Here is a 72089-nt window from a genome sequence, read left to right as displayed (position 1 = left end):
TGTGGTGTGTGCAGTTATATGTGCAGCAGTGTTGTGGTGTTCGGTCCTCCAAAACCAGTGCATCAGTGTCATGGCCCCAAGCTTTTTTTTCCCGAAAAAAAAACTTCTCAAAGAGGGGCATATTTGTGAAGAACATATGATAATTTGAAGAAAGAAGGAGGAGAAAGAAGACGAAAACGTGAAGGTTGGCTCGAGGAGCGCGAGGCACGAGCAGGGGAGAACAGGCGAGCAGCGGAGCCGATCGGCTGTCCAAGGAGCTCGGAGCGGTGCGTAGGCCTCACCCGGGGATCCAGACCTGGGGCCTGCCGGCCGTATCCTGTCCTGTTCTCCTGTCGTCCACGAAAACTCGGAACGGTGGTCGGGTCCGGGAGTGCCACAGCGCCAATTCTTCACTGGCACGAGCGTTCGGCGCCGTGCTGAGCCCAGGCACGTCGGGGAGGCCTAACTCATCGGCCGTTGAAAGGCAACTCGAGGCCTCTTGCCTATACTGGGCCCCGTCCGAAGGCCTAGCCTTCCGCTGGGCTTACCGAGGCCCTACTGCACCGACCCTGCAGAACTCTGACTACCCGGAGCGTCTGCACCGGCTTCGCCACCCAACGAACTAACCGGTGACTGTAGATAACTTAGTGTTAAGTCTTTGACCCACTTGATCGTTCTACTCTCGTCCCGTCCATGTGTACGTAAAAGTATTCGTTGTTAGCTTGGTCAGTCTGGTTGTCTGTTTAGATTACTGTCTCAGAATAAGCCACAGAATAAGGTGGCCAGAAGATTTAAACAAAAGAACCTCACAATGGGTAACTTTCACAATGAATTCGAATTGTTTTCATTTGTGTCTACAAAGCAGTTCTACCAGTCTGTTCATCATATTTATATCAACAAAAATTCCTATCAACATATTTTTGGCTTCATTGTTGATGTTACGCAAAATAAATCATATTTTGTGGTTATCGTAAAAGTCCACCCAAGGTAGCACATGCGACCGGCTCGATATTTGAAAGTGACTGGCGATGCCTGGCCTGACAGTGGCCCGCTGTTGCCCATATGCTACCAATAATGGTATATCCATGCGATAATATTGAACTCTTGGACCAGTGATTTGCATGTTCCCTCATGTTGGCATTCAACTGTTCAACAGCAGGCAATAAAGACCTTGCGTACAGAATTGCTTGCCAAAATTGTATGCACAATCGTATATGCTGGTATATTGCCCAGCATATGTCTTGCCCATATTTTGCGAATCATGGCATACATTGGTAAATATTTTCTGGCAGTATATATAACTTGTCTACAATAAATATATCTTGGCATTCATCGGTCAATATCACCCCGCCAGTCTTCGTGGCTTCCCAAAATTGTATACATCTTGAGTTCCAGCAACCGATATTGCCGAACCAGCGGTAACCACTGAACAACATTGCACACATCATATCATGCATTGGTAAATATTATCCGGCCTGTACTGATGGCTTGTTAACATCGACTGTATCTTGACATACATTGATAAATATTGCCCTGTCAGTATTGGTGACTTGGTAACATTGAATATATCTTGGCATACATTTGTTAATGAGGCCTTTCTAGTTGGGATGGCTTCCCATATTGTGTATATCAGCATGCAAAATGGTCGATGATTGTATACAGTTGTAAGTATTGTCCTGCCAGTATAGCTGGCTGATTGACATTGAAAACATTTCGGCATATATTGGCTAATGTTATTCCACCCTTCTTAGTGGCTTCTCAACAATTATACTTGTTAGTTCCAGTGGCCGATATTGCCCAATGAACTGTGGCGACTGGACAGCATTGCACCTATCATTGCAAATATGGTAATATTGCAATACCAGTATTGGTTGCTTGTCAACATCGGATGTAACTTGCCTTACAATGGTCAATATTCACCTGCAGTAGTCAGGGTCTCCCAACGTTGTGTATATCTGCAATTGCAGAGGTCGAAGTCACCAGACCAACTGCAATGGCTTGCCAAAATACCATACATCTTTACATAGGTTCGCCAATATTTTTCTGCCATCATTGATGGCCTGTCAACACAGAATATTTACCGCCATACAATGGTGATAATCGTCACGTGGTGTTGACAAGGTCGATGACACAAATGAAGAGTCTTGGAGTGCAAGAAACTCTTTATTTGTCTGACTTGCGCCCACAAAAGAACTAAGCAACTCGGCGGCGGTGATAGCAGCGAACGTTTTCGTCGATCGTCGAACTAGGAATGGCTGTCGCACACATCAATGCTCAATTTAAAAGCTGCTCCGAAACATATAAATAACGTCGCAAACTGTTACTAGCTGAACCTGAAACATTGTAGAAACATATGCGAGTGGTCGGAATCTTCGATACAGATCTCGGCGCATTTTGCGCGTCGAATAAACTGATAAAGGTGCGCCTCATGACATAGAGCATTAAAAACCGGAGACTACAGACTACAGAAAAGAAGGTTTCGCGGCATTACTCCGCCCTCACAAAACATCGCCTCAATGTTTCAAAATAAACAAAGCAACTTAAACACAGACATTACGAACTTTGAACACCACGGAATCTTTAAAGCGTGTCGTAAGGCTTCAGACGAACAACATGAACGACTTTTGGGTGCGCGCGTCGCCGCTGTGATGTTGTTGAACCGTAGGGAATGACTTCATAGTTGAGTTGTCCAACGCGGCGAAGGATTTTGTAAGGCCCAAAGTATCGACGCAACAACTTTTCACTTATTCCGCGACGACGAATTGGTGTCCAAATCCACACGTGGTCTCCTGAATTGTACTCTGCGGGGCTTCGTCGTGAGTTGTATCGTCGGCTGTCGGTGCGCTGTTGGTCATTAACACGCAGCCGTGCAAGTCGTCGGGCTTCCTGTGCGCGCGGCAGGTAGGCGGTGATGTCAAAATTGTTCTCGTTGGTTACATGCGGCAGCATTGTGTCGAGCGTCGTCGGGGGGTGCCTGCCGTATACAAGCTTGAAAGGGGTTACTCTGGTAGTCTCCTGGACTGCCGTGTTATGCGCGAAGATCATGTACGGCAGGATGGCGTCTCAGGTCTTGCGTTCGGCATCCACGTACATGCCGATCATGTCTGCGATCATTTTGTTTAGGCGCTCCGTAAGTCCGTTGGTCTGGGGATGGTAGGCAGTTTTCCTCCGGTGACTTGTGTGGCTGTACTTCAGGATGGCTTGAGGGAGCTCTGCCGTAAATGCTGTTCCCCAGTCTGTGATGAGAATTTCTGGGGCGGCGTGTCGTAGGAGGATTTTGTAGACAAAAAATTTGCGACTTTCACGTCGGAACCGTTAGGCAGGGCTTTGGCATCGGCGTAACGGGTCACGTAATCAGTAGCCACAATAATCCACATGTATCCCGTCAATGCAGTTAGGGAGGGTCCAACGAAGTCCATTGCTATTTGTCGAAAAGGCTTAGTTGGGGGTGGTATCGGGTTCAGTAGACCAGCAGGCCTCTTCAGAGGTGTTCTGCATCGCTGGCACTCACGACAGGTTTTCACGTAATGGGTGACATCGGCAGCTAATCGTGCCCAATAAGACGTCTCCTGGATTCGATTCACTGAGCAAAGGCACAACAAGAAGGTGTGCAGTCATGTTGGATGCAAAGTTCTTCACAAGGGCGTCAATTCCTAACGCGAAGTAAGACAGCTGACGCTTGAACACAGCGGGAGGGGAAGCGATCTTTCCTTCAAAGTAATCGGCTTGCGCTTTCAGCTCAGGGTCTGATCGCTGTTGTTCTTCGAAACTGCTGGCGCTTACTGGTCCAAAAAAACGTCTCCGTCGTCTTCTTTCGGTGGCGCGCCAACGGGGGCTCGTGACAAGCAGTCGCATCGGAGTGCTTGCTACCGGAATTGTGGACAACTATGATGTCGAATTATTGAAGACGCAGGCTCCAGCGCGCCAGGAGGCCTGAGGGATCTTTTAAGTTGGCGAACTAGCAGAGTGTATGGTTATTCCTCACAACCCTTAATGGTCGTCCGTGCAGATATGGGCAAAATTTTTATGTGGCCCAAATGATGGCAAGACATTCTTTATCTGTCGTCGAACAATTGGATTCACCTTTCGACCGGGATCGGCTAGCGTAGGAGATAACTTTCTCCTGTTTGGTGCTCTTTAGACCGAGAACAGCGCCTAGGCCCAAACTGCTTGCGTCGGTGTGAATTTCGCTTTCGGCGTTTTCTTGAGTGGCCCAGGACGGGAGGACTGTACGCAGCGCTTACGTTTGGGCGAAGGCTTCCTCTTGCGGTGCTTCCCATTGAAAAGCTACGTCATTCTTTCTGAGCTGCGTCAGCAGCTCGGCAATGAGCTAAAAGCTTCTGCCAAATTGTTTATAATTTGTCAGAAGAACCCAAAGAACCTATGCAAGGCTTTCTTGTCAGCAAGAGGTAGAAAGTGCGTAATCGCAGTCGTTTTTTCAGGGTCAGGACGAACACCAGCCTTGCTAACGATATGACCCAGGAACCGCAGTTCCTCGTAGGCAAAGTGGCATTTCTCTGATTTCAAAGTTAACCCTGATGACGTGATAGCTTCTAGCACTATCCTTGGTCTTTTAGGTGGTCTTCGAAGCTAGAGGAGAAGACAACGACATCATCCAAGTATACCAGACAAATCTGCCACTTCAAGCCAACTGGCACAGTGTTTACCCGTTGAAACGTCGCTGATGCGGAGCACAGGCCAAATGACATCATCTTGAACTCGAAAAGGCCGTCCGGTGTGATGGATGCGGACTTCTCGCGATCCATTTCGTCGACCTCAATTTGCCAATTACCGCTTTTCAGGTCCATTGATGAGAAGTACCTTGCATTGCAGAGCCACTCGAGAGTGTGGTCGCTGCGAGGAAGAGAGTGAACACCTTTGTTATGCTGTTTAGGCGGCGGTAATCGACGCAGAAGCGAAGTGCCCCGTCTTATGCACCAGACCAACTGGTGCCGGTCAGGGGCTCTTTGGTGGCTGGATAACGTTGTCACGGAGTATTTCATCGACTTGCTCTCGGATGGCTTGACATTCTCGCGAAAATATGCGGTAGGCGCTTTGGCGCAGAGGTCGGGCGTGTTCGTCCGTTAGAATGCGATGCTTGGCCAGTGCGGTTTTCGTACCTTCAATGATGACGAGAAGCACTCACTGTAGCTTCGAGGAAGACTGCAAATGTGGTCTTTTCTGCTGTGGGTTAATGCCAGGTTGGTGTCAAATGTGGGCTCACAAAATTGGTCAGGTGCGTCTTCCATAAGTTGGCCGTGGAGGGCATATACATCTCAATGTCCGCTAATTCATCGAGAAATGCGATCGTAGTGCCCTTGTTGAGATGCCGGTATTCTTCGGTGAAGTTTGTTATCAGCACATGATAATGTCCTCGCCAGAATTTTGCAATACCTCTTGCGACCCAGATACCTCGTTCCAAGAGCAAGTGGATATTTTATTCGGCAATACTTTCTGCTGTTTGGATATCTGCGCTATACACGCATACTACAGTGCTTGATCGGGGTGGCTCAGTCAATTTTACGTCAAGGTCGTTTAGAGTGACGCGTTTCGTCGAAGTTATCATAGCAGGTATGGCGTTGTCTTCAAAGAGCTTGCTGAGCTTAGATCGCAGGTAGATGATAGCTCTATGTTCATTAAGGAATCCATGCCTAAAATCACGTCGCGGGAACACTGCTGCAGGACTACTAAGCTGGTGAGGTAAGTACTCTCATTCACGGTTATTCTTGCAGTGGATCTTCCCGACGGAGTAATGAGGTTACCACCTGCGGTGCGAATCAGCGGGCCAGCCCGAGCGGTCGTAACTTTCCTGAGCTGGGAGGCTATCGGTGCACTGTTGACTGAAAAGTCAGCTCCGCTATCTATTTCAGTGATTCTGCGCCCGTCAGCAGCAGTTTCAAGGTCGCTTGCTCGCGTCCTCACATTGCACGTGGACCTTGGTGCCCGATCTCGGCTCCTTCGTTTCTACAGGTCACGGCCGGGGCACACCACTTTTATTTCGCTGGGCGGCGGTGTCGACGTGCACTCTGGTCGTGTTGTCATCAATGTCTTCGTGTGAAGTGGCGATGAAAAGGCTGCGTCGTCGTTAATGGTCATCGACGGTGGAGGATATTCGTCTTTTTGCTGTAGAGCAACCTCACCTTCGAGGTTGGTCTATTTTGTTTCCCCTGCTCGGGCTAGGGGACCTTCCTCGTACGTAGCTCTGGCCTGGGGACGCAAAGCGGCCCCTAATGGCTAGGGTGAGCGTGACAGACGACTTGGCGATGCGTGCTCTCCCCTTCGCCGGCAGTCGTTGATTTCTTGTGGTCGCTCGTCAGGACGGGGTCGTGGGGCGTCGACTGCAAATCCGTGGAGGCCTACTTGTCGGTACGGGCAGTGGCGTAGAATGTGGACGGCCTCACCGCAGTGAAGCATAATGGCAGGTTGTTCGCAGACCTCTAGGCGTCGCACTTAGTGGGGCTTTTGGGTCGTTGGTAGGTTTGGCTAGCGGGGACCAAGGGGCGACTTTCAGGAACAGGACGGTCGCGGTGAGTGCTTGGAAAGTCAGGTCGGGGCGCAGGACAAAGTAATGCAGCAGCGTAGTTCATGGCTGCTACTTCTTGCACTGCAGCACTCGGAGCGGTCACATAAGGAACATGGAGTGCCTGCTTGACTTCTTCACGGACGGTTTCCTGGAGTGTCGCCACTTGGGGTTGTTGCGATGATGGCAGCAATCAGCGCTGCTCCTCTTTCACAATCTCCGGGATGAGGTCCCGAAGGTTCCATCCGCTTGCAGATGCGCTGGGGTAGTGTCTTAAGTAAGTGGTCGCTCGTAGTGGCGCATCCAGGTGTCCAACGTCTACTCGATTATCAATGCTTCATTTTCAACTTCGTCCACAGGTTTCGACTGGTTGCAGACAGGTCCTGCAAAAAGCGAACCTTGAACGTCTCGCATTCAAAATTTCACTCTCTCCTCTTCGGTGATGTTAGGACCGGCACAGCGAAACAGGCGCTTCCTCTCCTTAACATAAACCACGACCGGCTTGATTGAGAGGTGAAGTCTTGTCTGAAGGATGACCTTGGCCCTTTCCTTCCCAACTTCACTTGCAAAGTCTGCCAAAAAATCTTTCTTGAAGTTCTCCCAATCTTTCAAAGCTGCCTCGTGATTTTCGAACCTTCAAGAGAGATCCTTCAAGAGCAAAATAGACTTGCCTTTTCCCTCGCTTCGTCGTTCCAGGCGTTCAATGCTGCCACGCGTTTGAGCAGGTCGAGCCAGTCTTCTGCACCCTCGTCCCGTCATCCTTGAAAGTAAGGGGGCTCACGTTGTTGGACAAAAACCAACTGCGCTTTCTGCTCGACGGGTGCCATCTTCGCGGTCCGTTACGCTGTCGGTACCTCCACCTCCACACCTCCACCAGATGTCACGTGGTGGTGACAATGTCGATGACACAAAGAAAGAGTCTTAGAGTGCAGGGAAGAAACTTTATTGGGCTGACGTGCGCCCGCAAAAGGACAAGCTCGGTGGCGCCGAAAGCAACAAACGTGTTCTTCGATCGTCGAACTAAAATGCCTGTCGCACACATCAACGCTAAATTTATTGGCTGCTCCGAACCATCCAGATAACGTCGCAAACTGTACTAGCTCAACCTATAACATTGTAGAATCATACGCGAGTGGTCAGAATCTTCAATACAGATCTCAGCGCAACTTGCGGAACAAAGAAACCAATAAAAGTGCGTTTCGCGACGTCGAGCATAACAAAGAGTGCAGAATTGAATCGCGTGCGAGAATCACTGTAATAAGGCATCACGCCGACGGCTGTTATTCAACTAAAATACAGGTTTCGCGGGTATATTTTACTACTAGTTGTGATAAATTCGCAATACTGTAACAATCATGGTATATAGTGGTCGATATATTGTGACAGCGGCGATGGCTTCTCAAAATTGCAGGCATCATTGTATGCAATTAGATCGATATGATCCTGTTAGTATAGAGGGCTTATCTACATTGAATATATTTGGCATACATTTGTCGATGTGGCCCCGCCGGGGTTGGGGACTTTCTAACAATGTATATAACTTTGGGTAATAGTGGTAGATATTGTCCACTGAGTATTGATGGCTGAAAAACATTGCACATATCATGGCATTTGTTAGCCGGTACTGGCTTGCAGATATTAACGATCAATCCTCTACCGGTATATCCCGATTTATTATTTAACATCCGGAGCAATAATGCCGTGTTATTCGCGGTGGCTTTCAAGCATGTTTTATACATCGTCAACAACAGAGTAACAGAAGCAGAGAACATTTATTCAAGGAAAATGGCTTAGGCGGTAAGGGTGGGTGGGGTTAATATAGGTTTGCTCCATTGCACCTGTGGCTGAACGCCTGTCGGGGCAAGCTTTCATGTTCTTGACAAACCCATGCCATGAGATAAAGGCAGACATTCTTGAGCCAAGGCATTTAGAAGGTCCCGAAATGCATGATTGGATGGCACTACGCATGAAAGCAGGGCATGCCTTGTGCAAGGCGCACGTCATTGCCTTCTAGTCAGAAGATTGGTCTATGCTGTCTATGAAGCGCTTAGAAATTCCCGACAGTTGCACCGTTCTCAACTGGAAGAAGTTTAGTACTGGGGTAGAACGCTTAGCCGTTACAGACACTGCCATTCCTTCTAAAAGAATTCAGCGTGATTCTTTAGACCACTCATAAGTAACAATTTTAAAAATACTTCGTCGCGATGCTCGATAGAATCGCAACAAAACAGGTGCATAATAATTTTTTCAAGCTGATAACGCCCGCTGCCTACGCATAGAATCAAAATACGGCGCAGTTTACAAGCATATGCACGTTTGCAAACAGTAATAAGGCAGAAATACGTAGCCTCTTTAAAACCATATAATGGGTGCTTGCACGAAGCGGTGCATGCTGGGTAATCTGCCATGATATTGATGGCAGCAGACGACGTAGCACGGCACTGCCACAGAGCCTCGTCTACATGGTCGCGTAGTGCGCGCAGACGATGCTGGCGCGATTGAACATGCTAACTGCGGGTTCTTCCCGATTAAAAAAAATACATCTGTACGATGACGAGAAGGCAAATTATTCCTCTAGCGATGCCGACCCAAATGGCTCGCACGTGCCAAAACACGCCAGATCCACGCCAATTTAGGCAAGTATCAAACTACTCGCTATAATTGAAATCATGAATATTGTGAGCCTTCCATGGATGTTTTTTCATTTGTTCATTCCATGATCTTAATCTTTCATTTGTACATACCATCATCATCGTCCCGTGGCGCCGGCTTCGGTACGCATCTGGGTTTTTGTCATCGGATTAAAATGCTAGACAAGGCATCGCTGGCCTTGCCGTCACGACCTTGCCGTCTCAACCTAGCCGTCTTTCACAAGTGGTGGAGGTCAAATTCGATCCCCTTGCTGCCTTAGGCCCTGCCTCTCGCCGGAGCTACGTTCCGGTGGCCGTTTGGCAACTTCCGCCATAATCATATCCACCGAGAGCAATCCCGACCACGCCGGACCCTCTACCTCGGCTGCACCGACGCCTCCGACTCTGCCCCCATGTCAACGTGACCCGCCGCTGTTCGCTGGTCGTCGCGACGAAGACGCCGATGACTGGCTCGACACATCTGAACGCTGCAGTGCCTATAACCGGTGGGACAATGCTTTAAAATTCCTCCACGTTTCGTTCTATCTCATTGAGGTCGCCAGAAACTGGTTCATTAATCGCGGACTCCACACCACTAATTGGACCACTTCCAAAAAGCAGTTCCGACAATACTTCGCCGACCCGGCAGTTCGGACTGAGATCGCGAGAAACAAGCTCGCTTCCCGCCTTCAAGGTCCAGATGAATCATATGCGTCTTACATAGAGGCGGTTCTTGCACTTTCTCGGCACATTAGTCCCACCTTGACAGAACCTGAACGTGTGCACCACGTCTTAAAAGGGATCAATTCTATGGCTTATCATACCTTAGTTGCCCAGAATCCTTCAAGTGTTGATTCAGTTATAACGACCTGTCAACGCCTCGACCAGCTGCAGTCCTCTCGATTACAGCCCAGCTTCGCAACTGGTCCGACCTCTGCTGACCCTGATCTGCGGGCAATGATTCGAGCCATCATCCGCGAGGAGCTCCAAGCCCTCAATCCTTTTTATCGACATGGGTGCGATCATTCTTGCGCACCTTCTAATGACGCCGTTCTCCGCAAAATGATTAAAGAAGAGTTATCAACTATCAGCCACCCTATGACATTCGAACCTTCTGCAAACCGTCCAGCGCCGACCTACGCGCACGTCGCTGCATCCCCCCCTTCTTTGGGACCCCTGCCCCGACCGGCACAAACTTACAATCACATCAATGCAATGGCGATGGCTCAACCTACACCACCCTATTACGCACCTTGGGGTCCCTCCCGACAAGTCTGTATTACTGTGGTATTAGAGGACATATATCCCACTTCTGTCGTCGCCGCCTTCAGATCGAGCGCCATGGTTACGACACCTTCGAAACTGGCGTGCCTTCAACCTCATATTATCAACGCCGGTCTATTCCAAGCCAACCTCGACGATCCTCCCCACCTCCAGTATCTTCCTCTGATCCTCGTGGGAACCATGTATCCCGACGCCGGTCCACATCCCCATACCGCCGCTCAGTTTCTCCTCTCCGCCCCGCAACCATTCTCTCTGTCCGCCATCCGGAAAACTAAGTGTTGCAGTTTCCGGAGGTCAAACTGCACTCTGCGAACTTACTAAAAGTCCTCCTGATCGCCCGTATAATGCGATTGCTGTTATCGCTGAAGGTTTACCGGTTGAAGCTTTGATTGATACAGGGGCTGCAATTTCTGTCATTCACGCGGATTTGTGCTACCGTTTGCGAAAAGGGACAACACCTAATGATGGGCCTAAACTCCATGGAGCCAATGACGTCCCTTTGCGCCCTTCAGCGAAGTGCATCGTACGAGTTGTTATCGACGGCATCCGCCATCGTGTGCCCATATACAGCGAGGAAATCCCGTGTGTATGCCGTGCGCTGGTGCGTCTAGATGGACGCCCATTGACTGAAATTAAGATCCTAGGTCCCTGGCCACGGCGATCGTCTGCGGTGAAAGCCTCCCAGGCACTTCTCCGCTTTATGAAAAGCACAGGACTGATCGAAAGGCTATGATTTTTTATGTTACGTGATATGACTGTGACGTGATGTCATGTGACATGTCTGTAATGTGACTGCACTGTCTTCACACATCCCTCTCTCACCCAAAACTTTTATACCCACCCACCTACCCCTCTCCCCCCAGTGCAGGATAGCAAACCGCTTTCTTTACCGGTTAACCTCCCTGCCTTTCCTCCTCATATTCCTCCTGCAGGCTTACGTTGGGTAAGGACGGCACCAAGCCCAATACTGCTGGCGTCAGTGTGAATCTCCGTAGGCGCAGTCGGATCAAAGTGGCATAGAAAGGAGGGCGAAACCACAAGGCGGCGTACGTGTCGAAGGCTTTAACGCAGGTCGGTGTCCAGGTTGAAAGGTCGGAGCTGCCGGCAAGGAGCTCAGTCAGAGGAGCGATGACGTGGCGAAGTTCAAGATGAAACGTCGAAAGCAGGAGCAGAAGCGATAAAGCTGCGGAGCTGCTTCAGGGAGGTTGGCTTCAGAAACTCTGCAACTGCGCGAAGTTTGGTGCATTGCAACTGCGTGAAGTTGAGGGCATTGCAAAGGCCAAATGGCATAAAGTTGAACTCGTATAAGCCATCAGGTGTTATAAAGGCAGTTTTCGAGCGGTCGCCATCAGCCATCGGCACCTGTCAGTAGCTAGAGCGCAAATTCAAAGAGGACAAATACTCGTCTCCCTGTAAACAGTCCAATGCGTCGTTGATTCGTGGCTGAGGATAGACTTCTTTGCGCGTGTTGTTAGTTTATGGTAATCAACGCAAAACCGGATAAAACCATCTTTCTTGGTGACCAAAACAACCGGAGAAGCCCATGCACTGTTTGATGGCTGTATGACGCCCCGGCGAAGCATATCATCCACGTTATCAGCAATGACTTGACGTTCAGAGGCCGACACGCGATAAGGACACTGTCGTAAAGGTGCGTTTGTACCAGTGTCGATTGTGTGCGTAACTACAGACGTGTGACCCAGAGGGGTGTGAGGAAGGTGGCAGCCAGAAGTGAAGTTCCGTAGAAGGGCAGAGAGTTGATCGAATTGCTCGGGTGGAAGATCTGTGTCAATAGCTTGTTGAAGAACATCGGGTAGTGTCGAAGCGGTCGCTATATCGCAAGAGCTGAGAACATTAACGTCTAATGAAGTAGGCCTGGCAGGAAGAGTATTTATACGCGCAGGATTAAGTTCTTCAATACGACCGAGACACTCGACGCGTAGCAGGACGGATGGGCACGAAAATTGATTCGATACGTACATTGCACTAAGACCTTCTAACTTGAGAACAGCAAATGGAAGCAGGAGGCACTTATGGCGTGAAGCAGCCTCGGACGGTGTGAAGAATACGGTCAAAGTAGTAACACTTTCACAGGAGAGTGGAACGAGGGCAACAAAAAATGGAGGAATGTCTGCTTCATTGGCGACAAGGAGTTTTGCAGACCGGGTAGGGAGGTCACAGAGGACAGTATCGCACAGAGGAAAAAAGGCAACTTCCGCGCGGGCGCACTCAATAACGGCTCGGTGAGTGGAAAGAAAATCGCAGCCCAGGATGATGTCGTGTGAGTAGTCAGCAAGTACAGTAAACTCGATGGTGTATAAGACGTCTTCGATGAGAACACGGGCCGTGCACGCTGCTGAGGGCTGAATGCGCTGGGATGAAGCGGTGCGAAGCGAAAAGTCTGGTAGTGCGGTGGTCAACTTGCGAAGATGACGGCAGAGATTCACTGATGGCGGATACGGCAGCGCCCGTGTCAACAAGAGTGAGTATTGCGACACCATCGACGAACACTTGTATTACGTTAGCGGGAGAAGACTTGAAGAGTTCGAACCAAGCACAGTTCTTGCCACGGGAACTACGACTGTTAGTTTCCCTCAACAGCGCCAATAGAACGTCGGGGAAGCGGGAATGGTGAAAGGTGACGAGGGGAAGACGATCGGTGAGAGGTATACGTTTGACTGTCCCGAGAAACGAAGTCGGAACCTGGTTGAGTTCTCGGCGAGGGCTGGTCGGTGTCGTACGAGTAGTTCCAGGGGTCAGGGCGAGAAGGTGGAAGGCGTTGGCGGCAAAGACGGGCTACATAGCCTGGCCGCCCGCAAGTGTAGCAGATGGGCCGGTTGTCCGCTGTATGCCAAAGGTCCGTAGGGTATTGACGTACCCTTGGAATACGGACAGGGAACGCAGACCCAGGCAAAGGCGAAGGATCGTTGGAAACGGCGGCCTGGAAGGAAAGAGGTGCGGTTGGCATTAGCGGCCTGGCTGTAACTTGGGCGTACGTCAATGGTGCCGTTACTTGCGCCTGCACAGGGGCTGGGCGGGAGCAAGAGGCTGGGCGAAATACATCAGCGATATGGTTTTGCACGACACGCCGTATGGTAGTGGCCAAGGATGGAGCCATGTCAGGAACAAGGCGACAAGTGTCTTGTAATTGAGGTACCAGGGTTAGCTGGCGGGCCACCTCTTCGCGATCGAAAGGTTTGATCGGTTCAATCAAAGGGCTGTCCTCTGATGAAGTAGAACCGCCCAGTGCTAGTGTAGAGATGGGGTCGTCTCTAAAAACGGAACGCCGGGTAGACGCGCACTGCTTTTGAAGCTCGTCCTAGCTCTGGCAAAGTTTAATCACGTCGCTGATGGTGGCAGGACTTTTCACCAAGAGCATCTGACATGCGTGTTCGGATATAACTTTCAAGATGCGTCCGATCTCAGCCGCTTCGGACATTAGTGGGTCGACACGTTTGCACAGGTCAACGATGTCCTCTATATAACTTGTGAATGACTCTTCGGCATGCTCAGTGCGCTCACGCAAGCGTTGTTCTGCTCGGAGCTGGCGAACTGCAGGGCCACCGAACACTTCCACAAAATTCTTCTTAAATGCAGACCAAGATGGCAGGTCTGCCTCATGGCTGCTAAACCAGAGGTTCTCCACGTCGGTCAGGTAAAGGATTACGTTACTTAGCTTGACAGTGTCGTCCCATCTGTTTTAACTGCTGACATGATCATACGCCGACAACCAGTTGTCGACGTCTTGGTCAGCCGTGCCACTGAAGAGGCATGAATCACGCAGCCGTAGAACGCCAGAACACAGTACCGTGGTTGGTATGGGCGGCGATGTCGAGGTGGTCTCGTCCGGCATGGTGGAAGCAGAGGGCAGTGCGCGGCTTCTGAGTTCTAGGGTGGATGGGAACGTACCCCGCCGCACCTGCACCAATTGTAGGGGTGTGTTTATTCTGTAAGCCCAGATGGATATAGCCGCTCAGGAGGAACTCGCAGCGGAGCATCAGGCGTAACGAATCAGCAAGGCAGCGACGAACCTCTTCGTCCTCGAGCACGCCAGAACGCCAGCACGCGATGCATGGCAGTTGCTATGAAGACGAAGATTACCACACTACAAATGCAACATTATACCTCAGGTATTGTAGCTATTATTCGGTTCTACACCAGGGTAGGGAGCTAGTGTTAGTACATCAAAGTGTGGACAACAGTATTACGGTTACAATTGCTAGTTTTGTGCAGAAATTACTCATACTTTTGGAAGGGAAATATGTAATTTGCAGCAAACTAAATTCATAAAGGTTACCCAGATGAATCATATTGAGCTATGCTATTGTGGGATTATTACACGCTGTTTGTTCAAGGCTTACTATGAGACGAATAATTTTTCTTTGCAAGACATTAAGCCTGTTCATATTTTTTTAGTTTTTGTTGCCCATAGCGCAGTGCAGTAGTTTATTTGAGAGAGAAGATCATACTATGTTTGTATTTCAAAGCTTATGAGAAGAAGTGTGTGGCAGCATGAGATTATACCGGTAAGAGCAGAGAGCTTTTTAGAGATGTATGATATATGGGCGTCTCAATTAAGGTGGGGAGAAAAGTATACTCTGAGAATCTTTCGGTCATTAACTATTTCTATGCGCTGGTCCTGAAACATGAGTGAAAGAAGCGGAGGAATTACTTCATTCCTGGCACGAGAAATGATGGTTTTGGATCTGATTGGGTTTACCTGAATTTGATTTACTCTAGTGCATGTTGATAAATTAGTAAGGATATTGTTGCACCTTAACACTAGTTGGCTGATATCACCCTCAGAAAAGAGTGAGGCAACATCGTCAGCATAGATTACGAATGTAACTTAGGTGTCAATATTCACATCATTTATGAAAGTACTAAGTAAATGAGAGCACAAAGTACTTCCTTGTGGTACCCCGCATGTTATTCGTAATATAGGTGACCGTTGGTTGTTTATGCATTCGCAGTGGCGCCTATTTTACCAGTAGAATTGACTTAAAGCCACAGCTTTCCTGCGAATTCCATACGATGAAAACTTGTTGATGAGAGTATTGTGGTCGATGCTGTCGAAGCTCATATTGAAGTTGATAAATACTCCTGCTGTCAATAAATTATTATCAATATTTTCCCCAATTACTCCTTTCAGAGCAAACAAGGCGACTGCAGTCGGTAGACCCTTCCTAAAACCATATTGTGAGTAGGTCAGCATATATTTCTTATTAAAAATGTTGTTATTAAAACTAGGAGTACTGAAATGCGTCGGTAATTTGACGCAAGGTTGTTATCACCAACTTTATATAATGCAGATCATCATCATCATCACCATCCTCCTCAGCCTGAGCATACCCACTGCAGGGCGAAGGCCTCTCTCATGTTCATCCATTTAGCACGGTCCTATGCGAGCTGTATCCACTTGCCCCATGCGAACTTTTTAAACCCATCCGCCCATCTATTTTCGTCCGCCCCCTGCTACGCTTTCCTTCCCTTGGAATCCACTTTGTTGCCCTAAGCGCCCTTCGGTTATCATTTCTTCGCGCTACATGTCCTCATCAGCAGCCTGACTATACCCACTGCAGGGCGAAGGCCTCTCCCATATTTCTCCACTCAACCCGGTTCTGTGCCAGCTGCATCCACTTGACCTCTGAGAACTTAATCTCATACGCCCACCTAACTTTCGCCGCCCCCTGCTACGCTTTCATTCCCTTGGAATCCAGTTTGTTACCCTCAGCGACCATCGGTTATCCTTTCTTCGCACTACATGTCCTGCCCATGTCCATTTCTTATTATTTTCCACTAGAATGTCGGTAACTTGAGTTATTTCTGTGACCCACTCTGCACGCTTCCTGTCTCTTAATGTTACTCCTACCATTTTTCGTACCAATAGCCCTCTGGGTTGTCGTCAATTTAGTTAGAGCTGTCTTGGTTAGCCTCCACGTTTCAGCCCCATAGGTGAGTACAGTAAATACAGGAATTATGAGTACAGGTGAGTACAGGAATAGGCGAGTACAGGTTTCAGCCCCATAGGTGAGGGTGGAATGGCCATGGGCAGGACATGTAGCTACTCGCCTGCTACATGTCCTGCCCATGCCCATTTCTTCTTCTTGATTTACATTAGAACGTCAGTGATTTAAGTTACTTCTCTGACACACTCTGCACGTTTCCTATCTGTTAACGTTATCCCTACCATTTTTCTTTCCGTAGCCCTCTGCGTTGTCCTAAACTTATGTAGAACCCTCTTTGTTAGCTTCCAAGTTTCAGCCCCACAGGAAGTACAGGTAAGATGCAACTGTTGTATACTTTCTCTTGAGCGATACCGGTAAGCTGCTAGTCGTAATCTGGGAGTGCTTGCCAAATTCGCTCCATCCCAGTCCTATTCTCATTATTTTCCTTCCAGGGTCCGGATCTGCTATTACTACCTGTCCTAAAATAGATATTATCGCCTACTACTTCTAGTCCTTCGCTAACTAACGTTAACTGATGTTCCTTCCCTAGGTTATTCAACTTTTCCTTAGTATTCTGCATATTGATTTTTAAGCCTACCTTTTTTACTTTTCCTGTCTAGGTCATCAATCATTATTTGCAATTCATCGTCTGAGTTACTTAGCAAGGCAATCTCCTCAGCAAATCGCAAATTACTGAGGTATTCAAAATCTACTCTTATTCCTAACTGCTCCCATTCCAAGTCCCTTAATAGTTCTTCTCAGCAAGCTGTGAATAATACGGCGGAGAGCGTGTCTCTTTGCCTCATACATTTGTTTATAGGAATTTTGTTACTTTCTTTATGCAGAACTACAATTGCTGTGCACCCTTTATATATATATCTTCCAGCGCTTTCACGTAGGGCTATTCCAAACCCTGATTTTGCAATGCCTGTATGACCGCCGAAGTTTCTACTGAGGGAAATGCTTTTTCATAATTAATTAATTCTATTCATAAGGGCTGGTTATATGCCGAGCATTTTTATCACCTGGTTGATGGCATGGATATGATCGATAGTAGAGCATCCTCTCCGAAAACCGGCTTAACCTTTTGCTTGGTTGCAGTCTAAAGTTACCCTGATTCTATTAGCGATTACTTTGGTAAATACCTTATACGGAACAGACAGTAAGTTAATTGGTCTGTAATTTTACAAGTCCTTAGCGTCCCATTTCTTACAAATGAGGATAAGTTTTGCATTCTTCCATGGTTCCGGCACCATCAATGACACCAGGTACTACTTATACAGTGAGGGCAGTGTTTGTAGTACGCTATCACCCTATCCTTCAACAAATATGTAGTTTTCTGATCCTCTCCAGCTGATTTCCCCCTTTTCATAGTCTCTAATGCTTTCTTGACCCCATACTTCGTCACTGGTGAAACGTCTGATTTCATTTTCATTCGTAGTAGCATTAAATATGATTTCAACACTGTAAAAAGTAGGACAACTATATATGAGGGAGTACCAATCGGTTTTGCAGCGTTTACAAAGTACTGATTCAAGTATTCAGCTGTGTCGCGATCTTCCAGTGCACAGTCATTAATTGCCATTTTTCTCAGAAATCAACGGGAGCCACCACGTTCAATTACGCTATTTATAATTTTCCATAGAGCACCAGGTTGTTGCCTATTTATTTTCTAAACAATTTGTCGTAATAAACTATCTCGCCTGCTTGAGTTCCGCGTTTACCTAATTTTTTTATTATTTTAGCGCCTCTTTGCTGCGTGAATGAAGACAAATATGATAAAGGGTTTGTTCTTTATGATAAATTTTATATGCTCCCAGTTGAGGTGTTCGTATTCTAGAAAATGGTCTCGCCCGCCAAGTCACAAGTCCACAGTTTGTATAAAAAAACACCGGTTTATTCCGGGCCAACAAAAGGGCACTTTGAAACGATAAAACATCGGAAGATTTTGAAAACTGCATACATTCGAGGCATACGGCATCGCTAAGCCAAGATTACGAAGCGCTAAACGGGACTGTGCTGCTACACGGTTCGGCTAGGCAAAACAAACTTGGGCGCGAATAGGGAGATGGGGCACGGCAAAATTGCTCCTAGTGGCCCCAGAGTCCTTGCTTCATTGAAGCGATGTCCGGAGGCAGCCCTTCAGCCTTCATCCTGGTGGGGCTCCGGTCTGCCGTCGGTGTTCACCCGGGATGCATTGTGCGGCTTGCTGACGGCACGACCGCGTCCCAACCGCGCTGTCTCAGAATTCCAGTCGCTTGGCTTTCCGCTGTCCTTATTAAGGCTCACTCGCAAGCAGAGCACATTTCATGCCCCGCGATAAAGTCTGCATATGCGCAGTGGAGCCAATGTCCACCCCATGGCCGTGTTACTTGGAACCAAGCAAGGACAGAAACCCATAGCCAGCAAACCAATCGCTTAGAAGGACATCTTAAAATGGGGTGGTAAGTATTGCAACTACTAGTAAAAAAGAGAAACAAAACAAAATTTTACGTTCGTATGGTGATAAAATTTACTTTCTGAATTTCTTTAAAAGAACGCGACGTAGGTGGTGCGCAGTATATATAGTATACCTCATTTTTTAGCTGCCTTTCTTGCTCTTGTGAACCTAGCGAAACCTTCCAGAACGCGATGAGCTTCCATGCGGGATAAAGGCGGTCCAACGGTGTCTTCGTGGTATCGTCGTACGCATGGAGGAAACGTATTGTCACGTCTTCTTCTTGCCATTTGGAAGCGGCACACAACATGAACGTAGTTTCTAATGCGCCAGACGTCAGACGTAAGCGCACTTCGTTGTATTGGTTGTGGTAATGTTTGTATTCCACAAAGCTTCTCAGACAGAGTTGCGTCAGCGCTTCTCCGGAGAGACCTTCCGTCGCTACAACGGCGTCAGAGCGCGTCGCTTTGTGATTTGAACTCGGAGGGTGAGCAAGCGAGCATTTAAATTCCTTTCTGGGCGCGCATGGCATTGCGCACAACCTTCCTCCTGTTAGCTTTACTACTAATTTTTGTTACTGCGTTGCATTAACCAGCCTTAACTGCATGTATTCACTCGATGAGCTCTTACTCACGGTTAGGCGCGTGGACCATAGATTTACGTGATTTACGTTGCTGCAATAAAAGAATAAGTTTTCACTTCCAAGATGGCGGTGACATCTCGCGCATCTGAGAGCCCAGCAGCATGCTGTGAATTCCACATTTACGTTCCTCAGTTTTCCTTGTTGTAACCTTTTATAATGCTGTCAGGCGTGCGAACAGAAGAGAACAAGGAAGTGCAAGAAGAGGCTCTCCGGAATAGAAGTGGAAGAAGAGGAAGCTCACTATATCTTGGTTAGCACATCAGGCTAAGGGGCAGAACCACTTTGTAAATAAGCCTTAACAGTGTCGTGGAAGGTGCTGAAAGATCACCACGGATTCCTCTCTACCTCGCTCGAGCCGACGACTCGCTGGGCTCCCCCCTTTGACACCCTCAATGATTCAAGACGGTGATGCACGGCAGCCAGGTCCAGCGGCACCCGCATGGCAGCATTACCGTGAGCCGCGGACCTTTTCTGGCAAGGCTGGTGAAGACGTGGACGACTGGCTCACCAATTACCAGCGGGTGAGCACGTACAATCGCTGGGATGCCACTGTAATGCTGGCAAATGTTTTTTTCTTGGACTCCACAGCCCTGACATGGTTTGAGAACCATGAAGCGTCCTTAACGAGCTGGGAGCGTTTTGAACAGGAGATTCGGAATTGTTTCGGGGATACCACGGCAAAACGGAAATGCGCAGAGCAGGCTTTATTCGAGCGAGCCCAAGGGCGTGGTGAAACATACACAATGTACATAGAAGAGGTTCTAAAATTTGGAGGACGCTTAAGCTTCGCCTTCAAGAGTGAAACGCGATAGCGTTATTGCACCTTGTCGAGAAAACTTACTAGACGCAAGGGTATTGGGGCATCCTCGCACCTGTACCCGCGCGGCCCGAAGGGGAGAAGCGGGTGAGCGAAGATAGTGATCTAAAGAAAGGAAAGACGCTTGATTCTACAACCTGTGAGGGTGCACGGCGAAACGTCAAGGGCGAGTGGCGCGCCACGTGTCGGGGCAGCGCCGCACATTGCGAGGAGGGGTTCTTGTGTGTTTGCCGCAAGATGGCTCTGCATGTGCGCAGAGCGCAGAAGAAATGTAGCGGAAACGTACTTCGCTACTCGTGTAACTGCGACTTCTGTAAGTAACATGCTCATAATTACCGATATATACTGCAGTATAACGTTTTACGGCATGTTTCTAAGGCAACACCGCATTCACTAGAAGCGCTTTTGTACCGCTTTCAAGCATCGAAATCGTGGCTGAGCGGTGTTTTGTTCGCGGTAGCGGCGCGGGCAGCGTTTCACGATGCTCTCCGCTACAAAGGTTCAATCGGCCTCAGGCCGAGGTACTGCTCAGGTTAATGCCAGCAGTAATGATTACTGTGTTGTCCTTCCCCGTTTTCCAACTGGTAAGCTTGTCGTCGATTCTGTTTTTCTGCATGCTGACCTCGCCGGTCGCCCCTACCGTGCCCAAGACTTCAGAGACGCCCTTCGGAACGTGGTGGATTTGGAAGAAATAAGCTCTATCGGACAATTTCAAATGTCGCATGTCTGGATGGTTACATGTAAATCGACGCACTGTAAAGCAAAACTAGTCTCATGTGGAGATTTATTAGGTAAGAACCGTCGCTGTGCTGTTGTAGATCCAGAACCGAAGGAGATAAAGGCGAAACTTCTCTAGCTGCCTGAACGCTTGGATGACTCCTTTATTTGTGAAGCTCTACAAGCTTATGGCAAAGTCACCTCGATTTCCAGGGAAAACTGGAAAGTTGCCGATATGGAACAGATGACAACGCTCAGCCGAGATGTGACTTTGACTCTTGCCGAAGGGGTTAGCGTTGGTGACGTTCCACATCAGCTAACTGTGTGTGGAGTGCAGAGCCTAGTTTTGATACCTGGCCGACCACCTCTCCGTCTCCGCTGCAACCGTGTAGGAAACGTTCGTCGGCACTGCCGTACGCCACGTTGCGAAGATTGCCGGCGTCTCGGCCACACAGCAGAGGAATGTGTGGTTACATACGCGGACAAGCTTCGGCACCGAGTACGGCCTCCTGACGAAGCATTACGGGAGCACATCATGGACGCGTCTGAGATAATTGATTCGTCTGGCGACCTTCCTGTCGGCGTTGTGGCCGAGTCCTCAAGTGCTACTCCACGGAATACTGTGGAAAAAATACTGCTCATGCGTCCGAGGGTAATGAGAACAACTCAGCGTCTCAGGCCTTGGACGAGATGTCGTGTCAAGCTTCGGACAAGGAGCCAACCGCAGACGATCCACCAATCGTTCCCGAACACCCAGCGGATGTCACCGCTGATATTGTGGCCCCTGTGGCCGTTGCTGTGCAACAATGTCCAGACCAGAGCCAAGTTCCTGTGGCTGACGGGCTCGCGGCTGCCGACGAGCCGGTCTTGAAACGCCGTGCATCATGTGCCTCCGAGTCCAGTGAGGAGGACGATCAAGCTGTCAACAAGCATCGTCGTCGCGGTCGAGCGTCAAAGCACAAAGGGAAGTGCCGGCGTTCGCGGTCGAGGAGGCCTGGCGGTGGTTCGGAGGCGGATTCGCCGTCTTCCGAGAGGGAAATAGAATTGTTGACAAAACTATGTGCTGTCACCATGGCGGTCTCTGAAGAGATAGTGCTTGCAACTCTCAATGTACGGGGTCTTAGGTCTCGCCAGAGACAGATGCAACTTCGCCGACTTTTGCACAGCAGGCGTCTAGATATTGTGGCAGTCCAAGAGACGAAGATAGAGAGAGAGGAGGAAACTGAGAGGGCGTTACACTCCTTTTTGGCAGATTTTAATGTCATTGTTGCGCATGCTGTGGGCTCGTCGGCAGGTTGTTTTCTGTTTCTGCGAAAGACGCTGCCTTGTACTGGCCTAACTTATAATATCGACGCCAAGGGTCGGTTGGTATGTTGCGACCTTCTACTCTTTAGGAAGCCATGGCGGATAATTAATGTTTATGCTTTTATACTGTGACACAGCGCATAAGTTTTTTTGAACACATAGCCAGCTTACTTGACTGTGACCGACATCTTGTGCTAATGGGTGACTTCAACTGTGTTTTCAACCCCAGAGATCGTTCTAGTCCAGACGCACGCCGTGACAGGAGTGGGGAACTTTTGTTCCGTGTTACAGAAGATGCGGAACTGGTTGATACAGGGGCATCCTGCCGTGCTTTTAGATCATTCACCCACATTCAGGGGCATTCTCACGCTCGTCTAGACCGGATCTATGCATCTTGTGCATTAGTTTCCCGCTGGCTTGTTTGCGAAACTATACCGGTTTCGTTTTCTGATCATAGCATCGTAGTAGCCCGGTTCGGCGGCAATCACCATTCAAAGTTTAGGCCGCAGTGGGAACTTTGGAAGTTAAACTCATCGCTGGTAAATGATCAAGAATTTATCATTCGTGTGCACTCACAGCTCCAATCATGTTTTTCCAGAAATCTACCATTGTTCGCCGCTTGGGAAATGTTCAAGCAGGAAGTACGTGCGATAGCAATTGAACTTGGCTCAATTAAATCTTTCTACAGAAAACATCAGGAGGAGACACTTAACAAAAACTTGTGTAACCTGTATGAGCTAGCATGTGAATCCCCTGGATCATACACGGACGAAATTGCTAGTGTCAAAAGTCAGTTACAAAGGCATGATGCGGAACGATACAGGGGTGCCTTAATTCGATCTCGTGTCAAGCGTGCTTTGCACTGCGAACGGCCGACGCGGCAAGCTTTGCTTGATGAACGTGATCATGCGACTGCAAAGCTGATTCCGGGAATTATGCGTAATGGCACATTGGTTACGAGTACGAATGAGGTTACGTCCGCATTCGTGGATTATTACTCGATGTTGTTTAGTGCCACTCTTCCTGTAAGCAATTCTAACATCTCGCGTTTCACATCCCTGGTGAGCCCTTTATCAGAAGATGATTGTTCTGTAATTAGTAGCTCTTTCACGCAGCAAGAGGTAGAAGTGGCAATTGATCAATTACCTCTCTCAAAAACGCCTGGTCCTTATGGCATTTCCTCTGAATTTTACAAAGCTTTTAAAACTGTTCTTGTTCCTATCCTGCTAGATGTCTTCGCAATAAGGTTTGATCTAGAAGCCCTTCCCGAGACTTTTACAAAATGCCACACAGTCCTAATTCCAAAGAGTACAGATGAAGAAAAATTACGCTCAGTAGAAGGCTACAGACCAATCACACTGGCAAATGTGCATTACAAGATTTTCGCCAAAATTTTATCAAATCGCCTACAGTTCGCAATGTCGGTTCTCATTGGGCCTCACCAGACGTGCGGCTTGAGGGGCCGAGCCATACAAAGTAATGTACACATGGCGCGCACAGTCCTCGAATCATGCTCCTGCTCTCACGATCAGGTTGCTTTACTTCAGGTCGACCTCGCAAAACCATTTGATCGAGTTTGTCATTCTTTCCGGTTTTCTCTTCTGGAACGAGCGAACGTTGGTTCTGTAGTACTGAAGGGGGTGCAACTTTGCTATAGAAATTGTTCGACTCGCGTAATTGTAAATGGCCACCTATCAAACCCCATACCAATCAACTCTTCTGTGAAGCAAGGCTGTCCGATGTCTCCACTGCTTTTTGCTCTTTACTTGGAACCACTTTGTCAGAGTGTTTTACATAACAGTAGTATCCATGGCTTCCCTCTCCTTGGAAATGAGGTTAAAGTGCTTGCATATGCGGATGATCTTGCGTTTTTCTGCACGGACAAACCAAGCATAGAAAATGTTATATCCAGCATAGAAGAATTTGGCGTTGTTTCTGGTGCTCAGATGAATCACTCCAAGAGTTCCGGCCTTTGGTTTGGTTCGTGGGGCTCAACACCACCCCTATATGCAGGAATTGAATGGTCATGTGTGCCACCTAAATATCTAGGCGTTCCACTGCATGCATTTAAGTCAAGTTCAAATTACTGGAAAGAGCACGTTCCAGTAGTCCAGCGTTATGCTAATACATTTGTCCCCTATCGGCTTTCAATATTCGGTCGGGCTCAGGCCTGCAACATGTTTTTGGCGACAAAACTTTATTATGTGCTTCAGGTCCTCTACTGTGCTAGGCATTACATCCAGCGCTTTCACCGAATATTTGCGACGTTTATTTGGCCATCCAATTTTGAACCGATTCGGCGTGATAACCTATTCAGACCTGTTTGTGCAGGGGGGCTCGGCTTAGTGCATCTGTGTGTAAGGCAGTTAGTTGCCCGTTTCTTCTTTTTTCGTGATTGTTCACATCCGATTATTAGAGCATTCCTACAAGTTAATTTCATGAATCTGCTTCCCGACTTAGTGCTTTCTTCAAATTTTACTGATCGCCCGCAGTTACTAGGATTTATGCAGGAAGTTTATACTTCGGTGAGGTTTGTGACAGTACGATTCTCGAATCAGTACTTATATTCTGTTTCGCGCAAGATACTATACAAGGATTTGGTAGCAATGCTTTTTCCGCCACCACTGTATCGTTCTTTATACTTTGGCTTTAAGGGTCATTCTGTGTTAAAAAGGGTGCGCAAAATGCAGATTTCTCCTTGCACGAAAACATCTTTTTTTAAATTACACACCGAAGCTCTACCTGTTAACACATGGATCCATAGAAAAAATATTTTTGTATCTTCTGTAAACTGCCGTCTGAGTGATGTGCCCGAAACTATTGAGCACTGTTTCATTAATTGCAAAGACGCAATTCTTTTTTGGGATGTGCTGCAAAGAACTCTAAAGAAAGACTTTGTTCTAAATTCGTACAGTGTGCGGTATCTTGCTGTTACACAATCTGATTACGAACCATATGACATGTTTTTCCTTATTGGACTTCATAGTTTGTGGAAGACACGCATGTCGGATTGCAACGCTGAACCTGTTGTTCCACCTAGACTCCATTTTAGCAGAATGATGCTGCAACTGAAGGACACTTATGATGAAAATGACTTTCAACCTGATTGGTTTCCGCTGGTGACACGGTGCTTATTTTTGCCTGCCTTTTAAAAAGTTGTCTTCTGTTGTGCATCTCAGCAATAGCTCAATGAATTGTAAATAGTCTGTGTACATAACCCTTTTTGTATAATAAATACTATGTGAGAAAAAAAAAGAACTCGTGGCTGAGTGGTAGCGTCTCCGTCTCACACTCCGGAGACCCTGGTTCGATTCCCACCCAGCTCATCTTGGAACTTGCTTTTTATTTATGAAGTGCATGTTCATTTATGAAGTGCATGCCGGGATTTATCGCTCACTGGACGCCGACGACACCGGCTTTTCTGCGACACGAGCTCCTTAACGCTACCGCGTTAAAACTCTGCAAAGCGGTGAATCCGAGCATGTCTGACGAAGACAGAGTTCGCCACCTCTTAAAGGGCATCGCGGTGGACGTATATAACTTTTTAATTACAAAAGAAAACTTAAATTCTCCCACGGCCGTGATCAAGCACTGTCGTACGTTCGAAACTTTAAAGCTGCGTCACATAACCCCAAAATTCGGCCGTCTGCCTAACGTGACCACTGTTGCAAGCGTGGATTCTCACGAGCATTCACATGAGCCTCCGCATTTGGCCGACATGATTCGCCAAATTGTCCGTGATGAGCTCTCCCGCCATCAAGATGTGCATCGGAGTGCAATCCCCTGTGATAGCTGCTCCCTGCAGGCAGCTCCCATCCAGCGCTCTTCTTGGCGCTCTACCGCTCCTCTTCCCGTCCGTGACCACCGAAACGACTCATATGGCCCTGCTCCCCGAGCTCGTACCAACTACAGAGCGCCACCTCCTCCGGAACAACCCCAGTGGCTGGACTTTGCTGATCGCTTCGATCCTGTTACCGAGGACTGTTATTTGGACCGTGCTCGTGAACCACCCGCTGTTACCGCTGTGGTATGCTTGGCCACATATCCAGATTCTGTCGCCCCCGGAACTCGCCACCACGCTACCAGTGCCAATGGTGGAATCGCCGTTCTACCGTGAGTCCAGAAGTCCGGGACCCGACCTATCCCCCTCCTTCGGGCTCCTACCGCTACGTACCACCACGCAAGGACTCACCAGTTTCTGATCGCAGCCTGACCCCTCCTGCCCGCCGCTCCTGACAATCCCCTTCTCCCCGCCGTTCTTCTCCGCCACCGGGAAACTAGCGTGTGCGGCCGATGGAGGTGCGGTCGCCAGGTCATCGATATTGCCAATTCCTCTACCGGTCGTTATGCTGAAGAACCGCTTGCAAGTGTTAGTGGATGGTGTTTGTGTTATGGCCTTAGTGGATACGGGTGCTACAGTTTCCGTGATGAGCTTAGATTTTAAGAACTGTCTCGGCCGCAAAATTATGTTTGGCTCGGATAGAACAGGCCATATTTCGGAATAGGTGTCATATTTCGAGGTGTAGGGGGAGAATCGTTGCTTCCGCTTGGTATTTGTTATGTAAATGTAGCGATGGCTGTACACGAGTTTAGAACTGAATTTACGGTGCTCCCTAGCTCTACGCACGATGCTATTCTAGGAGTTGACTTTTTACAGCAGTTTGGCGCAACTCTCGACTTCAACAGTGGCGAGATATCAATAAGCCCCAGCCTTCGATCGGCCCTCGTAGAAGAATCGCCGCGGGCGGTCCAAGTGTTTTCTGTCTTCGAGGATACCATCGTTCCGGCGATGTCCGCCATCTTCGTCCCAGTTGTGTCTTCGGGTGCGGTTCCCAATGCCTTCGACGCTCTGGTGGAACCCGCTTCCCTTTTCGGTGCGAAAAGGAGTGTGTTCGTGCCCCGCAGCGTTGTTCCTGTGAACGAGGGCCGTGCCACGCTTTGAACTGTCAACCATACCAATGAACCTGCCGTATTGCCGCGTGGTTTGAAGCTCAAGTTTCTTCTTACCTCGCGGCCCATACTGCGTCATTTCAGCCCGACAGCCCCCACTGAACTCCACACTGACGCAAGTGGCATCAGCGTTGGTGCTTTGCTCATACAACGGCATGACGGAAACCAACACGTTGTCGCTTATGCAAGTCGCACAGTTAGCAAGTCCGAACGCAACTACACCGTGACAGAGCAAGAGTGCCTTGCCGTTGTTTTTGGCGAACAGCGGTTTCGCTCGTACCTTTATGGAGGTTCCTTTACAGTCATCACCTATCATCATTCACTTTGCTGGCTGGTGAACCTACGCGACCCCTGCGGTCGGTTGGCCTGCTGGGCATTATGCCTCCAGGAGTTCAACTTTACAGTGTCGTACAAAAGTGGCCGCCAACACGCATACGCTGACTGCCTCTCGCGGCTGCCTCTCGCAACTACCCTCTGCGATGACAACTTTGACGACTATCTGGCCGCCGTTTCCGTACAATTTCCGGATCTTATCACTTTCCAGAGAGAACAACGAAAAGATCAAGACTTGGTATCACTTTTTGAAAAAGCTCGTGATCCGGCATCTGCGAACCCTTTCTGTATTCGCGATGGTTTGCTGTATCGAAAAAATTACTCGTCTGGCGGTGCAGGCTTTCTGCTAGTCGTTCCGGCTAGCCTCTACTCCTCTGTTACAGCTGGGCACTTGGGGTTTGCCAGGACTCTTACGCGCATTAAGGAACGTTTCTACTGGCCAAATATGCGTCGAACGACTCAGCGTTACGTGAACTCCTGCGTGCAGTGCCAGCGGTTCAAGCTCCCCACTACTTCTCCGCCGGGCCACTTACATCCGGTGACACCACCGACCACACCATATGTGCAAGTGGGTGTTGACCTCATAGGCCCTATTCCCCGCTCGTCCAAAGGCAATCGCTGGATCATCGTGTGCGTTGATCATCTCACGCGTTACTGTGAAACTGCCGCCATCCCTTCCGCCACCGCCGCTGACGTCTCGTTCTTTCTTCTCCACGCTGTCGTCCTCCGTCATGGGCCTCCTCGTGTTATTATCAGTGACCGAGGCCGCCAGTTTACGGCAGATGTTGTGGAGCAGCTTCTGCGCTATTGTACTTGCCAGTTGCGTCACTCTACGCCGTACCATCCCCAGACAAATGACCTCGTCGAACGTGCAAACCGGACACTGACGAACATGCTTGCGATGTATGTTGACTCGCGGCACAAGAACTGGGATGACGTGCTTCCTTTCATTGCTTACGCCTATAACACCTCGAAGCATGAGACAACTTCCTATAGTCCATTTTTCCTCCTCTACGCCCGTCCGCCTCGACGTTCTCTTGACCCCATTTTGCCGTTCTCTCTCGACACCGAGCCGTCTGTTTCGAGCACCCTCTGCTGCGCTGAGGAGGCTCGTCGGGTCGCCCGATTACGCACTCTGGCCTCGCAGGACCGCTCTAAGCAGCGCTACGATCGTCGGCATCAGGATGTATCCTACCTTCCTGGCGACTTAGTGTGGCTCTGGACACCTCTTCGAAAGCATGGTTTGTCCCAAAAGCTGTTGTCGCACTACACAGGCCCATTTATTGTGCTCAAGCGCATCAATGAGTTGAACTACGTCGTGTCTCGCCAATGTTCCCAAAGTCGCCCCTCTCGGAAAACACAGGTAGTTCATGTCGCAAGATTGACTGAATACGCTTGTTCCTCTGGCATTTCAGAGCTTGTTTTATTATAGTGCTCAAATAGGACTTTAAATAAAGCACATTAGTTCTTAGTAAATGTCAAAGTCTAACAGTAACAATGTTTCTTCGGATGTCTACTTTCCTTATATTACACTTGTTCATGAGCTTATACAGGTGATTATTACAGGCTTGATAAATGGGTACTATAGGTAAGATATTCTAGTAGCCGCGAGACTAGGACAATGAGTCTACACGGTTTTCACCTCAGATGTTAAGCAGTCTGGCCTGCATTTCTTTCAATTGTTTCTACTGCATCTTGAAACCTCCTGTACAGTCCGCCGTTCTGCCACCAGCAACATCCCAACCCTCGAAAGAAGTACCGGCTGCTTCAAGAGTGCATTAAGAAACTCCTGCAATCCACGTAACGAAGTCGCCAGAAAAGCTTGGCCGAAGTAGAAAATTATATAAGCACACATGCATCATCATCATTTGCTGCATTGGTTGAAGCTCAGCAATGTTAAAGGGTGTGGTTGCCTTTGCCGCAGCTGCCACAAAGCATTTCCCCTGGAACTTCACTTTCATCCAAAAACATCTATAAATAATTTAGACAGTTTTTCAGGTGACCACAGGTCAGGACACTGGAGCTCTGGTTGAACGTGTGTTTCCTTGAAAATATCTCAACTAATAAGAAGAGAGAAGCTTCATTTCCGGAATCCAGGCGTGCATGCATTATAATGTGTGAAGAGATGTACATTCAGAAAAGGTCCTACAACGCACGTTTCGATACGTTTGAAGATCTTGTGGAATACTTTGGCATGCAGGGTTAGCAACTTCGCAGTTAGGCACTGCTGGTCATGGCTAGATGCATTGGAAACGCATGGCAAGAGCATTTGCTTATTTTCAGTGCATGAGAATTCTTTTTAAGGCCTTTGTTGAGAAACGCGTCTCGATACAATATCGATCCAGCCCTTTCTTCGCTCCACCCTTGATGAAAAAGTAGAACATTCTTAGCAGTGTGCAGCGCTGCTGTTTTTGATAAAATGTTTTCCTTCTTCACAAGAGTTAGGCTTCATTAATTTGCTAGGCAAAGAAAGGCCAAATGTTGTTACGTGGTTGCTCATTAGAAGCCATCAAACAGGCACAAATGCTAAGAACTTGTATATGCAGATTTCCGACATTTTATTGCGGTTGTTAGTGAACGGTTGTTTTCTTGGCATGCAGCATATATTTCGGTTTAGTAATATTTGGGTTGATGGGAATCTTACTACATTTGCATGATGTGTACAACCTGACTGCTATTTGAGAACAGACCATTCCACCAAATACCATACGCTTTCATGTAATAGTGTATTCGTACAGAGTGCTGAATTGCTCTGGAGACACCCGCGCGTTTGGTTTGTTTCCATGCGGGCTCTCCTTCACTTGTATACCCTGATTCTGTTGGCACATGGCTGTGCACAATTTATCTTGTAGATAATTATACACACGAAAAGATGGGTTAACAGTACATGCTTTGTTATGTTTGTTTTTCATCTTCAAGCCTGGCTGTACTGCTGATGCGACATACTCTTTTCTGTTATTGGAGCTTTATATTCCAGCTTGTTTTAGGACTTCTGTTCCATTTACTGCACCATGTTGCTGCTAGATCAAGTTCGAGAGCTAATATTAAACTGCTTCTGCTTCTCCGGTACTCCATTCTGCCTTTTATTTTTTGTGGTGTGCAAGCACTACGGCGCATTTGTCACTCATGAGGCCAACGCATGCCTGAAGAACGAATGTAGATGTAACTAGCGGTGTAAAGTTGCGTGCGTGTACATCACTCGCCATAAAGGCAAGGCGAACCATGACGGAAACTGAATGATGCTCGGACTGCCATTGCAAGGCAACTCTTGGTTTTGCATAGGGTCTATTCTTAAATATACCCTGTGCAAAACCAAGAGTTGCCTTGAATTGGCTGTCACATTTTCTGCCAAACTAAATTTCCACAACAGTTACGGGGTTAATTGTTTGCCAACTTAGCCGGGCATTGTTCAGTAGTCGTCGTTGGCCCTGTCTTTTGTGTCTACAAAGTAAAAAAATATTCGAAATCCGCGCTAAGCTGACGTCATTGAAACGTCAGGCTTTTTTGTTTGTATGTTATTAGCCCTAGTATTTAGAAACACTCTCAGGGGGCGTGCCGGTGCAAAGAAACTTGTGTCTCACTCAATGGGTCCCCATCGGTTCTATGCAATTTTCGCTGCCATGGGATCTACCTTGATTGCGCTACCTCCGCACGCACCGAGACAGAATGGAAGGATCGCGCGTAGTTCAAAAGGCCAGGAAATGGCGCTGGAGCATCGCACCCATTACCCACCGTTTTCTCGTTTTCCTTGAAGGCTTAAGTCGACGGAACATTTTTTTGCATATGTGTTAACAGCGATTTTAATAAATTCACTGTATGCATCATTTCAATTTTTGTTGTTCAAAACCGTTGACCAGTCACAAGTTATCAAGTCTCATTTGAAGAATTCCAGACAGTCTCGCGTGATTGGTTGAACTATAACGGCTTCCCTGCATTTCATTGTTTCTGTGCATGTGTTCGGATGGTTCATGTAACCAGGGCATTGATCACTTGTATGAGAAATAATGCCAGATGTATGAACATTCTTAATAATGTTTGTCAAAATAATGTCCAGTGTGGATTGAGTACTGACTGTAACTCGTGTAGTAGTTATTAGGTACAGAAAAGTAGAATGCAACACAGTGTTAAATTCGCGTGTACTGAATTGATATCATCAAGTGCTCTTATAAAAAAATCGCCGCCTCAAACAAGGCGGGCGTTGTTTCTACCTACAAGTACCAGTAGTGACTCAAAAAACGGTAACAAAGGTTTTACGTTCCCTCCGGATAGATGATATAAAACATAGATAGGTGATTATGTCAAAGTCGGACGTTACTTTGGCGACGTCAGACACACTTTCACAGGCCTTATGTGAAGTAACATAAACTGCAGCGTCACAGCCTCGTGCACCAGCACGATTTAAAAAGAAATTCATGTAACCTTGTAATTCTAACATTTTACACCGAACGTGATATCAGGTGTGGTGGTGGCGCGGTTGCAACGGCAGGTGTGGCGATGAAGCTGACGGGGTGTGTGCGCGTTGGCATTAGCGTGACAAGGGGTACTGTTCGAACATGGCGGGGTTAGCCTGGGTGTTGTTTGCACCGATGTAACGGCTTCGGTCTGCCATCTCGCTGTTCATCATCTCAGCGAACTCCAAGGGCGCGACGACTTCGGTTCGTCGCCGGCATGTGCACGCACGCTCCTTCGACTACGTGACCTTTGGAAACCTGGCCAGCTGCGCTCCTGAGCAGCATCCTCGCTTGTTATAGACCCTGATGTCGATCCGTGAGTGGTACGAGACACTGTGAATGCGGCTACGCACTAGGCCACTTTTCCTAACTGTGCACTTTGGAGTTGTTCCGCGTTGGCCGTTTCTCGGGTTGCCACTGGAATGATTTTGTCGTAGTCCCTAGTCTGCACTAGTCTCTAGTTTAAACGGAGCTGACCTGCTGGTTATAAAAGCGTCTGTTAGTGTGTTCTGTAGTCTCTTTTTTTTACGGATGCGGCGAACCACCAAATATTGGCGAGCTTGCCAGGATTCATTTCGCTGAAGAACCCGTCAGGAAGGAAACCATGGATTTCGAGAAGATACTCCTGGTAGGGCAGGAACTAGGCTTGACGGAGCCGGGTTAAAGCAGTACGTGGACGAGGAGCGTGTGAAAGAGCGTGAAGAACGTGCTCGCGCGCAATACAGGCCTGCCTGCGAGCATGAGGTAACCATCAAGAAACATCACATGTTGGTTAAAAGCATGACACGAAGCTTACTGGATAGACTGCAAGCCGAGCAGCTACTGCTCAAGTTACGAATACAGTTGAGAGATCGCGGCTATGAAGCACAGTCTACCTCTGGTGAGAACTCTGCTGGCAATCAGGCTGGCCCACATAAGTTCATTAAGCCATTCAATGAGACCGGAGACCATTTAGATGCGTACTTACAATGCTTCGAGCGTGTCGCGTTGTTCCGTGAGTGACCGCGTGAAGATTGCACCCCTTTGCTGAGTCTTCCCATTGCGGGAGAGGTACTGACTGAGATTGGTCGCTGTCACCCGTTAATAATTAGGGTGATGAATAATGATGCGCACTTAACGGTGCGCACACTCCTAGATACCCTTAGAGTGAGTGGGGGTAGCTGTTCCGATAGCGAAGGAGATGCCCTCGACCAGCGTGGCAAACTCAGCCTGGAATTCAACTACCTTGTAGTGACAGAAGGGGGTGGCCGTTTGGTGCCCAGCTGTCGCCGGTTCAAGCCAGAGTAAGGTTCGGAGTCAGAAGTAACAAACAAAACGCAGTTTATGCACAGCAATAGACGATACAGAGGAATGCACAAACACTAAAATTGCACAGACAAGAGGTTCACAGAAAAACCAACGCTAAGCATGCAACTACAGAGGTATTCAGTAACACAGAGGCTTTACAACACGGATCAAACACTAGAGAGTCACATAAACAAACACCAAAGTCTTCTCCGGGCACTGTTGCAGTCCGACGCCTCGAGAGTCACGATGTGGCCGCCATGCAAGACGAGCGCCGCTCCCTCGTAGGTCTGTGTGCTTGCCAGCAGCGGGTGATCCCCGGTAGTCCATCCGAAGCATTTGCGAGCACGCCGCAACCACTGACTGTCTGACTGACCGACTGACTCAAGCGGCGCGGTCTCTTTAAATAGGGCGCGCCGCGTCTGTTTGTTAAAACGCGCCAAAGCTAGCGCGCACACACACTTAGCTTCGCTGGTTAGAGCGCTCCCTTCTCCTCCCGTCGAGTCGCGCGTCGTCATTGGTTAGGTCCCACAGAATGTTCTCGAGAGGTCTGACACATTCCAGACCGTAGAACCACCGCCATCCCCGGGCACTGGGAAGAGGGCGACGGCAACGCGTACAAAGCTACGCGCTCTCGCATGGGGAAGGAAGCCGCGCGGGCCTCGCGCTGCGCCGGCTTGATAAAATGTGCGCCGATTTCGTGACAGTCAGCTTCAACCTGCGGCTGCGCTGGACTCCAGTCAGCTGAAGGCAGCGCTTTTGCAGCGGTTCTAAAATACCGCATAAAGATATCACGAGCAATTTCGTAAAGCTAAGCCAAAAGTTAATGAATCAACGCTTGAGTACGCGGCACTGGCATTGGCAAGAAATGACCAAACCAGAAAAGAGCTACGAATGTTTGAGAAATTCTGTCAACGCCAAGAATTTATGGGCGGGTATAGCCTGTCTTTACGCGTTTTCTTTGTGAAGAACAAATGTACGACCCTTAAAGCGCTTTCGGAAGCGGTGGATCACTTCCTGGAAGCTCAAGGTTTGCCCAAATCAGGTAAGGACAATACCGTAAAGGAGCCGATTACTGTGCCTTTGTTCAAAGAAGAGTCGTCTAGAATGGAGGGTAAGGGGGGAATTCGCTGCTTCCTCAGCGGAAAGGCCGGACACCATGCTTTTGAGTGTTGGTCTCGTACAGGAAGCGTTCCGGCTGGGACTTGCTGGAAATATAAAAACAATGGCCATCGCGCAGACGCATGTCCGATGAAACGAGGAACTAAAGCTCAAGCTTCCTTTAGGCTCCTTAGAGCAGAAACTTTGCGTCAGAAGATACACCTGAATAGTTGTTCTCCAGGATAGTGTTTGCATTCCTCTTATCAATGCGACTGTAACCCTCGCCGGCCTTTTGACCTAAAGACAAGGCGCGCACACGGACTGACCAGGGACCAAAACAGAGCAACGACTAGAGGGATCCGAAGAACCGAGACACGAGCACGCGACCCCCGCGCCGCCCTGCCGCCCGAAGCGACCTCGAGACATCAGTCCATCATCTCATGCTTTTTGGCGGATGGCTGAAGAGTTTCAGGGGAGGCTGATTACACAAGCATTGTCGTGGTCATCGCCATCGGGGGGGCAAGCGCATCATTTTCTTCTATTATTTCTCGGACATCCTCATCGTTACACCATCATTAACTTCAGCGAACTGATCGGGACAATAGCTCGGTGGCACTGCCCACTTGTGAAGAAGCTCGGATTGGTGCGAGTAGCCCTTCGCGCTAGGCCAGCCATTAAATCATCAATAATCCTGTCACCATGTTGTGATAACTTCTTGCTTGTCCCCAAGAAACAATGTAAATATAAAAATTTTCCTTAAGGTGGAACGAGAGGAAAAAGGTCAGTAAACGGTGTCAAAAAGAGCACTGAACAAGGGTAGAGGGGGGAGCTTCAATTTGCAGGTCGAGCCAACTTTACGACTAGTGGACTTATCTTCGTCTGGGCAGAGCGAATACCACTGGCAGGGGTCTAAATACGCTTTTGCTTCCGAAGAATAAAAGATAAAGAGGGAGAGGCTGGGTAAAAAGAAAGTAGCTCAAGGAGTGAAAAAAAAAACTTTCTTGAGTATGTATTTCTTAGAATGGAACCGGTATTCATGTAGCCTGAAAAATGAAAGAAAGCGGCGGTACTCGGAAAAATTTAAACGCGATGTGGATGATTAGTGTGCACCTAAGGCAGGTCCGTTGCAGATACACCTCTCTCGTAAAGAGAGAGGCATACTAAAGGGTCGTGATAAGGAATATATCGGGAGGGGAACAATTCTCGAAAGCTTTCAGAAGCAACACGTTACAATCAAATCCCACATGCGGCCAAACATGTAGATCCTCGTTTGCGGAAAACCAGTTTCTGAAACGCTTATTGTCGAATACCTTAATTAGTACCTCTGTAAAACAGGCAGTCAAACAGCTTACAGTAGCTAGCGGGATGATTGAAAAGACCGTCCAAAACACACAAAAAGTCGCGCCTAAAAATTAGCCGTACGACAAGGTATTGTTTTGTTTCAAGTATTGCACCTATTGCAGCTGACACTAGATAAAATGCTCCCAGGTGAGGTACGTGCTTATATTGGCCGAATATGCAATCCACGACCAAACGAGATTTCTCCATTCTCACTCAACGCAAGCCTGAAAAATATTATTCCTTATCAAAATAACATTCCCTTTTCAAGGAATGCTTCATCGAGAAAGGCCGGACCCCAACCGAAACATGAGGCTCAAGTTCAGTTTTTCTCCGTGTGTCATCTTCTGTTCGTTAATAGTGCCTAGAATATACTGGATAGTGTGATAAGCACCCACGCTTCCCTATAGGCGAGGATGGCGGCGTTTGCAATGAAAGCCATTTGATAGCGGCAGAGGGCGCTGCTTGTCGGGAGGGTTGACAGTTGACAGCCGTGTGGTGCGGACGCGTGTTCCATCGCTCCTCCGATTGCACGTGGCTACCGGAAACGGACGGAATGGCGAAAGCGGGAGCTTTCTAAACGTCAAACAGATTAGTTCTTTCTTTTATTAACTTTATTTCGCTTTCAGCTACTTAGGTAAGGTGCAGCCTAAAGAATAGATTTTAGCCCGTTGTCCTAGCGGCCTGGTTTTTCGTGCCGGCAGCTAGGTTTTCTTGGCGTTCATTATTTAGCTATCTTGTTTAGATAAATATTTTTATCTAGTATTGGCATTCGCAGAATTGGTTTTTAACGCGTGTTTGCTAGTCGTTTCTTGTGTCTTCTTTTGGCAATTTGTATATTATGAGAATTCGTAATAGATATAGTTCAGTCGATGAGCGCTTAAGATCTGCAATCAAAAGAAGGTAAAGTGTACTCAGTGTGAGGCGCAGGTTAATCTCAAGGAAACGCGTTTTGACTCTGTCGGTGAAGCGGAAGGCAGCGACGTTTTGTGTCGGTGTTGCGTACTGAGTGCGCGTCTAGATAGATTTGATCAAGAATGGGGCAGTTTATTGTCTCGTGTGGATGATTTAGAAAATGAAGTACGTTTGTTAAGAGCGGAAAATCAGAAACTGCTTGCACAGCTTACTCAAATTGAAAAAAAAAAGGGGCCGACTTTATCCTTGGAACCAACGAGGACGAACATTCGAATGCGGGCTACATGGCTGTGGGGCAAGCGCTGGCATGGAAGGATTAAGCAAAGTAGGCCAGGTGGATTCGAACCGTCAGAGTTATTTAGAAGCAGCTAAGACGCCGGAAAAAAGGAAGAATAACGAAGAATGTAAATCCTAGAGATAAAGACACAGATAACCGAAAGCAGGAGGCAACAGTTGGGAGAGGGAGAGAGAAGGCCCAGGTGCTTATAGCCGGAGATTCTAACATGAACAGGTGCAAGGGAGATATCTTGGATTGTGTAAGGGCTGATAAGAGAGTGTTGGTTGGAGCCTTCCCAGGGAGAACAATGAGGGCAGTGCTAAAAGAGAGTAAAAATAGGCTATTGAAGAATTCCTTAGAGCGCAGTATGGTAATAGTAGCCGCGGGGCTAAACGATGTCCTAAATGGTGACGCTGCAGGAGTGGTGGAAAGTTTAGCTAAGGGAGTTGACGAGATCAGGGAGATAGTACAGCAGACGCAGATAGTTGTATGCACAGTACCAGAGGTGCTAGGATTGAACGGAAAGATGGAAAAGGGCGTGGTGACAGTTAATCAAGACATAAGCAAGTTAAGCCTGGAGAAGCGTTTCGAAGTGGTTGAGGTAAACAAGGAGGTACATAAAGCAGGTTTTGGTAGGGCTTTTCAGCGAGATGGCATTCATTTTAACAGAAGGGTGGGAACAGAGATCGGCTGGCGCCAGGCAGGCAGGGCTGTAGGTTTTTTGGGGGGTCCGCGAGGACTCAGCTGCGACTCAGGACGCAGTCCGCGAGGACTCAGCTGGTGAGGATCAGATAACTACAGATTTGCTGAAGGATGGGGGGATATCGTGCTAGAAAACCTGGCCACCCTGTATACGCAGTGCCTGGGATCATCGACGGTACCCGAACCATGGAAGAATGCAAACGTTATCCTCATTCACAAGAAAGGGGACTCTAAGGACCTTAAAAATTACAGACCAATCAGCTTACTGTCTGTTACATATAAGGTATTTACTAAGGTAATCGCTAATAGAATCAAGACAACCTTGACTGCAATCAAGAAAAGGATCAAGCAGGGTTTCGGAAACGGTACTCTACTATCGATCATATCCATACCATCAATCAGGGGATAGAAAAATGCCGGGAATATAACCAGCCCTTATACATAGCCCTCATTGATACGAAAAAGCATTTTACTCAGTTGAAACCTCGGCGGTGATGCAGGCATTGGAAATCAGGGGTAGACGAGCCGTACGTGAAAGTGCTGGAAGATATTTATAGTGGCCGCACAGCAACCATAGTTCTGATAAAGAAAGTAACAAAATTCCCATAAAGAAAGGTGTTAGGCAAGGAGACACAATCTCCCCAGTACTATTCACAGCTTGTTTAGAGGAAGTATTCAGAGACTTGCAATGGGAGCAGTTAGGGATAAGGGTAGATGGAGAATACCTCAGTAATCTGCGATTTGCTGATGACATTGCCTTGCTAAGCAACTCGGGGAATGAACTGCAAATAATGATTTATGACCTAGACAGGAAAAATGGAAAGGTAGGCTTGAAAATCCTTATGCAGAAGACTAAGGTATTGTGCAACAGCCTCGGGAAGAAACAGCAGTTTACATTAGGTAGCGAAATACTGGAAGTAGTAGGCGAATATGTCTACTTAGGACAGGTAGTAACCGCAGATCAGGACCACGAAAAGGAAATAAAAAGAACAATACGATTTGGATGGAGCGCATTTGGCAAGCACTCGCAGATTATGACTAGTAGCTTACCGGTATCGCTCAAGAGAAAAGTATACAACAGTTGCATCTTGCCTGTACTCACCTATGGGGCTGAAACGTGGAGGCTAACCAACAGAGTTCTACTTAAGTTGAGGACAACCCAGAGGGCTATGGAACGAAAAATGGTAGGGGTAACATTAAGAGATAGAAAGCGTGCAGAGTGGGTCAGAGAAATAACTCAAGTTACCGACATTCTCGTAGAAATTAAGAAGAAGAAATAGACATGGGCAGGACATGTAGTGCGAACAGAGGATAACCGATGGTCGCTGAGGGTAACAAACTCGATTCCAAGGGAAGGAAAGCGTAGCAGGGGGCGGCAGAAAGTTAGTTGGACGGATGAGATTAAGAAGTTCGCAGGGGTCAAGTGGATGCAGCTAGCACAGAACCGGGTTAAGTGGAGAAATATGCGAGAGGCCTTCGCCCTGCACTGGGTATAATCAGGCTGATGATGATGGGGAGGACTCCGTGCACAGAGGTAGTTAGAAGTGAAGCAGAAGAGTGTGTAATAATGGAGGCTGAGCCCCCCAAAATGGCAAAGAGTAGGTCGAGAAAGAAAAGTACAAAAAAGAAATTTAACACTAGTATCAGCTACATAAACATGCAAGGAGGTGAAAAAGAGCGAAATGGCTAGAGAGAGAACAGCAGTTGAAGGATGACAAAATAGGTGTGTACGCTCTTTGCGAGACTCATTTAAGAATCTAGAAGATCCGCCGTTTATAGAAGGCACGTCTGGGAAGGGTGCAACAGAACGAGAACGAAAAAAAAGCGTGGAGGGGTAGGTATGTTGATACACCAGGGAACAAATTGGCAAATAATTAAATCATCTTGTAAAGAACATATCTGGGTTTCAGGAACAATTGCGGCATAAGGACATGGCTAGGTGTAGTTTATTTAGGAACAGGATATCAATACAGGCAAGAAAACAGGGATCTTGCTGAATGTCTCAGTGACGATATAAGCCAGTTTGGAAACGGGGCCAATATTATTCTACTGGGGGACATGAACGGCCACATCGACGATCTGGATGGATACACGGATTGTAACGGCAAGCTAATGCTAGATTTCTGTGAGCGACACCATCTAGTTATAGTAAATAGAGAAACAAAATGTGAAGGCCAAATCACGTGGGAATTCCGCAACAGGCAGACGACCATTGACTATTATCTAATGTCGCAGGAAATTTATAGCAAGGTCACAAAAATGCAAATAGACGAAGAAGGGGAGTGTAGCCTGGGAAGTGATCATAAACGCATAAGTCTGCTGATGGGGCCCTTGATCAAAACAGAATTGGAACTTAGACAAAACGTAAACGCAAAATTAAACGACGATCAAATAGCGCAGATAGCAGCAGACATAGAGGAAGCAATAGAGAAAAGCCCCATGGAAGAGTGGGATTATGAACAGGTAGAACTACTCATAAGGAGGAAAATTCAGGAGGTTAAAGTAGCAAACCGCTGGAATCAAAAGAGGAAGCCACGGAGCTGATGGAATCAGGAAATCAGGGAAGCTATTGAACAGCGACGGGCTGCTTCAAGGGAACACCGAATGGCAAAGAAAGCACAGGTATCTCAGGAGGAAATCGACCAAAAATGGGGAATATATCGACAAAAGAAACTTCAAGAGCAGGCCTTTGTCGAAATTAAAATAAGACAGTCCACCGATCGCTCGATGGCTCATATACACGATGCCTCTAGAGGCGGAGGAAGAAAATTCTGGAACCATATAAGCTGGCTCGGGAAGAAGAATCAAAGAAAGCAGGATCGGATTCAAGATAACGAGGGAAATTGTTTAAAGGGAGATAACGCAGTGAACTACATTACATCAGTTATAGCCGATTCCTTTAAGAGCGACGATAGGGTAATCTCCGCAAACCAGGAAGCAACACAAGGTAGCAGAATACAAAGCAGCTTAGAACTGACCAATCTAAACTGGAAAAAGGCAGAAAAAAATATTCCTAAAATCACATATACAGGAATAGATGGAATTACGATCAAGCTGATTAATGAACTCGGTCTAAAAACTAAGGAAACGTTGTTAAAAGCTTTGGAAACAGTCATAACGAATAAGCAAATTCCGGACAGCTGGCGGCAGAGAAAAATGAATTTAATTTATAAAGGGAAAGGAGACAGGATGCACATAAAATCCTACAGGCCGATTACCATAACATCTGTTATGTACAGGTTAGCCATGCAGGCGGTGAAATTAAAGGCGCAAGCATGGGTTGAAAGTAACAAGATACTCGGAGAACTTCAGAACGGCTTTAGAAATGGTAGGCGCTTAGATAATAGCCTGTTCGTGCTTACCCAATGCATGGAAATATCTAGAGTGGAAAATAGACCTTTGTATTTGGGCTTCCTGGACATAAACGGGGCGTACGAAAATGTAAGCAGGGAGCTGCTGTGGAACATATTTAAAAGAAGAAGATATCGGTTATGAGATAATAGAGTTCCTACAGGAAATATACCGGGATAACAAAGTAGAAATTACTTGGGAAGGGATAAGAAGTACGGAGGATGTCAAAGTATGCAAAGGATTAAGACAAGGCTGTCCTCTATCACCGGTGCTGTTCATGCTTTATATGATAAATCTGGAACGGAGGATACAAAACAGTAACCTAGGTTTTAACCTGTCATATAAATTAAGTGGAAAGGCGGTAAAGCAGCGCCTCCCCGGTTTGATGTATGCAGACGATATTGTGCTGCTAGCTGAGAGTCTGGAAGAATTGCAAACTCTAGTTAAGTATTGCTTAGATGAAGGGGACGCTCTAGGCTCCAGTTTCAGCGCAGTTAAGTCGGGTCTGATGATTTTCAACGGCTCAACTGATCAGGGTCTTAAAATACAAGGCCTTGAAATACCTAGAGTAGCAGAATATATATATATATATATATATATATATATATATATATATATATATATATATATATATATATATATATATATATATATATATATATATATATATATATATATATATATATATATATATATATGTATATGTATATATATATATATATATTTGGTGGCATGGGTAAACGAAGGATTGGCATATAGTGGAAAGCATGAGCAATCACTTAAGGCCAAAGGGCGAAGGAATGCCGGGATAATGAAGCATAAGGCATTGTGGGGATACAATAGGTATGAGGTTTTGAGGCATAATTGGAAAGGAATTATGGTGTTCGGACTTACTTTCGGAAATGCGGTTTTGTGCCTAAAATCAGAGGTGCAGTTGACATTAGAAAGACATCAGAGATCCGTTGGACGATTAGCACTTGATGCCCACGGCAAAACTACAAATGAGGCGGTACAGGGAGATATGGGCTGGGCATCTTTCGATATACGGGAAGCTCAGAGTGAAATATTATATGAGGAACGCCTGAGGAAATTGGACCGTAACAGATGGGCAGCTAAAGTATTTAAATACCTGTACCTAAAAAGCGTTGACTCACAATGAAGGAAAAGAACTAGGAAACTAACTAGTAAGTATGCTAGTATCAAGGACGGAGAAATAAAGAGCATTAAGCAACAGGTGAAAAACTCAGAAGGTAAAAATTGGATAAATTGGATGGAAAAGAAACAGACTGTGGAATTATACCGAAAGTGGAAAATGCAGATCAGGAAGAAAGATTTCTTTGATAACTCAAGAGGCAGTGTCCTACTTTTTGAAGCTAGATCGGGGTGCCTTAGAACACGCAGCTACAAAAAGCAATTAACAATGGAGATGACGCATGTGCTGTATGTGGAAACTCCAGTGAAACAATTGACCATATTATACTCGAATGTAATGGTATCCATCCGGAAGTTGGTGCAGGAGCAGTCACTGCTCCTGAAGCTCTGGGGTTTAGAGATACCAGTGGCCGAGTGAATAAACCGGAGGTGGAAACTAGAAAAATACGACTGGAAGATTGGTGGCTTAAAAGCAGAGAAGTGACATAATGTTAGTAATGTAGGAAAAAAAATTTAGCCTGTGGAGTCGTCGGCCATGTGGCTCGTTTGTGCCGCAACCGTGGCCCTCGTCCCTACGACTATACACGTGAGGCGATGTACAATCTTCCTCCACCCCCATCGCCTGTGTTTCCTGAGCCTCCTCCGCAGTCCCTCTACAAGTTACGATTGCCGCTCCCACCGCTCGCCTTCTCCTGGCCGTCGTTCCCGTTCTCCGATGCTCCGCCGCCAATTAGCCGTTAACACGGAAAACTAACAGCCGCAGTTCCGGAGGCAAGAACTGCGCCATCAGGGACCAACTCAAGACCTGTTCACGTACCAGCCAACATTATTACCATATTCATCGAGGGAGTTCCTGCCGAAGCACTTGTAGACACTGGCGCAGCCGTTTCTGTTCTTAATTACGCCCTCTGTCTCAAACTTAAAAAGGTGATGACTCCGCTTCCTGCAATTTTTCTTCGCACAGCCAGCGCTCAGGACATTTCACCATTAGCCGCCTGCACCGCCCGCCTTGTCATTGACCCTCTCCAATCATAACGCCATTATAGACTGCGCCCGTGCTCAACTCGAGTTATCACCCCTCAGTGAAATTTTTGTCGACACACCCGCTGCTGTTGCCGCTACCGTGCACGTCGCAGAGGACACCGACGTTCCGCCTTTCTCCTCAGTGCTTTATTGTGCCTCTTTATCGCCTCTTTATTGGGCTGCTCTTGCCGACGCCGCTTTTATCTACACACCTTCGTTACGATGCGCTGACCAAAAATCCGTGTTGCTGCCCCATGCTGTGCTGACAATTTTTCGCAACTCAAGTGCTATGTTTGTTCGTAACCCGTGCCCCTGCCCTACCACTTTACTTCGTGGCCAGTCACTGGGTAGTGTTGCTTTGCTCGATTCCACGCCCACCTATCCCTTCAGCGATACCATCGCCGGCCTTCACATCAGCGCCATAACACCTATTCCTTTCGCCACTCCATCATCACTCGAAGTTTTCCACCGGTCCATTGCCGCTGGCCTGACGCCCTTACAACGAGCCCAGCTTGTCGCCATTCTACAACGTTTCGCGGCTTAGTTCGACTCCAAGCAACATTTGTTGGGGCGCACAACTACCGTTACTCACCGTATTGATACCGGCACCCATTCCCTTTTGCGTCAGCGTCCGTACCGTGTTTCAGCCGCCGAGCGCCGCATTACTGACGAACAGGTGACCGACATTTTCCAGCGCAACGTGATCCAACCTTCGCACAGCCCTTGAATCTCCGGTCGTCCTGGTCAAGAAAAAAGACGGTTCCATCCGATTCTGTATAGATTACAGCCGACTGAACAAGATCACGCGCAAGGACGTTTATCCTCTGCGTCGTATCAACGAGGCCCTTGACTGCCTGCAGGGACCTGAGTTCTTTTATTCAATAGACCTGCGTTCCGGCTACTGGCAGGCGCCGATGGCAGAGGCCGATCGCCCAAAAACCGCTTTCATCACACCCGATGGGCTCTATGAGTTTAATGTCATGCCATTCGGACTGTGCAATACCATTGCCGCATTCGAGCGCATGATGGACAACCTACTCAGAGGGCTCAAAGGGCACACTTGCCTTTGTTACCTTGACTACGTTGTCATCTTTTCCCCAGATTTTCAATCTCAGCTCAAGCGCCTTGAGAAAGTTCTGCGATGCCTGACCGACGCTGGCCTCCAAATAAAGTTAAAGAAGTGCCGTTTCGGAGCACAGCAGCTAACCATACTCGGACATGTCGTCTCCAAGGATGGCGTTCTTCCCGATCCGGCAAAATTACGCGCTGTGGCAGAATTTCCCAAGGCGACTAATGTGAAAGAACTCCGCAGCTTCGTCGACCTCTGCTCGTACTTCCGCCGCTTCGTTCGCCATTTGGCCACAATCATCAACCCTCTTACCAAGCTTCCGTCCAGCCACGATCTTTCAGCCTGGTCTCCGCACTGTGATGATGCCTTTGCGACACTCCGCCACCTTCTGACGACTCCGCTAATCCTGCGTCATTTCGACTCTTCTCCCACGGAAATCCCCACTGATGCCAGCGGCGTCGGCCTCGGCGCAGTACTCGCTCAACGGAAGTCTGGCTTTAATGAGTAGTTGTTGTTTACGCAAGTCGGACCCTAACAAAAGCTGAAGCAAACTATTCCGTCACCGAGAAAGAGAGTCTCGCTATTCTCTGGGCAATAGCAAAATTTCGCCCCTAATTGTAAAGCCGTTCTTTTGATGTCGTCACCGATCATCACTCCCTCTGCTGGCTGTCTTTGAAAGATCCTTCTGGTCGACTGGCCCATTGGGCTCTGAGGCTCCAAGAATACGACATTAACGTCATATATCGCTCTGGCCGTAAACATGCCGATGCTGACGCTCTCCCACGTTCTCGCTTGCCGTCTGAAGCCACTCCTGCTATATCCGTTCTACATCCCACCGACATGCCCACCGATATGACTTCCGAGCAACGCAAAGACTCATGGATCGCTTCACTCCTGGATTTTTTATCTGGCCGCGCTTCACGACCTCCTTGCCGCGCTCTCTGTCGCCAGTCTCACCATTTCGCCATCAGAGACGAGCTCCTCTACCGTAGGAATCACCTTCCGGATGGTAGAAAGTGGCTGCTTGTAATTCCAACCCATCTACGCTCAATGATTTGCTCCCATCACCACGACGATCCCCAGTGTGCCCACGCCGGCTTATTGAAAACCTTCACTCGCCTGCGCAAGCGGTACTACTAGCGTGGGATGTACCGTTATGTTCGTCGGTTCGTCCAGTCTTGCCTACAGTGTAAGCGCCGAAAACACACACCTCGCCAACCCGCCGCTCCTCTGCAGCCTCTGATCTGCCCAGCTCAGCCCTTTGAGCGTGTTGGAATAGACCTATACGGCCCGCTTCATAGCACATTAACAGGCAATTGCTGGATCATCGTTGCAATCGATCATCTCACGCCGAAACAGTGCCTTTGACATCTGCTACAGCCCAAGACATTGCCTCCTTCATCCTTCATCACATAATTCTTCGCCACAGGGCTCCCAAAGAATTGCTGAGTGACATAGGTCCCGCTTTCCTTTCTGAAGTTGTCGAAGCTGTTCTTAGAGAATGCAAAATCGTTCACCGCGCCACCTCCGCGTACCATCCGCAAAAAAATGGAATGATTGAGCGTTTTAACCGCACCATGGGCGACATGCTAGCAATGTATGTCGCTTCCAACCACTCCAACTGGGACCGCGTTCTTCTATTCGTCACATTCGCTTATAACTCTGCCACACAAGCAACCACCGATTTCTCGCCATACTTCCTCCTGTACGGTCGTGAGCCCCCTTGTACCATGGACACCATTCTCCCTTACCGACCGGATTCTTCCGAATTCACGATTGTTTAACAAGCTGCAACTTATGCCGAAGAATGCCGCCAGCTTGCCCGGTCCTTCACTTCTCACGCCCAGCAACAGCAGAAAACCACCCGAGATAAATCTGCACTTCTTCCTACTTACTGTCAGACACTTTAGTCTGGCTATGGGTGCCTTCCTCCAGGCCCGGCCTTTCATCCAAACTTCTGAGCAAGTATCAGGGCCCTTACCGTATTGTCAAGCAAACATTCCCCGTCAACTGCCTCATCGAACCCCTTACGCCATCCTCTAACCACCGTCGCCGAAATCGTGGAATAGTACACAGTAACCGCCTGAAACCTTACTACGTTCCGGCCATCGTCACATCGCCATGAGACGACAGGATGGCGTTTTTTCGGCCGGGGGAAGTTGTAAAACAGGTATTTGGCTCTGATATGTTCAGCGCCTATTGCTGAAGAGAACGCCGACAAGCATGTTCAACGCGCGTGACGGGCAGGAAAGAAAACGACAACGGAGCTCGCTTCGACGCTCGTACGTGTGCTGACACGTCTCACGACTGATCGCAAAACGTTCTATTGACTGTCGACGACGTATCGCCCTGTTCAAGGTCTTCTACAACAGAATCATAAAGTGAGTGAAAAAAAAAGGGACCGAGGAAAATGTCAATATTTATTGCGCTCTTGTAGTTCTCATGAATAAATTGCAAGACAAAATATCACGTGGCGACGAGTCATCCTGGCAAATTGTAATTGCGCGAAAGGAAAAATTGGGTCCGAAGAAAGAACTGAAACTAGTAGAGCGTATGAAACATAAAAAAGACGTTTGAGTCAACAAGAAAATCATCTGGAACTAGAAATGAATCTCACAGCAAAACCGTCGGTCTTGCATGAGTTTTGTAACCAAAGATCCCACGAATCCCTCTCAAGTTGGAAGTACATACGTCTAGCACGTTTATGTCCCATCGTCTGTTTTGGGAAACTATCATGGCAGAAAACTCCGTCAAGCACAAAAACCACCATATGGAACCGTCAGTTCGATATTATAGATCTAGTACAGCAGGGCGCTGTTGGTAATAACGGGAAGAAGGCGCTGTGCGATGTTACCGCTGAAACACTATCAGTATATTTTTGACGTTATCTGCAAAACAGACCAAAATTTTCCTATAGATCTTCACTTTTCAAAAATTCGTAAATTCAGGACGATAGCGAGACTGACTTGGTTATTCTGAAACAATCAACACATTGGATCCTATAGGAGCTTTTTGGGAAATCGGGGTATGTTCAGTAAATCGGGAGTTTCGGTAACTCGCGTTTATTATATCGATCATTTTAGAGTACGTTGCACAGAGTGCATATGGAATGAAAAATTTCATCCTCCAGCAGAAAAATAAAATTTATGGGGATGAAACTATGAAAAAATGCTGCCAAACCAATCTATAACATTTTGTGTAATAAATTAAAAGTACCATCACCACCATATATGTAACAAGCATTAATAATAAAACTTAACAAGATGAACAATTGTCCTATAATTATATAATGGTCAAACAGGTTTTCAATTAAATATGAGGCAGCCAGAGGCATGGTGTAGACATTGTATATTACCATGATATTCTTCTACCTATCCCATTGCAGAAGGCAGAAGATGACGATGAACAACTCAGACACAAGACGAAGTGGTAGCAACGGTTAGTGCTGAGAAGGTGCATTCAGGCAAATCATCAGCTGCTGCGTTTCTTGCACTAACCTTGCCATGTATAATCTTGGCGGAGGAGACTAAAGATCCCCGTACCCACAGATAAGTCAGTTTACGAAGCCAAAATGTGTATTTGCGCAGTGTCTACCACCTACGTGGGTTCACAATCGGCCACTGTGAACTCCGAGGCAGTCTCTACCACCGCGGCCCAATATCGACTCAGCCAGTCGTACTCATAAAAATCCGCCACCCTATCATCTTAAAAGGCGAAGACAAGCCAGACGTTGACGATTGGCGGGATGAGTACGAGCGCTGCAGCAAGAACTGGGACTCGATCATCATGCCGGCTAACCTCATTTTGTATTTGGCGAAACAGCTCGCACGTGGTTCCCAAATCACGAGCAAGAGCTGGTGACCTGAAAAATTTGCAAGCAAAATCTTCAGGACTTGTTCGCGAAGCCTATTGGGCGAGTTCTCGCAGCAAAATCTGAACATTCGTCATTGCCCAATCCACAAGGGCGTCCTACCTTGCCTACATTCAAGGCGTGCTCGTGTTGTGTCGCAAGGCATAGCCTCGAGGCTATGCGCAAGGGGAACAGATCCACACCGGAAAGTGAAAAGGTAGGGCATATCCTCAATGGTATCGCGGTTGACGCCTTCAATATCCTCTTCCGCACGGATTATTCTACCGTGGAATTGGTGCTTCAAGTTTGCCGAAAATTCGGCCAGGCTAAACAACGAAGTCTCATGCATCGCTTTGAGTGCCTTCCGAACACGGCGGTTACATCATCCTGCGATGAACTGGCCTCTTTGTAATAGCCTCCTCATCCAACGAGCAAAACTCTAATCACCAGGCGAAACCTTGGGGCTTTAGCTCCTGCACTACTCACGTCTGAACAGCCGACACATGTCTATGATCTAAGCCGTTGTTCGCTAGAAACATGCGAACGTTAGCCTCTCCTCCATCGCCGTGCCGCCCCCGTCACCATCGTATCTTCCTCTAGTGGCTGCTGCTACCACGAGCCAAGCCTCCTCCACATCGCTGCCTTAGTCGCAATCCTGTACAGTGGAGCACATGAGATGACAGGCCAGTTTGTTTCATTTGCTGTCGAGCCGACCACACTTCGAGTTATTGCTGTAGCCTTAAATTCCCCACCCTTTGCTTCTGTTACAACGCTGACCTTCGGTACTACTGTGGGCCTCGACGCAAATTCCCTGGCAAACCTGAGCAACTGCGGCCCACATATAATGAACCTGGACACTGCTGCTGTTGCAACTGAAGATTGCAGTAGTCCATCCATTACTAAGCGGATTCCTGGACACGGCTACTCATCGTCTACGCTTGCGCAGCCATATCGTCTAGTAACTCATCACATCGATGGACAGGCTCCATGGTTCAACGGAAAATCCAGCTATATAAGAATCAGTCTCCAGCTTTTCATCACTTACTGGCAGCATTTGCGGCTTCTGTAGGCTTCGCTAAGTAGGTGCATTTGGTTCGCATGGTTTACCGGCTTCAGGTGAACTGCTGCTGTTGCAACTGAGAGATTGCAGTAGTCCACCTATTACTAATCGGATTTCTGGACACGTCTACACACCGTCTACGCTTGCGCAGCAATATCTTCTAGTATCACATGGATGGGCACAGCCCCTGGTTCATCGAATAATCCAACAAATAAGGACCTGGCTTCAGCTTTTCATCACTTGCTGTCAGCATTTGCGGCTTCTACAGGCGTTGCTAAGTCCGTCCATCTGGTTCGCAGGTTAGTTGTACTAAAGTTTTTGGTCTTGCTTTCTTGATACTGCCGCAGGTGCTGCCAGCTGCCTTTTGTACCTTTTGTTATTCGTTGTCGCGATTGTTTGGAATACCGACGAATGCAGTGCTCACAAAGAGAGGAAGAGCTGCAGCTGTTATTTAAAGGGAAACTAGATTACATTGAGGTCGAGATCAACAGAAAGCTTCTGAAGGTAACGACAATGGTTCTTTGCTCAGCAGTGTTCAATTTGCAAATGAAGTAGAATCAATGAAAGTCAAGAAAGCCGAGCTCATGAATGCCAACAAGTTGCTGGCAGAAGAAAGTGAAATCTCCACGAAAGGGTTGGCAAACTCGAGCAGTATTCCAGAATCAACAATGTGGATATAAAAGATGTTCAAGCAACTAAAGGCGAGGATGTCAAGAAAGTGCTTGAGACAATCGATGAGGTCGTTGCGTCTCCTATCAACGCCGCTGACTTTGAAATCGTCGATCTCGTTGCCACCAAAAACAAAAATGAAAAAATCATCATCTCTCGCTTTCGGTGTCGGCAAAAGAAAAATGAATCTGTGCGCAAGGCACGGTACGCTCGCCCACAAACAGGTCAAATTAGCTTTGCTGTAGATTCAACTTCCTTGATTTTTGTAAATCGACACCTTATCTTTGGCAACACGAAGCTGTTTGCTAGAGCTATGTTGCTTAAGAAAGAAAAGAAATGGCAGCATCACAGGACTAACAATTGTCGCATACTTGCGTGTGAGACTGACATGAGCACGGTCTTGAGCCGCTGTTCCCCCTGCTACTTGCTTGGGTATTTATGTTGTCTGTATACTAACCTTGACAATCTCAAGGTTAGTATACAGACAACATAAATATCCAAGCAAGTAGCAGGGGGAACAGCGGCCGATGTAGCTCAGTTGGAAGAGCACCGGACGCGATATTCGGAGGTCGTGGGTTCGGATCCCCCCATCGGCACGTTGTTTTTTCTTCTACTTTGTGTTTAAGTATCTTTCCCCTAAACAGATTCCATTACTAATTTATGTGATTATCTAAGCAAACATTAAAAAAAGATACATAAAAGTACCATCCCCAACTTTTTCCTTGGCCTCGCCGACTGTTGTCTTCTTTCCTTCATGTATTATAATGAGCACCCTCATTTCCCCTTAATTGATCTGCTTGTAGCTTATGGGGGTCTCGGTTCTGGCAGTCTTGAAGCCATAGTTAGCGTAAGAGGGTTCTAGCACAGCTTTCGCCCTCGCTCTTGATCACGTTCTACGTGACGCTGGCGGTAACAAAAGGACGTTCTACGTCCGCCGCTATGGCTGAGGGTGGCGCTGGTGAACACTCTCAAGGTTAGTATACAGACAACATAAATACCCAAGCAAGTAGCAGGGGGAACAGCGGCCGATGTAGCTCAGTTGGAAGAGCACCGGACGCGATATTCGGAGGTCGTGGGTTCGGATCCCACCATCGGCACGTTGTTTTTTCTTCTACTTTGTGTTTAAGTATCTTTCCCCTAAACAGATTACATTACTAATTTCTTTGATTATCTAAGCAAACATTAAAAAAAATACATAAAAGTACCATCCCCAACGCTTTCCTTGGCCTCGCCGACTGTTGCCTTTTTTCCTTCACATATATATATATATATATAGATGTGAATGAAGGAAAGAAGCGAACAGTCGGCGAGGCCAAAGAAAGCATTGGGGATTGTACTTGGTAATTTTTTTCTTTTTTTTAATTGGTACTTCGATAATCACACAACTTAGTAATGTAATCTGTGCAGGGGAAGGATATATAAACGCAAAGTAGACAAAAAAACAACGTGCCGATGGTGGGAACCGAACCCACGACCTCCGAATATCACGTCCGGTGCTCTTCCAACTGAGCTACATCGGCCGCTGTCCCCCCTGCTACTTTCTTGGGTATTAATGTTGTCTGTATACGAACCTTAAGAGTGTTCACCAGCGCCCTGCACAGGGTACATTACTAATTTATGTGATTATCGAAGTAACAATTAAAAAAAGGAAAAAAAAGACCAAGTACAATCCCCAATGCTTTCCTTGGCCTCGCCGACTGTTGGCTTCTTTTCTTCATGTATTATAATGAGCACCCTCCTTTCCCCTTCATTTATCTGCTTATATATATATATATATATATATATATATATATATATATATATATATATATATATATATATATATATATATATATATATATATATATATATATATATCTCAGTAGGTAGCTCAGTTGGAAGAGCACTGGACGCGATATTCGGAGGTCATGGGTTTCGACTCCCACCATCGGCGCGTTGTTTTGCCTTCCGCTGTTCATTTAATATTTCTTATCCTGATAACGACCATAAGAATGATTCTTGTCAAGTACCAACAGCAAAACTTAAAAAAAATCCCCAATGTTTGCGTTAGACTCGTAGACTGTCAGCCCCTTTAAACTCTATAATAACGAGCCCCTCACTTCCCTTTCCATTACACATACACACACACACACACACACACACACACACACACACACACACACACACACACATATATATATATATATATATATATATATATATATATATATATATATATATATATATATATATATATATATATATGTGTGTGTGTGTGTGTGTGTGTGTGTGTGGCCCGCCGTGGTGGTAGAATGGCGAAATGCCTGACCACTATTACCCGGGTTGCCTAGGCTTGGTCCCAACCTCTGGGTGCTGTGTTTCGATGCAGGCGAAACGGAGTAGCTTCCGTCTGGTGTGCAATGTCAGTGCACGGTAAAAGACAGCATGTGGTCGAAAATATTTCAGTGCTTCACTACGGTGTCTCTAAAACCTCAGTCCCTTTGGGACGTTGTCGCTACAAACTAAACGAAACCTTTTAGTGATGCCTCAACTCCGGCCTAAGTTTGTTTTCTTTGCTCCTTTTAGCATCTTTTCCTAGTATTTCGTTTTGAGAGAAATGATTCAGTACGTTAGCAGAATAATGGTCTTATGTTCGTGAGATTACAATAATACACATTATGTTATAAATAGAGTGGCTGCACCTTAGGTTGTGAAGTATAATTGTAAGGCCTAATTGGGTAAGATAAATTCACGTCTGTTCACCGTGCAGTACTGATAAATACAACTTCTGAAAGCCAGCATGGTGTTGTAAGTCTACAAAATGCGTATTTATGATGCAGTTAGTGAGTAGTCTCCTCCTATGAAGGCGTGGTAACTTGCCCAAAACCTTGTGTGTTATAAAATATATAAATTGGAATTTGTCATGTTGTTACACAGCCCTGAAAAATAGCCCTGAATTGAGAGAAGGTGTCCTGCTAAGCACATCGCAAGTTTGTAGGCGAGAAGAAAACTTACGTTGACTTCCGCACATTGCAGTCCATGTTACGAAGTTTGTGTAGAAAGTGCACCACTCCATTGCAAATGTGGTAGCCTTGCTTTTTCTCTGCTGAAAAACATAGATCAGGAGACAAAAGAATGATAGGGGCAATTTAGCGTCAGTCGCCGAAGGAGCAAGAAATGCGCCTTCAGTGCGCTGAGATTATTTATTTATTTATTTATTTATTTATTTATTTATTTATTTATTTATTTATTTATTTATTTATTTATTTATTTATTTATTTATTTATTTATTTATTTATTTATTTATTTATTTATTTATTTATTTATTTATTTATTTATTTATTTATTTATTTATTTATTTATTTATACCTCAAATGCCCCTGATGGGGTATTACATGAGGGATGGGCTGTTACAGTTCATTGGCGAGTCTTTCAATGAATGCTTTGAAGTGTGCTGGATGAGCGTGATGAACTGCGTCGGCAGGAAGGCGATTCCAGTCCTTTGCTGTCTGGACGAAAAAAGCATTTAGATGTGCGGTGGTATTTGCGGATGGCGGGTATACTACTTTATTGTGCTTAAGTCGATGGGATACGCGGTGACAAGGCATGATGGCACACTTTCCTAGTGATGATTGGTAAAATTTATAAAAAAGGCACAGCCGGGCTGTTTTGCGGCGTGATTGGAGGGAAAGGAGATTAGATTTTGTCTTCAAATCAGTAACACTTGAGTGATATGAGTAATCTGAATGAATGAACCTTGCTGCACGATTTTGGATGGATTCGAGGGTGAGGGAAAGGTTAGTCAGGTAAGGGTCCCAAACTGCGCATGCGTATTCCAGTTTGGGACGGACGAGTGTTAAATAGGTCAGCAGTTTGACAGAAGGAGGTTAAAGTCGCAAGTTACGGCGTAAAAAACCAAGCGTGCGATTGGCGTCTTTAGCAATGTTAGAGACGTGAGTAGACCAAGTGAGGGAACGGGTAATGGTTACACCAAGACATTTATAAGAGTCAACTGCGGAAATTTTAGAGCCAAATATATAATACGAAGGTGAAGGAAAGGACTGTCTACGGTGGAATGTAATTAATGACGTCTTATTTGTGTTTATGGACATGAGCCATTTGCTACACCAGGATTCGATGTAATTCAAGTCGTTCTGTAACAGTTTAGTATCGTCGCTGTTAGCGATAGGTCGATATATTACGCAGTCATCCGCAAATAGTCGTATGTTAGAAGTTATATCAGTAGCCAAGTCATTAATATAGATTAGGAAAAGTAATGAACCGAATACAGTACCTTGTGGCACTCCAGAGGCGACGGAGCTTAAAGGTGAGAAAAATTCATTAGCGTGTACGAACTGCTTACGGTTAGTGAGGAAGTGTTCTAACCAAGTTAGAATGAGTGGGTCAAGGTTCAAACGTGAAAGTTTAAGTAGAAGCCGTCTGTGGGGAACTTTGTCAAAAGCTTTCTCAAAATCCAAGAACAATGCATCAACTGGTATGTTGTCATCTAGGTTAGAACTAATGTCAATAATAAATAGAGCTAACTGTGTGTCACATGACATTCCTTTACGAAAACCGTGTTGGTTAGGGTGAAAAAAATTTACAGATATAAGAAAATTTGAGATGTGTGTGTAGATAACATGCTCTATTAACTTTGAACAAATGCTTGTGAGGGATATGGGACAATCGCTATGGCGTGAAGATGACGAGCCTTTTTTAGGAACTGGAATCACCTTGCCTACCTTCCAGTCTTGTGGCAACACTCCAGATGATAACGATTGCTGAAAGATATGCGATAGAATGATACTTGTGATATGTTTGGTGTTTTTTAGTAGTTTTGAGTTGATGCCATCAACCCCGGCTGAGGAAGAGACCTTTAAAGAATCGATTAGTTTCGCAATTCCGTTGGCATGAAAAGTTATGGGAGGCATGACAGGATGATTGTGTCGCGGAAAATCAGGAAGTTCATCATTAGACTCGTTAGTATAAATAGATGAAAATACGGAGTTCAGAATTTCCGGCACATCTTTATCAGGAATGGGATTATTTCGGTCATCGAGCAGAGATAAGTGATTGATACGCGATGGATGAACAATTTTCCAAAACTGTGTAGGATTTGTCCGCAGCATGTTGGGCAACGTGTTGTAATAAAAGCTTTTCTTTGTTTTGGCGGCAAGTGTCTGAAATGTTTTGTCGATGGTGTGATATTTTTCCCACGAAACAGGTGTTTAAGCGTTTAGCTGCTCGATAGTACCGTTTCTTTTTGTTGTTCATTCGTTTTAGGGTAGCGTTAAACCACGGCGATGTGAGTCGTTCCGTAACAGTTATAGTGGGAATGTATGTGGTGATAAGTTCATGCATTTTATTCTTGAAAAGCGACCAGTTAGTTTTGACAGAGCGAGTAGTGAAGTCTGTTAGGTACCACGTCGTAAACTCTGACAACTTATCATTTATGCATTCATAATTACCCTTATGATAGAGCGTTAGTTTCTTTTTGCCTTTTTTTGTGCAAGGTAGCTGGCATTGGAATAAAGCTTGTATTATTTTGTGATCGCTAATGCCGGGTAAGTACGTAAGGGGCGAGACGTTGTCGGGGTGGGAAGTTAGTACCAAGTCGAGTATATTCGAAGAATGGTTATCTCCCCTAGTAGGGGCGGAAACAAGCTGTGAGAGATTGAACGTGAGGCATGCGTTTAAAAATTCGCTTTCAGTGTTATTTTTGGCGATTGTTAATGTGACATCAGACCATGTGATAGCAGGAAAGTTGAAATCACCCGAAATAAGAACGGAAGCGTGGAGATATTGCGAAGTTAAGGAGTGGATAGTGTTGTAGAAGTGATTAGAAAACGAGGCATCAGCATCTGGGGGCGATAGAAGGCTCCGATGATGACGGGAGGGTAAGACATGTGGCACATTATAAAAACAGCTTCTAACGGGCAATGTATGTTAATTACGGCTCAATGTAGGCTATGATGAGCAGCTATTAGTACACCACCACCTCGTCTATTTACACGATCGCGTCGGAAGATGTTGAAATTTAGAAGAAATGTTAGAATCTCGGAGTCATGGATAGTTGCGTTTAACCAGGTTTCACTTAATAGCACAAGTTTGCTGTCTGTTGTGTCGATAAGGTAGCGAAGTTTGTCAAGCTTAGGCATTAGGCTCCTTATGTTAGTGTACAGAAACGGAACTGCTTTGGTGCTTGAAATCGAGTTAGCTTTGGATTCTAGTTATGGTGTACGTGGGACGACTCTCTTCGTGGCATGGTTAAAAGTATGTTTCATTGTCAATAATGAGTTTATCATGACGCAGCTTGAATTTTTTCGGTTGTGACTTGCCGTATTCAACAAGATGTTTTCGCAAGATAAGAACATTTAGAAAACAGTTTTTTACCACAACGACACTGAGGGAAAATTCTTCCATGTCATTAGTAGTAAAAAGTGTTTTATTTACCTATTTTATGTACCTATTTTAGCTGCACGGACGAAGCGTTGTTGGTCCATGCCGTTAGCGCTAGGGAAAAGAAATGGGTTTAAAATTGAAACACCAATAGCCCAGCTTCCTGCTTCCGGTAATTACACCAACAGTGTTTCTGCACCACTGGTGATTAAAGATATTGCTTCAAACTTCAAATGGGTAGGCAACTGGGTGCGGCAAGTTTAAGCATGGGTATAACGGCAAAGCGGTACCAGGTTCCAGTTTAACAGCTCGCTTTTTGCGTTTTCGATTACGGTCAGACTCGCAGCCGGTGGTGGTTGTGCTATAGCAGTTGGTGCTTTTTTCTGCCTCTCACGTTAGGATTCCGTCCGTTAGTGATGCCTTACCAGCAAATGACTCACAAGATAAGAGAATGCTCGCTCGGCGGGTGTCATGGCAACATCATGAGGAGTTTTTTCACAGTCTTAATGGAAATCTCTTTGCCGATAACTCAAGTTTACATTGAGTATAAGCATTGGTGGATGTTTGCTTCCGCAGTCGTGAATATATTTTCAGGTGTAAAGAGTAAGTGGTAGTACAAAAGCGCTATCCTTAAAAATACGCCCTTGTGATACTTATGCAAAATTTTGAAGTTTTTGAATAATTCCTTGAGTATTTGCACCGAATTCTAGGTACTGAGTGGTGCAGGGATCAGTATGTCTGCTTTAAGGTAAACGAAATAACAGTCTGACCCGCTTAGGTGTCCAAACACAAAGTGTTTGCAAAATACACAGGCCACGCTAATGAAAGTAATGCTTCCGAGCGTGGCTGCTTGTTAGCGTGGTTTTATTCCCTTGAAAGTTTCTCATTGCGTGTTATCAGAGCGAGGACCTTTGTTGTTCATGCAATTCGTTACCTTCCGGTGACCTGTGTAAATAGGAGTTGACTCCGAGACATCAGTTCCTCTGCATTTTAGGCACCTGCAGCCGTTTTGGCCGCCTCTGACGGCCACATATGTTAGATGCGGAACTCCTTTTGAAGCGAAAAGCTTTACTAGGCTAGTCAACACCGGGTCTGGCGTGCGTGTGATCACTTTTAGCCACAGCTGTACATGCGCGAACACTCCGAGTGACGTCATTAGGAGAGGCGCAGGTATTTGAAACGACAAGTTTCACTAGGAGGGTCAGAGCCGAGCTTCGCGTATGCCGTGTGCCATAACGTCACAGCCAAGGCCAAATCATCGCCCCCTCACAGTTCTGCTGGCGTTGCCTAGTAGCGCTTAAAAGATGTGTGACTCCTCCTCATTAAGGAAAAAAACAGTATTCCTCCGGGAATCGAACTTTCATACCTTGGATCCCAAGCAGACCGCTTTACCGCCGCTACACAAGCGGAAATATGAGGAGCGCTTCACGACCCGAGGCGTGTGCCACGCCTCGGGTCGTGAAGCGCTCCTCATATTTCCGCTTGTGTAGCGTGAGGATGATAGCGAAATTCTGCGCGTGACAGATACAGCGATAGGCGCGCAATTTAAAAGGAGCAAAGACTAAAATAGTTAAGTCACTCAGTTACGGTGATGTCAAGGATGTGACGTCACCCATCTGCCGCCAGCTATCGCTCCAACGCCACAAGGCAACGCTTCTTGCCTTCCGCGAGTGACAGATGCTGCGCCTTTCCTTTCCTGTAAACGAATTGCAGAACGCCGGTGAACTTAGACGCGCTCGACATGGAAGCCAAGAAGAATTTAGTGGCTTACTAACGGCGTAGAAGACTGGAGAAATGAACTTCTTCTGATCCTGAGATAGTCACTGCTTTTCGCCACGTATTACAGGCATAGCAGAGCTAAGCCATGCTTAATTTTTTGTCACGTTTTATGATGGTAGCTATCTGAAGACTCGAAGCTATGGACAATCAGACGGGATGCAATGATTAGCACTTTAGAGTCGCTGTAGAACGGGCGTGGTGCTCGATTGTGGTGATGTCGTGGTTGTACAACGCACTGGTCAGCGTATCTGATCAGTGCGCTGAAGTATTGTACTGAATCAGATTGGTTGCATTATTTGCTGAATTATTCTTTTTAAATGTGAATACAGCACTCGCGCAAACAAATTCCAAGCAACTGAGCTAAAATAGCGGCATTAGCACATAAAATAAAAACTTAGCTCCGGCACCGCAGCCATAGCTTTTAATATTTTCCAGCTGAAAATCTACAGACTCCAATGTCCTTAGAAAAATTAGGATTAAAATGTAACATGGGTAGCTTACATGCTGCAATGGTTCCAGTTTGCAATATTATTAGCTGGAAGAACTTTATTTTGGTTTTTTACAATTTTCTGGTGTCGATTAGAGAATGTGAACACGTAATCAGCGAGCACTAACCTTTTTCCGTCGAGCAAAAAAAGAATTAAACATTAGGTCATGGAGCATCGCGGAGATGCAGAAAATGTGATTCGTCAGGATATTTACCCTACTTCAATTGCTCCAGTCAGCATTTTAAAGCTAAAACACGTATGATAAGGAATGAGAAAAGACAGGCACCTGAAGGAATGTAGCCTGCGCGGGAATGTGTAATACCAGAAGCCACTGTAAATACAGCCAGTCTTATCCGTTTTTTGTCTTCTTCTAAGTACGTGTTTATTTAGTGCTGCAGATGCAGTCTTAGCCTGTCTAGCCTGCCTACAAGTCTTTTTATTTCAAGACAGAGACAGAGATATATTTTAATGGCAACAGGAGATGTCTGCCTGGTGGTAAGCCTAGCATGCTACTCCTGATGAGGGTTGAGGGATGAGGGTGACAGATTGTGGGAGGGGAAGGGGAATATTTCAAGAGCGCATGCATTGAACTTATGGCACACCTACTATAATCTTTTTTTCTATTTTTTTGATAAAACTCAAGGGTTTTACCGCTACAGGGAGTAGCAAAATCATATTTCTCCGTTTTTTAAAAGTCATTGTTTGCCCCATTCCCTTGCCAACGCCATATAGTGGTCTATATAGAGTGCATTTTAATAGCGTGCACACCAGCACTGGCCACTGGTATGTATGTCCTTTACGAGTGTAAGAGAGTTTGTTTAAAGCAACGTTCATTTATGAGACATAAAGAAAGAGTTCACGAATACGGTACAATGCAATGTCCTAATCAGCTAGATGTGCAGGTACTTTCTATACCTACGGCAGCGGCGAGCTCATTTGAGCTGGGGACATTTTCCTCGAAGTTGACGTGACGTGCTGCGACTGACAGTGTTGTGTGTTTAATAATTGTAGAGATAGTAATAAAATTATTCAAATAGTCCCTTGAGTAACATTTACCATTGAACACAAATAAGCCTGTTGTAAACTCCTGCAAAACGTTTATACCAAAAATGAACACGGCGGCTTGTTGTATATACGGAACGGCCTTGGAACCGAGCGGAGCTGTGATTGCGGAATTTCCTGTATAGGCAGCTGATAGGTAGGTGACTCCAGAACTTCGATCCGACGTCATGAATTCTTATTTTATATGTCTTCACCCATGAACCTACCTGGAATACACCAACTCTACAAAGTTTTCATCATCATCATCATCATCATCATCATCATCATCATCATCATCATCAGCCTGACTATACCCACTGCAGGGCGAAGGCCCCTCCCATATTTCTCCACTTAACCCGGTTCTATGCTAGCTGCATCCACTTGACCCCTTCGAACTTCTTAATCTCATCCGCCCACCTAACTTTCTGCCGCCCCCTGCTACGCTTTCCTTCCCTTGGAATCCAGTTTGTTACCCTAAGCGACCATCGGTTATCCTCTCTTTGCACTACATGTCCTGCCCATGTCCATTTCTTCTTCTTAATTTCCAGTACAATGTCGGTAACTTGAGTTATTTCTCTGACCCACTCTGCACGCGTCTTATCTCTTAATGTTACCCCTTCCATTTTTCGTTCCATAGCCCTCTGGGTTGTTCTCAACTTAAGTAGAACTCTCTTGGTTAGCCTCCACGTTTCAGCGCCATAGGTGAGTACAGGTAAGATGAAACTGTTATATACTTTCCTCTTTAACGATACCGGTAAGCTGCTAGACGTAATCTGCGAGTGCTTGCCAAATGCGCTCCATCCCAATCTTATTCTTCTTGTTATTTCCTTTTCATGGTCCGGATCTGCGGTTACTACCTGTCCTAAGTAGACATATTCGCCTACTACTTCCAGTACTTCGCTACCTAATGTAAACTGCTGTTCCTTACCGAGGCTGTTGAACATTACCTTAGTCTTCTGCATATTGATTTTCAAGCCTACCTTTCTAGTTTTCCTGTCTAGGTCATCAATCATTACTTGTAGTTCATCTCCCGAGTTGCTTAGCAAGGCAATGTCATCAGCAATTTGCAGATTACTGAGGTATTCTCCATCTACCCTTATCCCTAACTGCTCCCATTCCAAGTCTCTGAATACTTCCTCTAAGCAAGCTGTGAATAGTACTGGGGAGATTGTGTCTCCTTGCCTAACACCTTTCTTTATGGGAATTTTGTTACTTTCTTTATGCAGAACTATGGTTGCTGTGCAGCCACTGTATATATCTTCCAGCACTTTCACGTACGGCACGTCTACCCCCTGATTTCGCAATGCCTGCATCACCGCCCAGGTTTCAACTGAGTCAAATGCTTTTTCGTAATCAATGAATGCTATGTATAAGGGCTGGTTATATTCCGAGCATTTTTCTATCACCTGATTGATGGTACGGATATTATGGATAGTAGAGTACCGTTTCCGGTAGAGTACAGTACAAGTACAGTACAGTATAGTACAGTACAGTAGAGTACAGTACAGTAGAGTAGAGTAGAGTACAAAGTTTTAACTTCCCCGAAATGGCCCCTATCAGCATCACTACATCTGGCATCTGTGCTCTGGTTGACAAAGTAAACTATTCTAGTTCCGCGGGGTCTGACAACATCACTGCAAAATTATTAAAAGCTACAAAAAATATATATTGTCATTTTCTAAAAATAATATTCAACCGGTCTGTCTCTAATGGCTCAATACCGAGTGACTGGAAATTGAACAAAGTTATTCCTTTGTTCAAAGCAGGCAACCGGAGCGACCCTTCGAACTATTGTCCTATCTCGGTAAACTGCATTCCCTGTAAATTTCTCGAGCATATTATGTACTCTCAAATTGCGTCCCACCTAAATTTCAACTCCTTCTTATTCAGAAATCAGCATGGCTTTCGTCGTGGTTATTCATGCGAATCGCAATTATTCGAGTTTACCATTGACCTTCACCTAAATCTTGATTCTTTGTTCCAAACTGATGTCGTCTATCTAAACATTTCTAAAGCATTCGACCGCGTCCCTCATCAACGTCTTATGTCCAAACATTCAGGTCTTCACCTTCACCCACTTGTTTTAGACTGGATTCATAACTTCCTCACGGCTCGCTCTCTGTTCACCGTAATAGCCTGTCTTGCGTAAAATACTACTTGTGTAACTTCCGGTGTACCACAAGGATCTGTGTTGAGACCGCTGCCCTTCCTAATTTTTAATCATAACCTTCCCTCCAATATTTCGTCCACCATCCGCCTCTTCGGTGGCGCCTGCATTATTTACCGACGTATAACTATTAAAGATGATCAAATTGCCCTCCAAAACGATCTAAAGCTAATTGAAAACTGGTGCACATTGTGGTTGATGAAGCTTAATACTAGGAAGTGCATCTGTATGCAAATTTCAAGGAAGCGCTCGAACTTGACTTATCCTTACTGTTTGCTTTCTGAAGAGTTATCGCACGTAGAATGTTATCGTTACCTTGGCATCACTATTAATAGCAAACTCACTTGGGCAGACCAATATCACAAAAATCACGGCCGACGCTTCACGTACACTTGGTTTTATTAGACGATCACTTTCCACTTCCCCTCCTAACATACGAAAAATGGCATATGAAACATTTGTTCGCAGTAAGCTTGAATATGCATCCGCAATTTGGGGTCCCCATCAGTCCTACCTAATTAACATGCTTGAATCCATTCAGAACCGTGCCTCCCACTTCATTTCGTCGACCTACGATTTTCATGCCAACATAAACTCAATCAAATTATCACTTGGCATCACTTCTTTAATTCTCAGACGCAAAGTTGCACACCTGCGTTTATTTCATAAGGTATATTTTAATTTCTCCTATCTTCGTGGTTCCCTCTTAACTCCTCCTATTCGTACATCACGCCGCCTGTTTAATTCCAGCAGCGTCCAAAGACTTCATTGTTCCACTAACGCTTTTAATAAGTCTTTCTTCCCGACCGCAATTGAAGAATCGAACCTGGTGCCCGAACCAATCACTAATGAGACTGACGCGACTGACGCGACTGACGCGACTAGGTTTAGAGCAATGTTGTTAAATCACCTTCTGGACTGAAATGTTGTTTTTGCTTCAATCCATGCTCATGTAATTTCTTTGTCTCCCTTATACTGACCTTTTCTGTTACCCACTGTGTTCTCACCCTGCTGCCCGGACCTCTCGCCAACGAATGTGATGCTCGTGGTACCAAGGCGATGTTTTATAGCCCTTGTTCATGACTAGCGCGTTCTTTGCCTCTTTTTATGTTTTGTGTTATCTCGTTGTATATATAGTGACCTTTGCTCTGTACCTATTTTTGTTTACGCTCCCCCCTTTTGTAATACCCTAACAGGGGCCCTTAAGGGGTAATAAATGATGGTGATGGTGATCTGCAGTTATTAGAAAGAATGCGGTCCAGGCTACAAGGAGTAATTTATTGAACTGTCGAAACAGAAATGCGGAAAATTATAAGCTGGCAATGAGATTTTTACGAAAACGGCCAAAAGCTTTCTAAGCGGCTTGGCCGGATAGCGGACATGCGTTACCTGTTGGTGGAATTGAAAACACCCACTCTTTTTGATCACTTGCTTTATAGCTTAGCCTAGCTTAGCAGTGCTGTTAGAGGAACTAGAGGGCATGAAATGGGATGTCATAGGGCTTAGTGAGGGTAGGAGGCCGAATGAGGCATATACTGTACTGAAGGATGGGCATGTACTGTGTTATCGAGGTTTACCAGAGAGGCGACAACTAGGAGTAGGTTTCCTTGTCAATAAGTATATAACGGGCAATATAGATGAATTCTATAGGATTAATGAGAGGGTTTCAGGCATCGTAATTAGGCTTAATAAGCGGTATAAACTGAAGTTTGTACAGGCCTATGCACCTACATGCAGTTAGGATGACCAGCAGTTCAAAGCTTCTATGAAGATGTAGAATCGGCAATGCGAAACGTAAAGACGCAGTATACTGTACTAATGGGCTACTTCAATGCCAAGGTAGCGAAAAAACAGGCAGGAGACAAGGCAGTAGGTGACTATGGCATTGGTTCTAGGAATAGCAGGGGGGAGTTACTAGTTGAGTTTGCAGAGCGCAATAACTTACGAATCATGAATACCTTCTTCAGCAAACGGAAGAACCGGAAATGGGCATGGAAAAGTCCTAACGTGAAGACTAAAAATGAAATCGACTTCATAATGTGGTCAACCCCCCATTATATGCAAGCTGTAGAGGTGATCGGGAAAGTGCGGTGCAGGGACCGCAGGATGGTGAAGTCCCGAATTAGCCTAAATCTGAAGAAGGAACGCAACAGATTAGTAAGAAAGAAACCCATCGACGAATTAGCGGTGAGGGGGAGGACAGAAGAGTTCAGGATCCAGCTACAGAATAGATTTTCAGCTGTAACTGAGGATGGCGACATTACTCTAGAGGCAAGGAACAATAATTTCAGAGATATCATTACTGAGTGCGCGGTAGAAGTAGGCGGTAGGATAGTTAGAGAGGATACCGGCAAGCTGTCTAAGGAGACGAAAGATTTGATCAAGAAACGCCAGAGTATGAAAGCTTCCAATCCAACAGACCAGATCCAATTGGCCGAGATATCAAAGCTAATCAATAAGCGCAAGGTGGCCGATATAAGGAAGTATAACATGGACAAAATTGAGCATGCTGTAAAGAACGGGGGAAGCCTTAAAGCGGTAAAGAAGAAATTGGGCATAGGTAAAAACCAGATGTATGCGATAAGGGACAAGGCGGGCAACGTCATCGCTAATATGGAAATGATAGTCAAAGTAGCCGAGGAGTTCTATACAGATCTCTACATTAGCCAAATTACTCAGGACCGTAATGAGATTGGCGGTAGGGAAAAACAGTCAGACGTTCCACCAGTGACGAAGGGCGAGGTCAAGAAAGCACTAGAAACTATGAAAAGGGGGAAATCAGCTGGAGAGGATCAGATAACTACAGATTTGCTGAAGGACGGGGGGGATATCGTGCTAGAAAAACTGGCCACCCTGTATACGCAGTGCCTGGTGTCATCGACGGTACCGGAACCATGGAAGAATGCAAACATTATCCTCCTTCACAAGAAAGGGACTCTAAAGACCTTAAAAATTACAGACCAGTCAGCTTACTGTCTGTTACGTATAAGGTATTTACTAAGGTAATCACTAATAGAATCAGGACAACCTTAGACTGCAATCAAGCAAAAGATCAAGCAGGGTTTCGGAAACGGTACTCTACTATCGATCATATCCATACCATCAATCAGGTGATAGAAAAATGCTCGGAATATAACCAGCCCTTATTCATAGGGTTGTTCGTTTTCGGGTAAAACCCGATTTCACCCGATTTTCGCACCCCGAGCGTGTTGCTAAAATATCGGGTAAAACCCCATTTTTCCCGATTTTTGAAACAACTGTGCCCCCGGAATTGCTGTGCCTCCAGTTGGTGCGCAACCGAGAAGCGGCCAAAGCGAAATATGTGTCTCTAAAAGTCTGTTTGGCGCTGATGCAACGAAGCCTCCTTCTGTAGTTCCGAACAGATGACAAAGCTTCTACAAAGCGCTTGTTGTCGTCATAGAAATGTGGAGCTCATTAGCAGAACTTGTTGAATGCTCGCATGATAGCACCAAACCGGAAGCTATTCGAGCGATACTTTCTGAAAACGAGGTTCTTTATGCAAAGGCAATCTTAATGCGAGATGCACTCGAGTCTCTTTTAGATGTCCAGAAAACGCTTGAAAGCGGAGAACCCCTTATGCCAAGCTTCGATCACCTCGTAAACGTGAAGCTACGGCAGACTGTCAACGAGCTTTCCGCGACTATCGGTAAAAGTGATCGGGCGAAAGGTGTTTTGTCTATGTTGCCTAAGAGCAGTGCCATATTAGTAAAAACTTGTTGTGAAGAGTTTTGCGTCAAAATCTCCACAAAATGGGACTGCACTTTGAAACGGAACGTCTCAGACAAAGAAGAAAACCAGTTGACATTGTGGAAACTGGGAGCCGTACTCGATCCGTTCCAGAAGCGGCTGCTGAGTCAGTCGTTTGATGACTACCGACCTCTCTTTAATTCCGCGATGGACGATGTAGGCTCGCTTCGCGAGGAGTTCAACCAGTACTTGCTGGAAGCAAGCCCCACGAATGAAGGTGTTGAAGTGATGGACTTTTGGAACGACGCAGCTGTGCGTTACCCAAGGCTAGTGTATGCAGCGTTAACATTGTTGTGCCTAGCTAATGGCAGCTGTGACGTTGAGCGAACGTTCCCTCAGCTAAGATAGCTCCCGAGACCAGACAGGTTCCAGATGAAAACCGAAATGTTGCGCACGCAGATGATTATGTATGTTAATAAGGATGTGAACGTCGATGACCAGCCCTCGTGAATAAAATGTTTTTTTTTTTTCTCAAAACTGACCGTTGCCTCTCACTGCGAGTAATAATTAATTACCAAATAAACGCCAAATTTTGCAATATTTTCTTGAACGACGCCCAAAATCTGGCCGTAATTGTTACCCATCGGTTAGAGCAAATCGAATAAATTATTAGTTTGCAAATTTAACCCGACAAAACCCGCATTGCAGAATTTTCCCACGAAAAACCCGATTTCTCCCCTATTATCAAGCCGAAAAATAACGGCCGATTTTTACCCCCCGAATTTGAAAAAAATATAAAACCCGAAAACGAATAACACTATTTATACATAGCGTTCATTGATTACCAAAAAGCATTTGACTCAGTTGAGACCTCGGCGGTGATGCAGGCATTGCGAAATCAGGGGGTAGAAGAGCCGTACCTTAAAGTGCTGGAAGATATATATAGTGGCTGCACAGCAACCATAGTTCTCCATAAAAAAAGTAACAAAATTTTCATAGAGAAAGGTGTTATGGAAGGACACACAATCTCCCCAGTACTATTCACAGCTTGTTTAGAGGAAGTATTCAGAGACATGGGATGGGAGCAGTTAGGAATAAGGGTAGATGGAGAATACCTCAGTAATCTGCGATTTGCTGATGACATTGCCTTGCTAAGCAACTCGGGGGATGAATTGCAAATAATAATTGATGACCTAGACAGGAGAAGTAGAAAGGTAGGCTTGAAACTCAATATGCAGAAGACTAAGGTAAAGTTCAACAGCCTCGTGAAGGAACAGCAGTTTACATTAGGTAGCGAAATACTGGAAGTAGTAAGCGAATATGTCTACATAGGACAGGTAGTAACCGCAGTTCCGGACCATGAAAAGGAAATAACAAGAAGAATAAGATTGGGATGGAGCGCATTTGGCAAGCACTCGCAGATTATGACTAGCAGCTTACCGGTATCGCTCAAAAGGAAAGTGTACAATAGTTGCATCTTGCCTGCACTCACCTATGGGGCTGAAACGTGGAGGCTAACCAAGAGAGTTCTACTTAAGTTGAGGACAACCCAAAGGGCTGTGGAACGAAAAATGGTAGGGGTAACATTAAGAGATAGAAAGCGTGCAGAGTGGGTCAGAGAAATAACTCAAGTTACCGACATTCTAGTAGAAATTAAGAAGAAGAAATGGACATGGGCAGGACATGTAGTGGTGCGAAGAGAGGATAACTGATGGTCGCTGAGGGTAACAAACTGAATTTAGCAGGGGGCGGCAGAAAGTTAGGTGGGCGGATGAGATTAAGAAGTTCGCAGGGGTCGCGTGCTTGCAGCTAGCACAGAACCGGGTTAAGTGGAGAAATATGGGAGAGGCCTTCGCCCTGCAGTGGGTATAATAAGGCGGCGGCGGCGGCGGCGGCGGCGGCGGCGGCGGCGGCGGCGGCGGCGGCGGCGGCGGCGGCGGCTGCCGCTGCCGCTGCCGCCGCCGCCGCCGCCGCCGCCGCCGCCGCCGCCGCCGCCGCCGCCGCCGCCGCCGCCGCCGCCGCCGCCGCCGCCGCTGCCGCTGCCGCTGCCGCTGCTGCCGCTGCCGCTGCCGCTGCCGCTGCCGCTGCCGCTGCTGCCGCTGCCGCTGCCGCTGCCGCTGCCGCTGCCGCCGCTGCTGCTGCTGCTGCTGCTGCTGCTGCTGCTGCTGCTGCTGCTGCTGCTGCTGCTGCTGCTGCTGCTGCTGCTGCTGCTGCTGCTGCTGCTGCTGCTGCTGCTGCTGCTGCTGCTGCTGCTGCTGCTGCTGCTGCTGCTGCTGCTGCTGCTGCTGCTGCTGCTGCTGCTGCTGCTGCTGCTGCTGCTGCTGCTGCTGCTGCTGCTGCTGCTGCTGCTGCTGCTGCTGCTGCTGCTGCTGCTGCTGCTGCTGCTGCTGCTGCTGCTGCTGCTGCTGCTGCTGCTGCTGCTGCTGCTGCTGCTGCTGCTGCTGCTGCTGCTGCTGCTGCTGCTGCTGCTGCTGCTGCTGCTGCTGCTGCTGCTGCTGCTGCTGCTGCTGCTGCTGCTGCTGCTGCTGCTGCTGCTGCTGCTGCTGCTGCTGCTGCTGCTGCTGCTGCTGCTGCTGCTGCTGCTGCTGCTGCTGCTGCTGCTGCTGCTGCTGCTGCTGCTGCTGCTGCTGCTGCTGCTGCTGCTGCTGCTGCTGCTGCTGCTGCTGCTGCTGCTGCTGCTGCTGCTGCTGCTGCTGCTGCTGCTGCTGCTGCTGCTGCTGCTGCTGCTGCTGCTGCTGCTGCTGCTGCTGCTGCTGCTGCTGCTGCTGCTGCTGCTTGCTGCTGCTTGCTGCTGCTTGCTGCTGCTGCTGCTGCTGCTGCTGCTGCTGCTGCTGCTGCTGCTGCTGCTGCTGCTGCTGCTGCTGCTGCTGCTGCTGCTGCTGCTGCTGCTGCTGCTGCTGCTGCTGCTGCTGCTGCTGCTGCTGCTGCTGCTGCTGCTGCTGCTGCTGCTGCTGCTGCTGCTGCTGCTGCTGCTGCTGCTGCTGCTGCTGCTGCTGCTGCTGCTGCTGCTGCTGCTGCTGCTGCTGCTGCTGCTGCTGCTGCTGCTGCTGCTGCTGCTGCTGCTGCTGCTGCTGCTGCTGCTGCTGCTGCTGCTGCTGCTGCTGCTGCTGCTGCTGCTGCTGCTGCTGCTGCTGCTGCTGCTGCTGCTGCTGCTGCTGCTGCTGCTGCTGCTGCTGCTGCTGCTGCTGCTGCTGCTGCTGCTGCTGCTGCTGCTGCTGCTGCTGCTGCTGCTGCTGCTGCTGCTGCTGCTGCTGCTGCTGCTGCTGCTGCTGCTGCTGCTGCTGCTGCTGCTGCTGCTGCTGCTGCTGCTGCTGCTGCTGCTGCTGCTGCTGCTGCTGCTGCTGCTGCTGCTGCTGCTGCTGCTGCTGCTGCTGCTGCTGCTGCTGCTGCTGCTGCTTTATACACGACTTTCTGACTAGGTAGCACCAGGCAGAGGATGTAAACGCAGCAGGTCGCGCGCACCTCAGCGCGCGCCACCTACGGCGCTGGTAGTAATAGAATGGTCATTTTACAAATACTTAGGCATAAGCGAGAAGCAGCAAACTCTCGCGCTTGCATCCGATCGCAAGAACCGGGACCCTTCTTTCATTGTGTCCTTGAAAATACCGCACCTGCGCCGCGTTTGGGGAGTTCTAGCACCTTCTAACTAGCCGCAGGGCTAGTTGGTTTTCAATCGGTTTACGGCGTATGTACGAGGACGAGGACAGAGCACGGAGGGAAAAAGGACACAAAAGCGCTTACTGCCATTTTAGTTTGGTTTCCTTTATAGAGTTTAACGTCCCAAAGTGACTAAGGCTATGAGAGAAGCGGTAGAGGAGGGCGCTGGAAATTACGACCACCTGGGGTTTATGCACTGGCATTGCACAGAACAGGGGTACCTTGCTTTTTGCCGTCTTAGAAAAGCGGCCGCCGCAGGCGGGATTCATTGCAGCATCCTCCCGCAGAGCATTCAAGCGCCCTAACCTCAGCACCAATACGGTGAGATTTTTCTGCAACTTCAATTTGGTACTTTGAAAACCACTGCATATATATCCGCAGAAAAGACGTCCACAAGGGAACCAAAAATATTGCCGCGAAACCCTCAAAACTGTATTTGTTGTTTTTTTAACAACCGCTAGCATCCAGGCTTATCACTCTGATTCTGGATCGCGTATCAGTTCCGTAATCTCTGCTTGTTAATGCTCGATGTCGCGAGTCACAACTTTATCAGTTTCGTTGTAGCGCACGATGCACCGAGATCTGTCTCGAAGGCTCCGGCCACTCGGGTGTCTTTCCACAATGTTCCAGCCCGTGCTGGTAGCTGTTTGCGACGTTATCAAGATTGTTCTGTGCATCCTTTAAATTGAGCGTTGACGAGTGTGACGGGCATTCTTTGTTCGACGATCGACGAGCAGGTTTGTTGCTATCGCCGCGGCAGAGTTGCTTAGTTCTTTTGCGGGCGCAAGTCAGCCCAATAAAGAGTTTCTTCAGTGCAATCACCGACTCTTCATTTGTGTCATCGACCCTGGTCACCACCACGTGGCATCTGGTGGAGGTGCCGTCCTTGATCCTTCAAGCGAAGTACTCAGCCTTATTCCTGTCGCCCTGGATAACCAGCCTACAGGTCACCCAGCCAGCCGTCGACTTCAAGGCCTATAACCCGAACACGGTCTGCTGCCTGACCCCATTCGATCTCGGAAGGCATCGACGCTGACAATGGCCCAGCCTACAGCACCGGTTGTTTTCGTTCAACCCCGTGAGCCCCCCTGCTTCCATGGACGACCGGATGAAGATGCTGGAGACTGGATGAACCTTTTCGACCGTGTGGCCGAATTCAACGGCTGGAACGACGCTGCGAAACTCAAGCAGTCTACTTTGTTCTTCAAGGACATGACCGAATTTGGTTTGAAAATCACGAGACTTCTTTCAAGGATTGGGAGATATTCTAAGTACAGTTCTTGATTGCCTTTACAAGTTCTGTCCGAAAAGAAAGAGCTCAGGCCCTCCTCCAATCAAGAATTCAACTACCAAACGAGCCTGTCCTGGTCTACGTAGAGGAGATGAAACGCCTGTTTCATCTCCTAACCTAATCCGGGAGATCGTGCGAGAGGAGCTCCGCCGAATGCTGCCATCATCGCAACAACCCTAGGTGGCGACGCCCGCGGACGTCGTCCGTGAAGAAGTTCAGCAGGCGCTGGGCGTTCCTAAAGCGACGACTCCGACGGCTCCAGTGCATGAATCAGCAGCGATGGACTATGCAGCTGCATCATGTCGTCCTGCACCCCGACGCGACCTCCCAAGCCGACGCGACCTCCCAAGCCCTCGTCGTTACCGTCCTGTTCCTGAAAACCACCCCTTGGCCCCCGGCCGCCAAGCCTACCAACGACCCCCAAGCCCCAGAAACTGCGACGCCTGGAGGACAGCAAACAACCGACCGCTCTGCTTCCATTGTGTTGAGGCAGGACACATCCTCCGTCACTGCCCGTACAGGCCGATCGGCCTCCGTGGTTTCGCTGTCGACGCCCCACGACCCCGTCCTGGCGAGCGACAACAGGAAATCAACGACTTCCTGCGCAGCGGAGAGCACTCGTCGCCAAGGCATCTATCACGATCACCATCGCCGTACAATGCCCGATTTGCGTCGCCGGGCCGCTGTTACGTGCAAGGACGGTCTCCTAGCCCCCGTAGGGGAAACTAAAGGCAGCAACCTTTGGAGGTGAGGTTGCTCAGCGGCGAAAAGACGAAGATCCTCCGCCGCCGACGACCACTAACGACGACGCAACCATTTCATCGCCGCTCCACACGACGTCATCGATGACATCACGACCATACTGCAAGCAGACAACACCGCCCAGAGCAGTAACTACGGTATGCCCCGGCCATGACCTGAAGAAACGACGGAGCCGAGATCGGACACTAAGGCCCACGTGCAATGCGAGGACGCGAACAAGTGACCTTGAAGTTGATATCGACGGTAGCAGAGTCACTGCCCTAGTAGACATTGGAGCTGACTATTCAGTCATTAGTGGACCGCTAGCCTCTCAGCTCAGAAAAGTTACCACCGCTTGGGATGGTCCGCTGATTCGCACCGCAGGTGGCAATCTGATTACTCCATCGAGATGATGCATTGCAAGAATAACCGTAAATGGGCGTACTTACCCCACCAGCTTTGTGGTCTTGCAGCAGTGCTCCAGCGACGTGATTTTAGGCATGGACTTACTAAATGAACATAGGGCTATCATCGACTTTCGATCCAAGCTCATCAGGCTCTCTGCAGACAAAGTCATTCCTGCTATGACGACATTGATGCAACACATCGCTCTAAACGTCCTCGATGAAGAATTTTTTTTTATTGTTTTTTGGTGCGCTACAGGAAAATAGGCAGACACTGCTTGAACCCATAGCCAGCGGCTAGTAAAGGGTCCAATGGAAAAAGTTCATAGGTTGCAGGCACCCAATCGTCAAAGTTAGAGACATCAGAAGTAGTAACTTTACAATAAACATAAAGTTAGTTATCGCTTATACATTCGTAAAACTACCAATGAAGAGAAGAAAATATAAAATAAAACCTCACAAATCAAACAAAAGCGCGTAGAACTTATACAAGAAATAAAGCAAAGAAAGATGAATGCATAATGTCACCACACTATAACAATACATAATGTCACATGTCGCGGAGAAATAACGCATCAGATACAATACAGGTATACGTAGAGGTTACATGGGTAATACCAGGCGAACAAT

The 72089-nt window shown here is 47.1% G+C and overlaps 1 non-coding gene and 2 pseudogenes across 1 annotated transcript; 2 read left to right on the top strand and 1 right to left on the bottom strand.

Moving 5' to 3' along the window:
* The first annotated feature begins 20739 nt into the window (after positions 1-20739).
* Positions 20740-22521, top strand: LOC146175121 (uncharacterized; annotated as a pseudogene).
* A 28731-nt stretch (positions 22522-51252) lies between these two features.
* TRNAS-UGA (transfer RNA serine (anticodon UGA)) lies at positions 51253-51325 on the bottom strand. Its single transcript has one exon. It is a non-coding gene; the product is annotated as a tRNA-Ser (tRNA).
* Positions 51326-63716: 12391 nt separating this feature from the next.
* Positions 63717-65774, top strand: LOC146175119 (uncharacterized; annotated as a pseudogene).
* The last annotated feature ends 6315 nt before the right edge of the window (positions 65775-72089 follow it).

Source organism: Amblyomma maculatum, chromosome 11, assembly GCF_055883805.1.
Source record: "Amblyomma maculatum isolate TAMU_Amacu chromosome 11, ASM5588380v1, whole genome shotgun sequence".
In the NCBI taxonomy this organism is placed as follows: Eukaryota; Metazoa; Arthropoda; class Arachnida; order Ixodida; family Ixodidae; genus Amblyomma; species Amblyomma maculatum.
Note: the sequence above shows the minus strand (reverse complement) of the source record. Positions and strands in the feature narration are given on the sequence as shown.